Raw genomic sequence first — 72,089 nt, forward strand, 5'->3', positions numbered from 1 at the left:
GCCACGCCTACATGCACTTGGTAAAATACAAGATAAACAAACAATAAGATTCAGCAGTATTGCTGGAAATCGAGCTTCTGTGGGAGAGTCCAGACATTTGAAAGGACAAATATCAACAAAGTGATAATTAAATTATTTTCTTTGTTTCATTTCCCATTTTGCTGTTCAGAAGGTAATTAGTTTGAAAGGAGAAACAACTTTCACATTGTTTTTTATTGAACAGTTTTATTCTGCCTTAGAATAAAAACCTTGCTTTAATGTTGCAAGGTACACTGCAGGTATGCCATGCTGCCAGTTATTAGGGCACAAAATACCCCACTTGTTAACCCAAAAGGCTAGGGAGACGCACCAATTCATACCTTCACAGCATGTATCACTGGTATTATTTACAATTTTTCTTGTTTAAATAAGCCTGGGACGTCTCAGACAGTCTACATAGTTATTGCAACAGTACAGCACTTGTCTTTATGTTCAAAAACCCCAAAAAGTTGTTCAGTGTCATGATTTATGGGTCCTCAAAAAGGTTGTGTTGGTAACATGCAAACAAACAGTACTAAACAATATTATCTCAACTATGGCTGCCAAATACTGGACCTTTAATAAGGAAACCAAATTACAAAATACTTCCTTTGTAGTGCTATACAAAAGATATAAAATTAAAATTAAGATAAGAATATTAACCACCTTTAAATACTCCCATTTTCTTTCCTACAGTGCAGTTCTCCACTTCTTTATCACTATTGAACATTTTGAGGATAAAGTTAACAAAATCAGCAAATTAGATAAAAACATTTTAATCTTTGGATCCCTTTATTCCTGTGGCCTCCATTAAAAACACCTGAATGGCCAGATTTCATTTTTTCCGTTATAACTTATATCAAAAAGATTTTCTAGTAATTTTTAATTGGCAATGAACTCCATACTGAGTTGCTTGAGGTTCACTGGTCTCTAGGGACCAGTACTGTAATGTCGTAAGGGTTATCAAAATGCAGCAACTTTCAACACTCAGAATGTTCTTTCAATCCAATGGAATGGGTCTACAGGTATCACAACAAAGACAATTTTAAGGACTGACAGACTTTTTTTTAAGCCCAGGCATATCAGAAAGAACATATTAACTGATGCCTAGTATTTTCTAAAAAAGTTATTATTTATCAGCAAGTAGAGCTAAGTGCATTCTGATCTATGATTATTCATGTCCTTATATCTTAAAGATCTTCTTTATTTGGACAAATCCTGTGATATGCCATAAGCTACAAAATGAAGTTCTTGCAAGTGAAAATGAAGAATTTATCCTCTTTTATATAATGGAAGAACATACCAAATCTTCATTTATATTCCAAATATAAAAATCAAACAAATTTAAAGCCTGAAAAGCTAAGAAAAAAACCAACTATTAACTCTGTTCCTTAGCATATCAACTTTTGCAATAACACAGTATGTTTGCTGACTTAAAAATGTTTATTCTTTAAAAAATTAGTTGCTTTTTATACAGCTATACAAAGTTCTTAATGTTTCTTTGGCAATGGGATATAATGGAATTTTACAACTATATAAAAAAGGTACCTTTGCCTAAGAAACAGTATTTACTGTGTGTACATAGTTGACTGACAAAGAAAATTCTCTACCATCCAGCACCCTAATTAGTTGACGAAATAAGCTACCTCAAAAGGGATATTACAGGATTTCCCAAAAAACAACCTTCTGTGGCTCAAAACACTCACAGTATCACGGCCCCATCTGCAGGTAACTTGCAGTAATTATCAAATACAATTTAGTGATAAGAAAAATCCTCTCAGTGATGAAAAAATACTTATAAGTTCCATCGAAGTACTGTTTTAGTTTGTGTTTAACTATACATAAGAAATTACTTATCCTTCTGCTATTCCAAATATATTTAATGCTCAACATTTCTGAAGATGGCCATTTTTCAAAAAGTAACTGCATTATACCCTTTGAAATTAAGCAGTGAAACCCCAGTGCTGGTGACAAGTATACAGCAAATTCACTTCTTCATTCTTTTCAAGGATTGAAGCTAATTCTCTGGACCATGAAGACCTAGATAGAAATTCACCTACTTCCAAGACTTTTCCGTAGACTATGCAGCAACTTTGTTGTCTTTCTAAAAAGGGGAGGGAAAAAAAGTTACCTTATGCTTCAAATAATAGTCTTATGAATAATTTCTTATTACTTCACCTACTGCTGCAGTACAATTTTCTTTACTTGCAGCCTACATTTATCCCCTCTTCCCATTCTGTCTAATGGCTTTCATTATAATGTTCTTTATCTTTTACATTTAGCAATCCCTAAATTACTTGGTATAGACAGACAGCAGAGTTTTCTAGTTAAATGCATTTTCCAATTCACTAAGGGTAAATACATTTAGACAGTAGTCCTACAGTGCACATGGATGTCTCTGTCATGTAATGTAGGGATCTGGTCCTAAGGAACTCCCTTTTCAGATGTGAACAACTGCTGTAGATGAACCTTCAATAATTTATTTTTGGGAAAAAATATAACATTAGTTTGTATTATAAATTGTGCAATAAGGAACACCGACACACACTGATAAAAGCCTCCTAAACATTTTAAGTTAAGGTACTCACTGGTGACTATTTCAAACATTCAAAGATGTCATGCTGCTACAAGTAGGATACCATTATAACATAAAGCAGGATGGTTACCAAATTCAGGAGCAGATCCAAATATTCTGCTATGCCATGCTTCTAGCCTTTGAAATGACTGAAAAGGCCTAGGAATCTTTAATTTTATAGTTAATCTGCAACTGTTTGCTTATAACCTATCATGTCCCCATGAGTGTGAAAAGTACTATTATATGGAAGTACACAAGATACCCTCAAGAAGATGACAGTCTAATTGGGGAGACAATACAAACATGGAACAAGTATATGCTATCAGCACAACAGGAGGCTAGAGAAAGGACATATCAGCCTTGGCTGGAATATCAGGAAGAGCCTATATAGGAAGAGAATTTGAGGAGGACTTTGAAGAATAAACTGGATTTAGATGGGGTTGGAGGGAAGAGACAAGCTAGGCAACAAGGTATGGTGCAGAGATATATGTTTTGCAGGACAGACAGCAGACCTATCTGACAAGAATGAAACAAGAATGTTAGAAAATAGTGGATATGGAACACAGAGATTTGCATACGTCAGAAAGAAGATTCTTAATATTTTAAAATTAGAGGGGATGTTTGAGATAAATTAGAGTAACTCCTTTGTTTTATAGATGAGAACAATGAGGCCCAGGGAAGTGCTAGGTACACAAAGCCAGGTCTTTTAATTCCTACTCTACTATTCTTTTCTCTATGCCAACATTTCTCAAACTTTTTGAGGTTGTTACAGTAATGTGGGCATGAAATCAGAAGGGCTTGGAGTTGGAAGGTGGCAGTGGCAAAATGTAGGGATAAGTATAAAAACAGTAACAATTCAGAAGAATGAACAGGACTTAGTGAAGAAATAGATTTGAAGAGGAAGAGACAAAGATGATTGTTTGGTATTTAGTCTGGGGGACTGATGGTATCATCATCAAAAATGTCTAGTTGGGGTACAAGAGTCAAATGGAAGGGAGAGATTATGATGAGATTATGATTTCAGTTTGTGGTATGGATGTGATGTCAGTATGTGATGATTGATGGCAACAACTATTCATTTTACTTAAGAGCTTTAAGTGTTACAATATGCTTGCCTTAAAACAATTTTGTGAGGCTGATAATACAAGTACCTCATTTTACAGATGAAGAAACTGAGGCTCAGAATGATTTGGTTACTTGTTACTAATAGTTACATTTATGATGTCAGAGCTAAAATTCTTTTGAAAGTCTGAGTCCAGCATTCTTTCTACTACATGAAACTGCCTCTCCAGATGATGGCTGGTTATTTAAGTAGAGATGTCCTACTCTGGGGAGCCAAACATATGGGACTCCAAGTGAAAGGTCAAATCTGGAGGTCTAGAGTTGTGGGTTATTTACTGAGAGATGGTAAATTAAACAATGGGAATAGATGAGGTTACTAAGGGAGTTTAGAGAGTATAGTATACAAGGTGGGAGACACTACCAACACACATTAAGAGGGTAAGAGGAAGAAGATAAGCCATCAAAGTAGGCTGTAGAGTACAGTATCATGTAAATGAAAGGAGGAGAAAGTTTTGAAGAGAGGGTAGGAAGAGTATCAAAGAGGTCAATTATGATGAAGACTGGGAAAGGTCACTGGATCTGGCTGAGTATGGGTCATAGGGGAGAAATTTTGGTAGTGTTCAGGTAGAAGACAGATTTCAGATCTTCAGATTGTTAACCTTGATTACTATGTTTGATTAAGAGAGATCTCTGGTAAAACCTGGGATGAAAACCACCATGTTCTTAACTCTTGGGTATTTAGAATTGCTGTCAGTAAGTCTCTGCTTTCAGCTACCCTCTTTACGTGTTCAGCAGACCTTTTAAATGGGATTTCCCCCTTTCTCCTAGAGGACATGTTTGGGTTATAGATTTAAAGGGGACCTCAGAGGCCATCTAGTCTAACTTCCTCATGTTATAGAGAAGAAAATTTATCTGAGACCCAAGGAGATTAAGTGACTTGCCCAGGCACACAGCTCTTTCCACTGTACTGTGCTATAATGAGGTGATTCCCTCACTTTTACAAAGTAGGACAACAATATGAACGTAATTCACAGACTCCTTTTTAAAGTAATACCTAATTTGTGCACGCACACACACTTACACACATAATAGATCTATTAGTTGTTTTACAGAATAACAGAAGACAAAAATAGGGGAAAAAAATAAAAGCATATATACACTACTCACCCTGTATTCAAAATCTGCAAACTCCCTGCCCCCTCGGCCACCTCTGAATCCACCACGAAATCCTCGAGGAGCGGCAAAGCTACCACCTCTTCCACCCCCACGTCCTCTGCCACCACGGAAACCAATTCCTCTACCTCGGTAGCCTCCACGACCACGATTTGGACGGAGAGGAATTCCAAATGTTTCAGCATTTAGTCTTCTTTCCTCTGCCCAAGTTGGTCTTCTTTCTCTAAAATAACAATAAAAGGCCTTGAAATCTAGTCTACATTTTGTTATGTTAGGTACAAACTAAGTTAGTACATTTCTAAATTAATTCAAAAGTGAATTCTAAAAAAATAATAAAAATAAGTATGTTGTCTAAGTCACTATAAGCCACTAAGGTATAAAAAAATTCAGTGTACTGCTCTTATGTGCATAATATTAGTCTAATTATACAAAAATGTTGGCAAACTTCATAATGAAAATGCCCTAATTTCAGACCACGATTTAAAACTGAGATTTACCAAAGATAACAAAACCCAGGGACAGAAAAAGTTTTTTGATCTCAATTGAATAGTTCTTATTTACAGCTATTAATTTTTAAGTGTGACTACAACTCCAAGCAAAAATACTTTGTTGGTACAAATATAGGTCATATTCCTAAAATAAATTTTGGAAAAAAATATCATAGGTATGAAAAATAATTTCACAAAATTATCATAGTAAAATAGATTTAACAAAATACTTGGTATATATCTATATCTATGTATGTGTGCCCCCTACCCCATGGAACCTTATAGCTAGACTGTTATCTCAGAGGTAATCTTAATTAAACTTGTACCTGAACAAAAACATGGTACAACACCCACACTGATCCTTTTTAATGTTAAAATGCTTTAAAAACCTCCTAAAAATTAAATATTTAAAAAAGCTAATTCTGTTTACTAGGTCCTTCTAGGCTTTTTTTCATGCAATAGTGTTAATACACACAAATTTCTTTAAGGAAACTTCAGGATAATGTCCATCCAAAGGGCTATACCTATTATCATCACAGGAGATGTTATCAAAGAAGGATTTAGTTTTGTCATAATAGCAATTAGGTCCAAGTGGATCCTCTTCATCAGCATTTCCTTCACTGTTTTGGGTATCTACCCCAGAATCACCTTTATCTTCACCATTTACAGGCTTCTCCTGTTTCTCAAGTTTATCTTCTAATAAAAAACAAAAAAACAAAATAACCACATATTGCAGAAATAAAATTTTATAAACTCCTATTAACAAAACTTGACACTGGATTAAAAAAACCAAACCAAGCAAGCCACCGTTAACTCACCAGTCATACAAGATGGTTTCTGAGGAAGAAAGAAGATTTACCTTTTAATTTAAGCTTATTATGAAATTCTCTGTCAATTTCCTCCTTGTTGAATTGTGCATTAGCACTTTCAAAGTCAAAGTCTTTCTCAAACTTCATTGGGCCATCCCGCCGAATCCCAAATCTTCCTCTGCCACCACGATGACCTCCCCGTCCTCTTCGAGGTGCTGAAGGGCCACCTGGAACTATGAAAATATAAGATAAGACTACATCCAATTTACATTACTGAACATAAGATATGCTATTCTTTTGGTCTTTATTTAGTTCAAACCTTTACTAAAGTTCTATTTTGATGCCTTATGGAAGTAACTTTTGTTGACTAAAGTTAAGGCTAGAATAAGTTCTGGCAGGGCTTTCCAAGTTGGGAAGGTTTTGAGTTTGGGCCTGTCAACAGACTGCACTTCAGTTTTCTGGTACTAAGCCTACCTAAGTTCAGAGGAGCACGTCATAAAATAGATAGCTAATAGGTAATGTAACTACCTACGCAACTCATTCAATCTTCTACTACTAATGTGTGGAGGGGCTTGATCTGCAATGAAGGAGAGAGTCCCCACGCTGATTAAATCATAGATCTTTGGAAGCACTGAAGCTTATATTTTAAGAAAAATAAAACATTCACTTGGATTACTCTTATCCAAGGATTTGTCAAAGAACATAAGATATAAAGACATATAGTTTCATAGCTAAAATATAGTTATATAACTAATAGAACACCAGAAAAGGTTAACACTTTAAAATCAGATTTTATTTAATCAGTTATCTTTAGTGAGCTTGCTATATATCTTTATATATCTAAATAAACTAATTTTGCTAATTTTAAATGAACTCATAATAAACTGTAATAGAAAGAGCACTAAATTTACTGTCCCAAGTAGCAGGTTCAAATATTGATCCTGCCAATTAATAACTGTATGAGTATGGGCAAGATACTTCATGTCTCTGAACCAATAAAGCAAGGGTTAGATTAAGGTTCCACCTGGCTCTAATTTCTATGATCTTTAATAGTGGCAGTGAGATTCAGTTCTGAATAACTTACCTGCTTGTCTCTTGTTTTCATTTCTGATTTGTTCATTCTCTGGTCTGGAAATTTTGTGTGCTTCAGCTATAGAACAGAAAATATACAGATCAACAAATCAACTGGTGATAAATAACTGAAAGCCTTGGTTTGTGAACAGGAATATGAAAAAACCCTCACGTCATAGTCATGCTCATATTGATCTTCCATTTCCCCCACCCACTTTAAGGGTTAAATTTGACAGACTGAACATTATAAAGTTCAAGTTTGCTAAGATCACTCACAAAACAAATCCCTTGGATGAAAAGAGGGCTAATGGAAAATGCTTGGTCAGTCAATTAAAGCAATAAACATCTAAAGTTCTACCTCGCCTGTGCTCTTGATTCTCTATTGCTTTTTGGCTGGTAGATGGCAAAGGTCTGGCTGATACAGGGCTCCTTCTCCCAACAGGTGCTGGAGCAGGTAAGTGGGCCGAGGCGGTCTGTACTGCTTGTTCCATGGTTGGGCTTTTTCTCAAAGGGTCTAACTGAGGGCTTGAACGACCTAAAATGTAACCAAAAGATAAGAAACTACCCTACCCTTGTGGATTTCAAATTTATCAATCCAGACCCTAAAAGAAAAATATTTGCATTCTCAGCTCCACTAATCCAGACCGAAGGGAGATAGCATTATTCTTTTTATAGAAAGGGTTGGGTGGGGCAATTATGTCTTACTCAGATCAAAACTGAAAATTGGTCAGCTGTCGAGTATTAGTGCATTTCAACTGAGGATGACTTCATATCACATAAAAATCTAACCTGGAAAAATAACTGTTTCACACAGTCTTTTAGTATTGTTGTTTAAAACTTAAAGACTTACAAACTGAGGAACAGCATGACCTTAATAAAAGCTCCTTGGCTGGAATGGAATTCTTATCAGTTAATTATCACATAACCATAAAATCTTAGATTTATAGCTGGAAAGGATTATTAGGCTGACTAGCTCACCCCCCCTATTTTACATATGAAAAACCGAAGCCCAGATAAGTCACATGACTTGCCCAAGATCTTTTAAGCAGAGTAAATGGCAAAGCTAGATTTGAACCCAGAGTCCAAATCCAGTTCTCTTCTCCTTGTCTTACATTTCTCCTACCCCCAAACCTCCTAAATGGTGCCGATGCCATTACTTATATAATAAAATATATATTCATTAAAAATCGACATAAAACACATTTCACTACAATCCCAAATCAAAATCTGGTGGTCAATACACCTATTCTTGTTGAGGCAAACTTTAAAAAAAAGTTTGAGTAAATTTACAATGTTGTAAACATTTTAAAACTTTTTCTCTGGAGGACTACACACAAATGTAAAATATAAATGTAAAAAATAAAACCTTCAACTCTGAAAGATATATTTTTATATAAGTAATCATTAAATCCTTGTAGAAAGCTAACTAAAAACTCAATGAAACACACCTTTAATATGTAACTACTGTGAAGGGGCTATTGTTACAGAAGGTCTCAATGTTTTCCCTATTTTTCAGAACTTTAGTAACTTTATAATTTTTTTTTAATAAATTCTTTTCCTTCAATAAAAAGGGATGCTGCAATGAAGTATGGAAGACCGACCCACATGTTGGAGTGGTAGTCAGAATTAATAACTTAAAAAGATTTAAAAAAAATTATCTTCACTGAAAGTCCACAAGTCAGAGACAGCAGAGATCGGTAACAGAATACAACATAATTCTATTTAAAAGCCTACTTTGTTGGCTGCCTTTGTATCTTTTCCATATTTAATAGAAAATAGGCTTTTCATTTAATAGGAAAAACAGGCTGGATATTCACTTGCACCCTCATTTTCATCCAAATGTAGGCTTACTTTAAAAGCACTCATAAAAAAAAAAGCACTCATATTGATAGCAGTCAAATTGAAGCTAGCTGCCTTCAAACGAGAACTTGTATTCACTTGCTAACTAGTTCAACTTCCATAGTGATACCATTTTGAAAAAAATCCGATTTTGTATGGATGATAGTAATTACAACTATTCTAAAATTACCAAACGGGAACTGTACAAGATGAGAATTCCATTTTTCTTGCCTTGAGTCATACCTTAAATGATTTTTAGAGCCATATTTAAAATGCCTTTCTCTGAGGTCAACATGTGTAATTTATAGATTTTTTTTTAAGTGTTGCACCCAAGTTCTATTCAGCTAATAAATTCCATAAATAGTGTTTGAATCCAATTCTTCTGATTCCAAATCTAAGGTACTTTCTATCATACCATATTATCACTTGCACTGTATTTATAGAACTTAATAAAACTGGATAAAAATGAGACAAAAATGTAGATACTTTCTGCAGATCATATAGCATGGTAGCAGTGCAGAGTAAATAGCATTTAAAGACTAAATATATGTTGGGAAAAATGGCCACTTTTAAAGGGCTAAAGGGAACCAATCAATAAATACTTATTAGTGCCTGTATATACATGGTACTTTTCTAGGCACTGTGAGGATACTAGGGAAGTATGATAAACTAGCAGTATGATAAACAACAATGGAACCAATTGATTATAGATTTAGAGCGAGGAGGAGAGAAGTGAGGAAACTTAGGTCCAAAAAAATTAAATGTGACTTAAAATCACATTACTTAATCAAATGTGCTTAAGGTGGTAAACAGAAGTCAGGGTTCATTAGTAATATTTCTTCCTTCAATGAAAAATCTGATACTTAAACTGTAAATTAAGATTTTTGTTGTAAAAATCATCTAATAAATTTTACAATATCAGGGACCTCATGCTTCCTTTTCCTTCCACTTTCTGAGTACTATAAAAATTAGTGACTCCTATTTGAGAAAGCTTTTGCAAAATTCAACAGGGCATGTTTCAGAGTATCCAGGATTTTTATCATGTTACAAAATCTGGGTATTGAAATCCATGTAAAAAATTTAATTTCAGGAATAAAGGTTCCTACCTCTCAGAGAAAGGCAAAAAGATAATATGGATTTAAAAAAAAAGACACATTTATGGAATAAAGAAGAGTAAGTACCTTGAGATGGCTGTGTTTTTGAAGACCTTGCATCCTGTGTAAAGGCAGACCCGACTGCACTGCTCTGGGATAAGGCAGCACTGGCTGTTGTTTCTGTCCCAAAAGATGTCAGGGAGCTACCAGCTAAAAGCGGAAGCAAAGCAAACATCTTTTAAAGGTAATTTAGGAGCACTCTTCCCATTTTTATACAATCATTCAATTCAGACTTATAGGATGATTCTCTCGTGCAAATACTTGTAAAAATCAATGACCACTACCATTAAAAGAATGTCAATAGTATTTCCACTTGTAGCTTTTCTGGCAAAATAGCTGAGATTAAGTTGACGAAGGGTTGTTTTGCTCTGTGTAAGTGTCTGGGTTGGGAGTTGATGGGGACTGGGAAGGGCCCAAAAGAGGAAGAGATAAAACAAAGTAATACAGTCAGTGACTAAAGGGGAGGCCACCAGATTAAGTTTATTAAATATTAACACTACTGGCAGAATTATTTCAATAAGGATTGTACAAGTATCTAAACTAATCAGTGTACTAATGTTCTACGTGAAAATTTCTAGTTAGATGAATGCTGGACTCAGCTATGACAATGTCAGACTTTGGTAGGAAGTTCTGGGGCCTTAAGTGATAGGGGGCCTTAGATAGGATTCACAATGGATCTCTGGCAAGTCATGCTAATATTCCACTTCTCTGAATTCTTATAGCATTGATTGTATCACTCCTTTTAGTGCTTAATCTTATAATGTACTTCATTATTATTTAACTTTCCTATGTCTTGGCTCCTCAACTACACAATAAACTATTAAAGGAAAGGAGTGGTACCTTACATTGCCTTTTATACTACCTTTGTCCCATAATGCTATCCACATATTAGGTGCTAAAAAAATTTACTTGTTGAAATGAATAAATACAAGGTGTCCATTCACTTCAAGATGTCCACATGTAAGCTGGCATTCCTATTACACTGTGGTAGGTACAGTGCTATACTTGGGATAAAAAAGATCTGGATTTGAATCCCACCTCAGACAACTACTAGCTGTGTGACTCTAGGCAAGTCACTTAACCTTTACAGATCCAAGTTCTCTCATTTGCAAAATGGGAATCAAATTTAGCGCATACTTCACAAGGTTGTTACAAGGATCAAATGAGATAAAGTATATAAAGTACTTTGTAAACCTTTAAGTGTTATATAAATTTCAGCAGCTATAATTTACATCATGTAATATTGTTGGGAGAGACCTCTAAGGTCATCCTGTCCAACTTCGGATATTATAAAGGAGTCCTTACTACACCACAACCAAAAAGCAGTCATCAAATTTTTACTCGAACATTTCCAGTGATAGGGAAACTCACCACCCTTTGAAGATAGCCTACTGATTTTCAACGAGAGATTTGTAGAAATCTGTCTCCCTTTAATTTTTTTTTCCTGGTATAGCACAAAAGTATCTTATTATAACTGGGAAACACCAATTCACTTTTTTTTTTTAACTAGAAACAATCACTTTTTCTGTCTCTGAATTTATTTTGATGGATTAAATAAGTTCAAAGCTTGCAAAATAAAAATTTGAACTGCAAGTTCCTTATTAATTAGTCAATGTGAGCAAATCAGAGCTAGTCTTATACAGGATAACCATCTTGATTGCACACTAACAAGGCTCCAACTCATATTGAGGTAGGCAGTTCACACGATCATTTACTTGTACTAGTCAATCAGCCAGAAGTCCTTACACAACAAGTTATTAACTGTAGATGGGAGAAATACTTCTTAAGGTTTGTCTGTTTCATTAGTAATAGGGTCACTAATTAATTTGTTTATTTATTTGCACAATATATGTTAAGGAGCAATGTTAGCTCCAAATGAAAAAAAGACTACTTAATCCTTAATTTGATATATTTGGAGCTTCAACTTTTTTCTGAGGACAAAAAACCTGAAAAGTAGCTTCGAGTACTATGATTACAGATCTTACACTTAACAAGGAATTCAAAGATGAGAAGTGAAAGAAAAATTAAAAAAGAATACAATAAAGATGATGATGATAATATTATTATTTTAAGTATTTATGCTAAACAAAGAGGTCAGAGTATAAAAACAGAAACACATCTTCCTTGTTTCAGTCTGGAACCTGGTTAAAACTGAGGAGATAAATGAATTGAAGGAATTACTAGAGTGAATTACTGAACAGTCTCGGAAAATTCACATGACAAATTAATTTGTCCTTGCCACAGAAATTAGGATTAGGATTCGATCCTAAATATGATAAGATTTAAGTAAAACTATGTCACTATATCATATATTTTCTTATACTGGCAAATTATTTTATGAAGATCATGTCCAATAAAAATTCATAAATATACTAAGTCAGCACACTAATCTAGTATGTAGAAAAGTTTGAAATGCAAAGTATAGAATTTTATATCTATAAAGAGACCCAAGACATTGTCTCATCTAAACTCCTCTTTTTAATAGGAAAGGAAGCAGTCATTTACTGATTTGTTTATAGTCACATGGAGAGTTGACATGTCAAAATCAGAACCCAGCTCTCCTGATTAGATTCATTGTTCTTTCCATTGCACATTATTCTGTAAATATTTATCTTGTATTACACTACTTTATATAGCTTATATACTTTATATAACAACATCAAGCTATTTTCAAGTAAATTTGAGTTATTATTCCTATCCCTATCCACAACCTTTGATTGCAACTCTCCCTTTTTGGTTAAACTCTTTGCCTCTCCTCTCACTTTCTTCTAAAATCTCAGCAATCCTGCTTCTGAGTGCTGTCATTAGAAAAGATCTTTTAACTGTTAAATCTAATGGCTTTTTATCTATCCTTATTTTTCTTGAACTCTGCTGCTCTTAATACTATAGATCACTCTTCTCTTGGATACTCTTACCTCTCTAGGATTTTGTGACACTGCTCTCTCCTAGTTCTCCTCATGTTTTTTTTGCAGGATCTTCATCTAGGTCACATCCATTAACTCAGGGGAGTCCCTCTAGGGCAGGCCTGTACAACATATTGGCCGAGGGCCGCAGAGTGTTGGGCAGCTCCCAAAAAATGTAGAGGACGTAAAACAGGCCTGCAAAACATACTGCCCGCTTTAGTGGGCCACAAGTGGCCCATGGGCTGTATATCATGCAGGCCTGCTCTAGGGCTCTATTTCTACATAGATGTTCTCTCTCAGTCTTTCTACACATATATCCCCTTAGCCTCTCTCCTGAACTCCAGTCCTGAATCGCCATATATCTTTTGGATATTTGAATTAGATGTCCTGTAGGCACCTCAAAACTCAACATATTCAAAAAAGAAATAATTCATTATCTTTCCCCCCCAAATTCTCCTCTGTTCCCAATTTCCCTATTACCACTGAGGGCACCAACATTTTCCCAGTCACCTAGGCTTGAAACTTTGGTGTCATCCTCAATTTTTTACTCACATTCAACTAACTTATGCAATTCCTTACCAAATCTAATTTTCCCACCTTCACAGCATTTCCTGTACATGTCCCTTTCTCTTCACTCATATGGCCACCTCCATAGAACATACCATCATTGTTTCTTACCTGGACTATTTTAACATCCTTCTAATTATTCTCCTTGCTTCAAGTCTTTCCCTATTGCATCTTTCCCTTAGTTACCAAAGCAACCTTCCTAAAGCACAAGTCTGATCATGTCATCCCCACACTCCTCTACTCAAATTCTAGTGGCTCCTTATTCCCTCCGGAATCAAATATAAACTCCTATTTGTTTGGCCCTTCAAGACCAGGCCACTTCCTACCTTTCTAGTCTTACAATTCACTACCTTCCACACAAGTTACAATACTTGCTTTTCTTACACACAACATTGAATGTCCCAACTCTATAAATTTTCATTGGCTATTGCCTGGCATGCTCTCCCCTCTTCACTTTTGCATCCTGATTTCCTTCAAATCCTACCTTCTGAAGGTGGCTTTTCCTGGATCCCCTACTGCTAATGCTTTTCTTTCTCTCTGAGATGTCCAAACATCTGCTCTCTCTTTCTCTACATCTTGCATGTATATAGTTACTTGCATATTGTCTCTCCTATTAGAATATATGGTATTGGATGGCAGGAAATGTTTTTATCTTTCTCTGTATTCCTAGTGCTTATTATTAGCATAGTGCCTGATACATACTAAGCACTCAATCTTGACTGACATAAAAAAGATCTATAAGTATTTGAAAAACAAAAAGAGGCCTCAATATTAACATACATAAACTCCTTATTTAGTGTTGAAAATTCTCTTTAATGGGTTGCTTCAACTTGTACACAGATATCACCAAATGAGGAATGCAGAAGATTCAAAAAACTCTCAGGTCTAAAGATCTTCCCTAAGAAGCATATAGTTTAAAAACGTGAAATTTTTAAAAATTTATTTTCAATTCCAAGGAGGAACTTATTCAGCACCCTTCACACGTATTTCCATAGCACTATCCTTAAAAAAAGGAAAAGTGATTTTAGCATACTCTGAAGTTAGTAATGACAGTCAAATTACTAAGGATTTGGTTGGATATACAGCTTGTGATTGTCACAGAACATTCAGGGAAATGATAGCTGACTATTTTGAAAAATTCCTTCCTTTCCTTTTCTTCTTCTGCAAATGGTCCTTTAATTCAAATAAAATGCCCCAAACTAGGCAATGACAAGTTGGAAAAATAGTCCCTGTAGTTTAATTTTGAAGCTACAAGAATAAAAAGTGAGCCCAGGTTTATAGCCTGGCTTAGCCAATATGAGTAATATAAATAATATCAAACAATATTTCAGTTAGTTCCTACCTTTCTTTCCAAAAAGAGTGCTTGCTATCATGAGTCCAGAGAAAACTATGGTTTTTCTCCTCCTCATTTAACAAGTGAGACTTTTATAGTTCTTTGCTCTCAGAATATATAATCTGTTACCCAATATTTCAGGATGATAATAACCTGCCACCACTCTTGTTCATTTACCAAAATTAAAACAGCAAAAAACCCTTAACCTTTCTTTCCTGTCACATTTAAGCGTAATAAAATGTTTAAACAAGACAAAATTAGGGAAAATGATTCTCTAAATGTAAACTACTATAAAATAAGTATGTAAAATATTTTGGTAGACAAACCTTTAGAGCTGGTTTTTTTTTTTGCCCCTTATATAAAATTTGCCTTAAAATATAGCTGAAAGGATGAAAATCAAAATCAAAAGTTTTGCACTTTATCTGGTTTGCAAGCCTGGTACCATTTTTCTGTTATGGTCTTATTTTGAAATAGAATAAGATGTTGTAAATAAATTCTGTTAAATGAGATTCTTTAAAAAAAAAAAAAAAGACTATCAGAAGATCAGCATTGCTCTGCAACGAGTCAATTGTTATTAATATGATTTGTTTTTCAATCTTCATGTGAAATCAAGAGTTCCAAAATAATGATTATAAGATTTGAAATATTTATACTGTAAGTCAAACTGTCCTGTGTTATCATGAAACAAAAAAGTGCCTGATTAAAGTATTCAAGCCAACATACCTTCTTTCTTCACCTGTTTAACATATGTTCAAATAAATCTGGAATTTGGCATAACAGATATGTAATTGTACTGAGTAAGGTTACACAGTTCAGAAACCTCTAGCTATTTAAGAAAATTTAGAAGGTTAGCACATATGTGATATAATAGGAAAAAACAGTTAACTTCAGCAAAATGACTAAGTATGTAAAATAAAATATTTCTTAGAAATCATGTACAATGTAGTTAAAATGATTTCATAATTACATCATGAATGTAGGAGAAAATAAACATATTAACATAAAAAAAACACAAGCATGGTTTTTGAATGTGGATTTAAGATGAAATATCTAATTAATTGTATGTTTTTTATCTTCACAGGAAAGAGAAAATTAAAACAAAACAAAAACAAAAAACACACCACATACCAACACCAACAGCACCAAACTGCTGCCCGACTAATGGACTTGGGCTGAACTGACTATATGCTGGCATCCTACCAAAAGGACCATAGGAACCCACTGACTGGAATGAAGAAGTAGATGATCCTAGTGAAGACTGAAGAAAAAAAAAAGTTACTCTTTTATTTTATAAGTAGCACTGTTAAAAAGGAAAATTTTGTTTTCTACAATTAAAAAAAATGGCAACTGTTAAAATCTTAATAACGCAATGAAAAGGCCAGAATGTCCAAAGCACACATTTAATATAAAAATGGTGAACCCTTAAGCAATCTTCTCATTCAAAACTTATTATAACGAATTAGGCAACAAAGGCCAAGACTTTTACTAATCATAGTGAAAAGAAAAAGGGTTTTCTCAGTTAACTTCTTTAGTATCCCACCTCAAAATATATCACGCAGTTAAAACTTATTTATATGCTTGAACTTAACACTTTTTACATTTCATAGCAAAAATTCAAGAATTATTAGCATTTTCACATACATTCAACAATTATTTATAATATGCCTACTATTGACAGATAACCATAAATCCAAAATTACGGTTTTTAGGTAACAAGTTAATGTTTTCTCCCCCATTAGAATATAAACTCCTTAAGGACAGGGACCATTTTGCATTTCTTTTCATCATGAGAGGTTATCACAGCGCCTAGCACATACTAAGAGCTCAATAAATGCTGTTTGTTTGTTCTTGAAAGACTGAGTTAGTTATATGACATCACTTTGGTTAATTATTTCCTCACTAAATAAGATTAAGCAAAAAAAATTTTATTGATCAATACATACAAAAAAGATGGCATGTGCATACAGGTTTTATTGAGGGGAAATGGTAGATAGCTCTAGTAGGACATCTACTTCCTTTTCCCCATTAAGCAAGATTCCCTGTACAGACACTATTTTGTCAGATTTTCTTCAATTAATGTGGTGGTAATCATATCTTTAAAAGAATAAGACTTAAAACTATATCAATTTTCTTCTCACTTGAAAGTGACTGAATCGGTAGAAAACCCCTTAAAAACTTTTTAAAAACTCCCTTTCTTCTTTCCTTTTAGAAAATTTAACTTATTATTCTATATTTACTTTGGAAAACTTCATAGAGCTCAGAAAGGTAACTAGGTTACTCATCCTAGTCACAGTGAAGCTAACACTAGAAGCCAGGTTCCAATGGTTTTCCACCACTTATAGATAAACAAAGAAATATTTCTATTATAAATAATGTAAACATGATCAAATTGATGACAAATAAAGAGTAGGTAAATGTTAGTTCATAGTACAGAATGGTGAATTTTAAAGAAAAAAAAGTTATGTGTTACAGAGATAGATCAAGAAACAAAATGCATTTTTTATGCTAAGTGAATATTCTGTTTAAATAACTAGTTCTGCTGCTATGTTATGGCTGGGATTCAGCAATTTTCTACATATTTCTGGTAACCTTTGGTTTGCAGTTATATAGAATGTAAGTGTAAAATGAATATGTACTAATTTAGAACTCGTGATTATTTAGATTTAATATATGTGACTTTTGGATCCCTAAAATAAAGGATATGTTTAAAAACCTTAATTCTTTGAGTTCTTAGTTTGAGAAAATTACTAATTTTAAAATGGATTCCCCTTACTTATGGTAAGACCATATGAAGAGCAAGAAATATATTGTGAATATACTGTCTGTATGCTTAACTACTTTCATGTTTTATGACAAATTACATTCTAACTTATTGGGACTATAATTTTTCATTGCCTTATATAATTTTAGTTAATATCCACTATAATCTTAATTTATAGTATATAATTAAAAATAAAACCTTTAAAATATTCTCTAATTTTAAAAGTACTAACTATGCTCCAGTATGAATCATTAACTGTTTAACTGTCACAAGTCTTACCTGAACAATAGCTGGGTCCTGAGGCAAAGAGCACTGTGGTTTTGGTGGTTCACAAACAGTGAGGTCTTTAATATCACTACCACGGAAGATAATGTATTCAAAAACTTCATCCCGAGGTGGTATTGGTCGATCTGTTGGTCTGTCTTCTGTACCAAAGGAACGAACTGACAAGAGAAGAAAACAAGTATAAGATGTAATTTGATTACATTTAATCACCAGAATTGTACATTGTTATTCATCTGTTAATTGGAAAATGGAAAAAGTTAGCAAAGTTCTTCACTGCTAGGCCCATTTTTCAAGTTCTAGGTCCTTCACTCAATCAACAAACATTTAAGTTCTCACCAGAAGATGTGCAAGATAATAGGGATACAAATACAAATGAAACAATCCCTACTAGCAAAGAACTTATAGAAGGTGAACAGAGTTATGCTTATGACATGAAATAAAACTTATCATTTTTGGAGAATCAATAACAAGAAAAGTGTGGCTTTCTTAAAAATTTAAAGACCTTACTAGGAATGACTGAGTACATACCAGTTTAAAATAGGAAAATTTAAGAGACAAATGGTATAGTGGTTAAAGAGAGAACCTTAGAATTAAAAGACTTTAAAAGTCCTGCCTTGAGTAAATGGCTATATGATCATGGTACTCTCAGCACCTTGGCAACACAAGACAAAAGAGTAGCTGATCTGCATGTACCAAAGAGCATTTCCACAGTGGGAGAGCCCTTTGCCAACGAAATCACAGGTCTACATCCCACCTCTAAGAAATAAATACCATACTGAATTAAATGGAGGTGGTCTTATTATAATGCCAAGCATACAGCAGTTGGGAATTGTTTTAGTTAGCATTCTGTAATTATAGATCAGTTATTTCAGTCGAACTGTCACAGCTGTGACATAGCTCTTAAATCCATCCTCTCCTTTCTATTTGCACTGCCACTTTACAGTTTGAGGGAAGATGCATAGAACAATGAAATACTCAATACTCTTTATACCCTGCCAATTCATCCTTTATCCTGCTCCTAGACTTATTCGGAAAGCCTTCCCTAACCCCTACTCTACCAGTTGATAATGAATGATCTTTTTCCATTAAAGACTTCACACAAAAGCAGTTTCCAATGCACTTTTATGATTTTGTGGTACGTTTATTTGTATATGTGACCTATATAACTATTGGACTGTAAATTCCATGAGGGTAAAGGTTCTCTTATTTATTTAAACTTTGAATCTTCCCCCTATACCTAGCACAGTGCTCTTCACATAGACAGTTAACAGATTTTTGTTGTATTAAAAACTATTAATAGTACTACCAATACATGATCAATAATCTCCAAAGTACACAATGGTTTATCAATGTATAAAAATGAGATAAAAATTTAAGGATTTATTCCCATGGTATAGTTTTATTGTAGAGAACACATTCAAGACTTGCAAGATAACTCCATATCTACACTACCTGATAATCATTTAGAAAATAAGGATGCCCTAGAACAAAAAGAAAAATGTAAAAGATAAACAATTTGCCTTAAATTCTCCATTTTTCCTTGTCACCCAGGCTGGGTATCTCAAGTTTCCATTATTTTCACTATCCCATCTTCATACTACTTCAGTTCTGCTGATTCTGGTTTCTACAATTTAACAATTATTACTAAGATAAAGCTGATGGCTAAGTGGCTACAGCTAATGGCTTCTCAAGGGGTTAAAACCAGTTTTACTCTTTAACCTTATTTTATTTTTCAGATGTGGACTAGATGTAGCTGAAGAGAACTGTGCAAAATTTGACATTGTTTTAGGGAAGAAAAGGTTTTCCCCAATATAGCTCCTATTCTTAAGCTCTTTGGTCAGTGTTAGTACAGGATATTTAGCCAACCTGTTACCTTAGGTTATATGGCTATACTCACGCATCCAGCAGACATAAATTTACATTCATTTGTTGAATGAATAAAACAATAATGCTAATGAGATGACTCCTGCTCAATTATGGCTTGAACTAGAAGCCTGAACTCCCTTCTAGCTCTACAATTCTAAAAGGAAAGTGCTTATTTTCTTAGGGTACTGATAAAATGCATTTAGAGTTAAGGGATAGACAGGACAATGAGAGGTAATTTTTTTTCACAGTTTTTACACCTTCCTAACACGAGTTCCTGTTTTCAGACCCTACTGCTTGAAGATTACATCCTATACTGATTGATTACTGGGGTTTAAAAAATCAGCATCTTTATCTACGGGAATCAATTCCAACCACACTGGTCATCCACCAATAAACTGGGCTAAAAGTTTCATGTTTTTCTCATAGTTTAAATACAAATTCCACTGCTAATTTTAGAGCTTTAATGCAGAAATTATTCTTCTGAGATTCTAACAAAAGAGACCATTAGTAAACACATATTAATTCTTTCAATAAATACTTTCAACGCTAGAGCACAAAAATACTGCGAAAAATTCAGAGTTTGAGTGGAAAAGAGAAAAATAAACTGAAAGTTCCAGTAAGACTATCCAGCAGACTCCCAAATGAATTATAAATGTAAATTGGGTATATATATATCTCAAAATTAATTTTAATATAAATTGGGTGTATAAACATGTGTGTGTGTGTGTGTGTGTGTGTAGTATGTATGTATGTATGAAGAGAGAAAGAAAATAAGTATGAGGGGCATGGGGTGATGTAGATCCTAAACAAAAAGCCATTTTGCTAGTTATACACAACTGAGGAAAAAAAATCATTTGAGCCAAACTTAGCAGGCTTTCATTTCACCTTCTATCAGCAGATCTGCCTTCCATTTCAAGATCTGTTTTTAGCAAAAGTCCAGCTCACATAAGAGCACTAAAATCTTAAGTCTTTGTAAATTCAAGAGAAATCAGGGGAAAATTGCTTTAAAAAAAAACAGTGGAATGATAGATCTGTTTTCAGTTCTTCACTTTCAAAGAGAATGTTTAGTTAGCTGCCTGAAAAGTCCCTGAAATGGTATTCTGGAAATGTCTTTCATGCAAATCTGGGCAAAACAAACACTGAGCTATTTGATTCTTCAGGATTTATAATTAGGATTTCAGTTTGTAGAAAGATATTAATGAGAAATGATCATTCTATAATAGATATGCAATTCACTCCTTAAAATTAAGATTATTTAAGTTCTGCTGGAGTTCTTGGCCAACTGTTAAGTCTAAAGAGAGAATTTTCTTCAAGTAAGGATTTGAAAAATTACATCTGATTCTATATTTATAAAAATTTCTTTTTTTGTCCTATGCTAATACAATCAGTATCATAGATGGCCTACAGTTGGAAGGAATCTTAAGATGTCATCAAAAATAACCTTCTTGTTTATAGATGATGAAATTGAGGCCCAAAGAGGTTAAATGATTTGTCTAGGGTCACACAAAGAATAAGCAGAAATGGGATTTGAATCTAGGATTCTGGATTTGACTTCAAAACCATTGTTCATTCCCTTGTACCCCATGGCCTCCAATTTATTGCCTCAGTTTCACAGGTTGATAGAGTAAAAAAAGACAGGTAAGGAAGATAAAAGTGGCTAACATTTCCTTATTTAACAAAGTTTAGAAGAGGAAAATGCTATATAATTCCTAATATGGAAACTGAGGTTAATGCACAGCTGGTATAATTAACACACTAATTCTATGGTCAGCTTTGGCTCTTTTTCTTTCTTAGTTCTCTGTTTCTTTTATGTCCCTACTTCCTTCCCCAATCTCTTTATTCGGCCTGTTTTTTTCTCTCTTTGGACTAATGTAGTGCTTCACTAAGTGACAGAAAAATGAAGTTGATGCCCCAGTGCTGGGCTATAAGCCTGCTACTGGCTTTCTTTTTGGAAATATCTAACGTCCCTTAGATGATGATGATGGGAGTTATTAAGAAGTCCAAGTAGGGAGGATGAGGCTGCCTGGCTCAAGTCAAAGACAGGAAAGGCTGAATTTTTACTTTTTTTTCCCACTTCAAGGTCTTTCTTCTGATTGTCCTCATTTAATACTTTGATGCTATGTAACAGGACTAGAGAAACTCTAGTTGAATGGATCTAGTCTGCTTAGTTTTCTCACAACTAAGAAGTAATATTGTTCTGACCATCTCTGACAAAGCTCAGAAAATAGCTTCTCATAACTGAAGCTGTTCTGGATGCCTGATTCTAGAGTATGGGACAGAATTAAGGACTGGAGTAGCAGAAGAGGTGTGATAGTTTTTCAAGGAGTAATTACTAAATAAAAACAGTGCAAATGAACCTCAAACCAATGATTTCCTCTACTTATACTCAGTGCCCAGCATATAGTCGGTACAAAATAATTATTTATAGGAGTACTGTGTATAGTATTTGTAGCTGGAAAGAACCTTGTAGATCAGCTCCCTCATTTTATAGATGAGGAAACTAAGGCCTAGATAAGTTAAGAAAACAAGGTCACATGGATAATGGCAGACCTGGGATTCCAAAACAGGTCCCTAGGTTCCAAGTTCAGTGCTTTATTTCACCATGATATCTGATTGGTTTATTGCTTTTTTCTGTCTCTTCTTCAGTGTGAAAATGACAAGGGAATCCTCATTTACATTTCACAGCCCAAACATCTCTTCCCCAAAGTATCTGATTAATAAAAAAGAAAATAATTTGATTCTAAAAATGCATGATTGGAAAAATACACACTTGAACAGAAAAGCTTCACTTTAAATTTAGGCTAAATTTATTTATTAATCCATCTTCCCCTCAGCTGTCAAAGTGATTTTCCTAAAGTATGAGTTTAACCATGTCATCTCCCTACTCAACGAACTCCAGGGTCTCTCTTATTGTCTCCAGTTTCGAAAATAAAGTTCTCTGTTTTTAGCATGTACAGATCTTCTTAACCTAGTCTCCCTCCTGTTTTTCCAGTTAAAAAAAAAAAGCCTTTATTGCCCCTCCATATACTCTGCAATAATACAGCTACAGAGCCCCATTTCGTAGCTCACTGAAGACAACAACCAATGTGCACTGGCTATCTGTCATGCCTGGAATGCTCTCTCTTCTCCCAGCTTCCTTCAAGTCTTGGAGCTCAAATTCAACTTTCTGCTGGAGGCCTTTAGCCTTGTCATCTGAGATTACCAGTCCTCTACTCTGTACCTATCTTCTATCTAGTCATTTACATGCTGTGTCTCTCCCATTATAATGTGAACTCCTTGAGTACACAGACCATATTTTTACCTTTCCTCAGTGCCTAGAACAGTGTCTGGCACAAAGTAAATGTTCAATAAATGATGAATGATAATAACAGCTGACAATTATAGAGCATTTTAAGATTTACAAAGCACTTTACAAATATTATCTCATTTGATTCTCAAGACAACTCTGGGAGATAGATTTAAAACTGACCTAAAACAAAGCACATGCATGCATACATACATGTGCACACACACATACACACAAAAATTGGTTCCATGGGTGATATGATTAGAAACCACAAAATGGCCTTTTTCTGGCATCAGTTTAGGAAAAGGCAATCAAGTATAGAAAAAAGAGAATAAGCTGGAAGGTTCTAGCTCCTAAAAAGTTACGTCCAAGTTCTGACTCCTTCCTGTCTGAATGAGCTCTAGGGAAGTGGAAGGGAAGTCCATACACCAGGCTCCAGATTCAAGGAGAGGAAAGATTTTGGAACCGAGCCCATCTATAGCTAAGACAGAGACTCATCCAATAGGCAAATTTGGATGTGAACTTGGGACTAATGCTACGTAGAAACTAAGCCTATTATGCCCAAGGATAGAAGTGGTATAGAAGAGTAAGTCCCATGGAGTTGAGAAGAAACATTTATACTTCTATTCTTGCTGCAACTTTGAAGAAATTACAGATTTGTACAAGTTGACCAATTTTAACTAGTTAAATGAAACTGGGGGTGGGGAGAAGAGAATCTTGAACTGATAGCATTAGAAAAAGCTTCCTTTACCCTCCATGAGGTCTTCAAGACTCTCAAGGGGGAGAGTAAGGCCAGAGAGTGACTACTACACATAGGGGTTTGTCCAGTATAAAAATGAGCCCTTTGAATTTGTATGGACCCCTGGATTCTCCACCCAAGACTTTTATTATTGGATATTGTATTCTGAATCTGGGTTGCTAGGTGGCACAGTGGATAGAGTGTCAGATCCAGAGTCAGAACTCTGGACAGTTAAGACTCATCTCCCTGAATTCAAATCTGGCCTCAGACACTAGCTGTGTAATCCTGGGCAAGTCACTTAACCTTGTTTGCCTCAGTTTCCTCTTCTGTAAAATTAGCTGGAAAAGGAAATGGTAAACCACTCCAGTATCTATGCTGAGAAAAACCCAAATGGGGTCATGAAAATTGGACACAACTGAAAAACAACTGAAATTCTGAACCTACTAAAGAAAAATTGGTAATTTTCTCTTTGTTTTAGGTTGTAGTTGTAAGGAAAAAATTACTGTGCTGTGTGTACCCCATACAATTCAGTTCCTTTTGAGATGAATTTTTCAGTCTGGTATACTTGTTCTATGATCAAGTCCTATATAAGTATTTACGATGAGGTTAATAAGAAACATGGACTTGGCATCACTGAGTGGTAGTGTAGAAGAAAAAAGTTCTATTTTTTTTTTGTTGCATTTTAAATAGACATCGATTGCTTGCCTTATTGTGACATGCCCTCTAAGTCCAAAGGGTAAGGTTTGCTTGCTTGTCTAGAAACCTCAAGTAATTGACTTAGTGTTTAATTCTCTTTCTTGGGAAACTTACCCTCATTCAGGACTCATTTGATCTCAGCCTAATTGTCCTATTATAAGATGAGTTTGGAATTCCAGAAGAAGTGTCCTTGCAGAGGTAGAGATCCACTGAGGGAAATTTTTGGGGCCCCTTGGAATAAAGACTCAGATAAAATGTGCCTAGATTTCTAAGGGGATCACCTATGATACTGGGACTCTTATTAAAATTTTGGAGTATCCTGCATAGAAAATTACTCAGTATTTTTTCCCCATATAATTAAGACCTAAAACAAAGAGGAAAAAATTGGTAATTTTTCTTTAGCAGATTCAGAATTTCAGTCTGACTCTTCCTGACCCCATTTGGGGTTTTCTTAGCATGATAATAGAGTAGTTTGCCATTTCCTTTTCCAGCTCATTTTACTGATGACCCTTAGAAAATTTTGTCCAGACCCCAGGTAATTGGAATCATGAGTTTTTACCTAGGACAGCTGGTCTTTCTTGTGGAAAGACCCACATACTCTGGGGTTGTTGTAGGAACTCGGTCTTTCTTCTGAGATGAGAAGCTTAATTTTCTTTTCCTTTACAGTTACTCAATATTTGAACTTATTACGTAAGTTGAGGAGTAGGGGGTTGGGAGTGAGGAGCTAGTGGAAAAGGGAAAGGATGAAGTGCACCAGGCCCCTGAGATCCAGATCCAGTTTGTAGGCACCAAGCCAAACTGGGTTACTTTGTCACCTGAGGGTGAGGGGCCCTGGAGCTGACCCAGGGAGAAAGGAGTCAGTCAATTCCAGGCCCTAAATCTCTTTGGAGAGAGAGAGTCACATAGTCTGAGAAGCTCTATAAACACCAGGTTTCCTTTTGAGGTAGGAAGTTGATTTTCTTTTCTTCATTGCATTTGAGATGGAAGTCTTTTAAACATTAAGACTGGTCTTATTTAGTATTAAGCAATAACTTTTGGTAAACTTTGTAAAATGTTCCTTATTTGTTGTATCTGCATAATTTTGTATTTGGGAAAACTGTTTTTTGCATGTACATGGGGAACTGTATTAGATTGTGCCACACTGTTTTGAGACTTTCCTGTATGGCACTGGAAAGGCAACTGAAAGGACAATGCTTATGCCTCCCTGGGGCCCTGTGTTGGTAAGCAAAATGGGCTCTTAGCACTCAGTTCAATCAAGTGCCCTTGAAGAGTTTGGCTTTTGTTTCCTTTGAGTAATTCAGTGTATTTCATTGAGTCTTACTAGGTGCTAAGCTCCAGGCCCAAACCCCTATTAGGTGCTAAGCCTATGTGGGTGTGAAGCTCCCAGGGTACTAAGGGGACGTGCTAACTCAAGAGCCAATCATAGGAGCCTAAGTTCTGGTCATTCAGATGATGTCTGATGACATCTAAAATGCTATAAGAAGAGAAGACAGAGCCATTTGCGCAAGGCTCTCACTCACTGTGGTGTTGATGCGGAGACTCCTGGCAGCTGTAGCTAAGAGCCCTCCAGCTTGTAACCTGGATGCTGAGACTTTGTTAAACTCTGGTAACTATGTATTGGGATTTGAATCAGACAAGGTCTGTCTGTCGATGTTTGTACTTTGTTTGTATTTTGCTCTGAAGTTCAGGTTTTTTCCCCTGAACTAAGTGAATGATATTTATATGCTGAATTAAAGTAAGCTTGTCAACCCCTTAACGTTGCTTTCCTTACTAAAACAGATCAAAAGAACCTGGGCTTTTGAAGCAGCTTGTTGTTGGGCTTGTGTTGGTCTTTCACTCCCACAACAGCTGCTAGCCGGATTGTTGAAACACACCCCAGAGGGCTATTTTGGATTGGAGACATGGATAATGTGTTGAAAACATACCCTGGCCAATTTGCTAAGGACGATAATTTTTTAGAATGAGGGAGAATAATACGTGGCTGGTGAACAGGTATCAGAAAGTTTGACTGATTTAATCCATCATAGAGAAGAGATTGGGGAGCCTGTTTATGAAGTTATCATGACATGCAATGGAAATGCCTTGGAGAAATATGGAGCATGCATAGACATTTGATAGCTGGTTCCAGTCTGTTAACCATGTTGGGAAGAGGAGCCTCTGATTGGCAGTTTAGCCAAAAACTGGGGTGCATTCAAAATGTACTAGTCCTTAAGGTCAGTTCTCTTGGTCTAACTCCTTTCTCCCTGGGTGGTGAGAGGCTCCAGTGAGAGAAGAGAGAAGAGAGGCTCAAATCTTCCCTGTTTAAAGCCCATATGGCCAAGTAGTATTATGTGCCTCTCTGTTCTTTGCTTTTCTGTGTTTCTTTTTCCTATTTTTTTGGGGGGGAGGGGAGGATGGACATTTAATAAATAGAGAACTGTCAAGCATTCCTGATGAAAAGACCAGAACTGAATACAAAATCTGACATTCAAGTGCAAGACTCAAGAAGGCCCAAGCAAAAGCTTTTACAGGGGATTGTAAAATGGAGGGTGGAGGGCAATGCTTGAACCTCACTCTCATTGGACTTGGTTCAAAGACGAAGAAAATATGCACACGCACGCGCGCACACACACACGCACACCCCCAGCCCCCTTCACTCACTCACTCATCTGAGTATAGACATTTTTTTTACCCAACATGGAAACAGGAAGGGAAGGGGACAAGAGAAAGGGGGAGGGGTGTGATAAAAGAGAGGGCCAACTAAGGAAGTGGTCAGAAGCAAAACAGACTTTTGAGGAAGGACAGAGTAAAAAGAAAGAAAAGGATAAACAGAAGAAAATAGTATGGAGGGAAATACATAGTAATTATAACTGAATGTGAATAGGATGAGTTCACCCATAAAACGGAAGTGAATAACAGAATGGATTAGAAACCAGAATCCAACAATATGCTATATACAAGAGACTGCTTGAAACAGAAAGACACAAGGAGTTTAAATGAGGAGCTAGAGTAGAATCTGTTATGCTTCAGCTGAAGTAAAAAAAAGCAGGGGTAGCAATCATGACCTCAGACAAAAGCAGAAGTAAAAATAGACCTAATTAAAATAGATAAACCAGGAAACTACATTTTGCTAAGAGGTACCATAGACAATGAATATCAAAAAAAATTCAGCATGTTTCTCTGATAAAGGCCCCATTTCTCAAGAGTCAAATTTACAAAAATAAGGGCTATTCCCCAACTGATAGTCAAAGGATATGAACTCAAAAAATGCTCTAAATCACTACGGATTAGAGAAATGCAAATTGAAACAACTCTGAGGTATACCTTACACCTATAAAAAATGAGAAATGCTGGAGGGGATGTGGGCAAATAGGTATACTAATGAACTGTGGGTGGAGTTGTGAACTGGTCTAATCATTCTGGAGAATAATTTGGAACTGTGCCCAAAGGGCCATAAAACTGTGAATACCCTTTGACACAGTAATACCAATACTAGGTTTGTATCCCAAAGAGATCAAAGATCAAAGAGAAAGGAAAAGGATGACATGTAAAAATATTTATAGCAGCTCTTTTAGTGGTGCCAAAGAATTGGAAACTGAGCAGATGACCACTAACTGGGGAATGGCTGAACAAGTTGTGGTATATAATTGTGATGGAATACTACTGTGCTGTAGGAAACGATGAGCAATAGTGAAGTGAGCAGAACTAGGTGGTCAATGCACACAGTAACTGCAATATTTTTCTTTCTTTCTTTCTTTTTTTGGAGGTAGGAATGCAGGGCAATTGGGGTTAAGTGACTTGCCCAAGGTCACATAGTAAGTGTGTCAACTGTCTGAGGCAGGATTTGAACTCAGGTTCTCCTGACTCCAGGGTCGGTGCTCTACTCACTGCACACCTAGCTGCCCCAGTAATTGCAATATTGTAATGATGATCAACTGTAAAAGACTTAGCCACTATGATCAATACAATGATCCAACACGAATACCAAGAACTCATGATGAGAAATGCTTGCTACTTTCAGAGAGAACTGATGAACTCTGAGTGCAAACTGAAGTATAATTTTTTCACTTTATTTTTCTTGCTTTTTTGTGACAAGCCTAATATATGGAAATATGTTCCGCATGATTTCACATGGAAAACCTGTATCATATTGCTTGCCCTCTTAGTGGTTGAGGGAGGGGCTGGAGAAAGGGAGAGAATGTGAAACAACAAGAAAAACAGAATGCCCAAAATAAGTAAATAAAACATATTTTAAAGAGACAGAGAAAAAAAAAATACAAACACAGGGCAAAAAGTCACCCCTCCCTATACAACCCTTATTACCTCACTGATAGTGGATCAGCTTAAGTTAAGATAATGCTGAGCTCAACAAATCTGCTTTGGCTCTAGGGCATCAGATGAATTTATCAAATAAGTCATGTTAAATGATATCTTCAAATGTTTACTGAAAAAAAAAACTCTGCTATGTATATAGCCAAATGAGTGAGAGATAATAGCTTTCAATAAAACCAAACTCTAACCTCAAAAAAAAAAAAAAACAAACCAAACCAGGCCTTTCCCCTAAACAGAAAAGATTTCCAAAGAGGAATATGATAGGAATGAGCAGATGTGCCTCTTAATTGGTTTTTTGGCCCAGGCTGGATAAGCAAGTTGGATGAGAAACACTGTGATGATAGATAATATAATCTAATAGGTAAGAACAATTTATTTGGAGTCAGAAAGACTGGGATTCAAATCCCACCACTGATTCTTACCAGCTTTAAGATCATAGCTAAATCATTTCTCTGAGTCTCAGTTTTCTCATAGTATAAAATAGGGATAAAAATACCTATAACACCAATCTCACTGGATGCTGTGAGGCTCAAATGAGATAATGAACAATGTGTTCTGTAAATTTTAAAACACTATGCAAATGTCTATAATTATTATGACTATTACTACTATTATCAACAGGCAAAATCAAAAAGGACAAGTTTCTGTAGCTAATGTCGACTGGCTGTGGAGCCAAGGAGCTTTCTCTGGAACCCCTGACAGTCTTTCTCCTTTTCTGAGTAAACTGAGTCTATGGAATTCCATGACCAAAATGATTTGTTACTGTCTTACAAAATAATCTTCCTTCATCTTTCCAGCCTTGAGACCTCTCCTCTCTCAGTCTTGGGGAAAAAAGAATGAAGTCTTTCTTTTATTTGTGTATGGTTTTATTCTCCTTACTAGTTTGCCAATTCCTTGAAGGTAGGGATGATTGTGTGTGTGTGTACACATAATTGGGGTTAAGTGACTTGCTCAGGGTCACACAGCTAATAAGTGTCTAAGGCCGAATTTGACCTCAGGTCCTCCTGACTCCAGGACCAGTGTTCTATCCAGTGTGCCACCTAGCTGCCCCTCTTATTTACTTTTGTATCCTCCTCCCTCTCCTCAACCTAGCACAGCACAATTTTATATAGTTATTAACTTTTCTTAAATGAATGAATCAATTAGCAAAAGGGAGATAGAAAGGTAATTTTCATTCCTTTGATTGATTTCACCCATCATCCAGAATCTCTAGGCTTTATGTAATTCTTAAGAAAAACTCAAACATCTCTGTAATCACTTTCAAACCTCATAATTTTTTATTAAAAGTCTATTTCTCCTTGCATATGTGAGTCTTGAATACTTTCTGTTCTCTCCCCCTTGCTGCCTTGTTTCTTCCTTACTTCTTTCCCTGTTTCTTATTTCCTTTAATTGACTGCACACATGAAGAAATAAGTGTATTTTAAAGCATTTGTGAAAACAACCTTATGACTGGTCTTAATTGTGAGGTAAGTGTTTTCTATTTCTTTAATTTAAAAAATACTTTTTACTATTGTTGGCCCTTGATTGATTGATCTCCCCACCTCATAGGTCAGTTGACCTTGATAAGAAAAAAAATGCTTACCCTGCTGTATAAGCCCTGTGGAATATGCTGAAAAAGAGAATAAGATCTTGCCAAAACCAGGCTTTATTCCTGTGTTTAATTCACAACCATTTGGAGAATTTAAAGTTATAAGATATCTTAGAGGTGATTCTAGTCCTTTGCTCAATGGTGCAATTCCCTCTATAATAGCCCTGACAGCTAATCCTCCAGGCTCTGCTTGAATACTCTGTGCAATCCTGGAACAAATTTTTCTTATAAAAATGCTTCTTTGAAAGCCAAACTATTTAGAGCAGCACTTTTTTGTAGGAAATAACTAGAAACAAAACCCATCAATTGGAGAATGGCTAAACAAGGTGAGGTACATGAATGTTACTCAAAAAGAACTATTAAGCACTTACTATGGTGCCAGACACAGTGCTATGTAAACACTAAAGATACAAAGAAGGACAACAACCTGGTCTCTGCTATCAAGGAGCTCACATTTTAACGAAGGAGAAAAGATGCAATGAACTATGTATACACGAGGTATTATTCAGACTAGATGGAACATATTGCATTCTCCGAGAGAACCCATTAGCAGGAACAGCATTCTGGGAAGGTGGACAGCCAGTGAAAAGTCAGAGTTGGGAAACTAGTGAAGTGTGTGAGGAACAATAAAAAGACCAGAGTCACTGGATCAAAGACTATGTGAAGTGGACTAAAGAATAAGAGTACAGGAAAGGTAGGAAGGGGCCCAGCTGTGAAGTGCTTTAAAAGCCAAACAGGATTTCATATTTGATCCTGGAAGCAACAGGGAACCATTGGAGGTGACTGAATAGGGAGTGACAAGGTCAGACTTGTGTATTCAGAAAGGTGCTTTGGCAGTGGAATGGAGGGCAGATTGGAGTTGGGAAAGACAAGAGGCAGAGAGACCAATTAGGAGGTGCTACAAACCAGGCAAGAGGTTAAGAAAATCTGTGTTGTAGCTGTGTAAAATGAGAGAAGAGGATGGATGTGAAAAATATTGTAGAGGTAGAATGGACCAGACATGACAGATACACAGAGAATATTAGTGAGAGACTGGCAAAGATGGAGGGTATAATCTGTTGAGAATACAGAATGGAATGGGATTAAGGACGCATGTGCAAGAATCTGCACTGTCAGGGAGAAGGGGGCCATCTCTTAATGAGACATTAGTAAAGGAAAAGATAAGGGGGGAAAAATTTCTGCATGGTGTAAGTACAACAGTCCCAGTTTGTTTGGTAAAATGTGAGGAAAGGTTCTCAGGTGAGAAGAAGAAGCAAGTGAACATTGTATGAAACAAGAAAAGATGAAAAGGTGTGTTAACAGCCACTGTGGTGAATGGGAGAATGAATCAATTAGGGAGGTATAAAAGAAATGCCTTGTTGCAGTAAAGGCCCAGTTGAGATTATGTGATAAATTTGTAATAGACCCTAATCAGCGTGATTTTATGACTTCCTCCAGTTCTGTTCAGAATCACATGACTAGGAACAAAAGTGATGGATGGTGGGAGAAATCTAGCGTTGGGTTTGAGAGCCGGGGAGAGTTGGTAAGGCATAATTGGTGATAGGACAAGTGGGCAAGGAACTCAAGTATAGAATCGAACTGATTTACCAAGATATGATGTGGAGGTGAGTGTAGCTAGTGGAATTATTAGGGCTTGGGAAAGAAAATAAAAAGGACAAAGAATAGAGTTAGCAGTTGTAGGGCAGATAAAATAGTGATTAAACAAAACAGTGTGGAGTTTGTGAACATGGAACCTACAAGATCAAGGATATGACCCTCTCAGATAGTAGCTAAGGTAAAATGGAGGAGTAGATCTTGGAAACTGAATAGACTGAGGAACTGGGAAGTCTGGATACTTGAGGGAATATGAATGGAAGTCCCTTAGTTTGAGGGCAGGAGTTTGGGTAGAGAAAGACTATGAGCCAGGTACTGAACTCACTGAGGAAGGAAGGAGAATGTCCTGGGATGGGTAGATGTTAGCTACCATATTCCTGATTGGGTGAAAAATACAGATTAAATGAGCCTCAAAAGAGAAGAGGCTCCTGAGTGAAGGTAGTAGAGGGAATATAATGAAATATTAATGTTTTGTAAGAAATGTGGAACATGATGAGCTCGGAGAAGATTGGGAAGACTTTGATAAACTGATGCAAAGTGAAATACATAAACCATGAACAAATTTTACCATGACAACAACAACGTAAATGAAAAGGACAACAACAAAATAACAAACTGAATGCTGTGAAACTGTAATGACTAAGCTTGGCTCCAAAGAAGATATATGAGAATGTACTCTCCTCTCTTCTTTGCAGGAATATTACGCAATATATAATGTCAGACTTTTTCAATGTGTTGGTTAGTTCTGATGAACTGTTTTCCTCCCTTTTATTCTTTGTTATGAAGGATGGCTCTCTAGGTGGGGACAGCAGAAAAGATTGTCATGTTGGGAAATGTAGGTGATATAAAAAGATTAATTAAATTTATTTGAAAAAATTAATCATACAGCGCTGTTAAAAAATGTTTTGATATTAGTGTCAAAATACATATATAAAACCCCCCATAGCCCTGCACCAAGAAAAAGCTTGAAATCTCTCACATTGAGAACTGTCTTTATAACCAACAACAGAGAAGAGTCTCCTTAAACCACCCTTAGCATACAGTAAGGCAACTATTAGTTTGAGGTACTAGGGAGTTCTTAGTAGAACTTGAAGATTTTCCTGGTAGATTTCAAGGTTGACTGCTCTTATTATGTTCCCTTCCCCCACCCACCTTCAACTTCCAGTGAGCCAGGAGTCTCAAGAGGTAGGAAAGGGAAAGTGCATGAGTGTAGCTAATGGAAACAGCAACAGAATCCTCTCTGCTGGTAGGCTCAGGGATTTGACTGTTAGAATTCTTTTCTTCCCTGAAGATTGCAAGGCTTGCAGAAAATGAAAACTACTTTAAAAAAAGGTTAAGGGCCCCTCCTGCAAGAATGGAATGACTTTTCCCTTCTAAAAGTAAAATCATCTTCTAAGACACAATTCAAGGCCAAACAATTCTGAGATGCTTCCCCTGATCAAAACTTATATAAACCAGCCAGCAACCCTTAAGTTGTATTTTCACTTTGGCTTTCCTCTTCTGTGCTCTCTCTGATTACAGATTTGTTAAGTCTCCCAATAAATTATCACAAACTTTTCTAAATAGAGGGAATCAATTCTGTTTCTGTAATCCTACAAGCACTTAGTAAAATGTCACTAAAATGTTGGAAAAACAATAAAGACAACTGTGGCCCTCAAACATATTAAACCAAGAAGTTTCAACTGCTAATACTCTGAAGCAGGTAAAATGAATAACATTTGGGCAAATTTTTAAAAGATTAGTTACTAGAGGATAGTATACAATGATTTTGTTTTCCAATCCCTTTTTCTTTTTTAATCTTTTTTTTGGAGGGGGGAAGACAGGGCAATTGGGATTAAGTGACTTGCCCAAGGTCACATAGTTAGTAAGTGTGTCAACTGTCTGAGGCAGGATTTGAACCCAGGTCCTCCTGACTCCAGGGCTGGTGCTGTACTCACTATGCCACCTAGCTGCCCCTCAATCCCTTTTTCTACAAGGGATTTTATTACAGCTATATATTTTTCTTTTAAAAAAAAAAGCTGTTAATGGAAATTTGATTGTTATTAGTTGTTAAGTTGTTAAGGAATTACTATTAAATGAATGTATATGTAGAGCCTATACCAAATTACATGCTGTCTTTGGGTGTGGGGAGGGGAGAAATGGGGAGAAAATCTGCAACTTAAAATCTTATGGAAGTGAATGTTGAAAACAAAAAATAAATTTTAAAAAATTACTATTAATAATATCTTATTAAAATAAAGAAAAGTGCTACCAAGATTCATATTTAAATTGTTCTGCTGAATGTTCCATATTTACACATCCTTCACAACTCCATTTTTTGGGGAAATGTAAATATTTCACAAAGCAGAATCTTTCTAGACTTGATCTATAATTTTTATAGAAGGAAATTTCAAGTACATAAAATCCCAAACTCTTAATTTTACAGATGAAGACAATCCAGGTTCAGAGAGGAGAAGTGAATTATTCAGGTTCAAGCAAGGCATTTTGTATCTCAGTTCTGTTTCTTCTACTCTAGACAACTGCATGTCAAACCTCTCCCCTCTTATATCTCCCATTGTACTACATACCTCTTTTTCTGCACTTACTACATTCCATTTATATTATAATTATCTCTACATTGGTCTCATCTCCTTCTGGACTTAAACTCCATGAGGTCACGCAGTCATTTCTTTTTTATACCTCTGATGCTCAGTTGTGACTTTCACAGAGCTTAATAAGCATTTGGAATAATGGAATTGAAAATTACATAAACCAATCTATGCAATGAAGGAAAAACTGTGATTGAATTGAATTTTTTAACAATCTTCTTTTTTCTGATTGTCATATAACCAAATCCATGATAGTAAGAGATGGATTTCATTTTCATAGGCAAGATAAATGTGTATTCAGTGAAATTTTTTGTTGTTATGTTATTTTCAGTCATGTCTGACTCCATTTGGGGTTTTCTTGGCCAAGATACTAGAGTGGTTTGTCATTTTCTTTTCCAGCTCATTTTACAGATGAGAAATTTGAGGCAGATGGGGTTAAGTGACTTGCCCAGGGTCACAAAGCTATTAAGTGTCTGAGGCCAGATTCGAACTTAGGAAGATGAGTCTTCCCGACTCCAGGCCTGGCACTCTCTACTGTACCACTTAGCTGCCCCAGTTAAATTTTATCTACTGATACACACAACCCCATCCTAAACTCAAAAACACATTTGTTACCTTAGTTATATTTGTAGAATGTGGGGAAAAGAGAAGCATCCTTGATATCAATTTTATCCTGCTATAAAATGCTAAAATTGACTAAATATAAAAGGGCTTTTTAAATAAAAATGATTTTGTCAAGAAGATCTAAGTTCTGCTTCAGACACATACTGGCCATTTGACTATGGGCAAGTCATTCAACTTCTCAATGCTTCCAGGCAACTCTGAGGTACAGAGCAGTTGCTGATTTGCGTTGGTGGAAAACTGTTCCTTACTGGGAGTTCTTTATATGAATGAAATGACAGGTCTGCTCCTTTGTGGTGAACAAAATGGAAGTCGCCTAAAGCAATCAGGAGCAGATCCTACAGAATGAAAAAAAAACTAATTATAAAAACATTATGTTTCTTCATGTTGAAATAAGTGGCAGGTAATTTCTACAAATTCAGAAAACTAATAAAAAGAATGATTTGACTGCCCACTAAAGCAAATTGTTACAATGAGATGATTTTGCTAACAACAAACTAAGAGAGTTACTAAGAAATCAGTATTAAGTTGAAGGAAAATTAAAAGCACAGTATTATTCCACTAAGAGCAAGAAAAAAGCATTTATGTAACTAATCTGGATGAAGAAAAAGAGTGAGTGAACAGATGTCACAAACTTCTCATGACAATTTTTTTTCTCATGACTATTTTTGAAAAGTATTTGCATATGGTATATATCTCACAAGGCACCCAATACAAAACACTTAATATTGCTGTCTGAAATGGAGGAGAATTTGGTATAAGCTCCTATTTAGCTGCCACCCAAGGAAGGTTAGTTAATCATGAAAATGACTCCATTATAAGGTTGTCTCACCTTTTATGAGGTTCAATGGAGGGAGGTGCTAGTATATAATAAAAGTAGAACAGTAAAAACATGAGTAAAATAGCACTACAACCAAAAGTGTAAGAAAAAGCATCAGTTAATAAGCAGAATGATCAATTTTATAATTGTTCCAAAAACAGAGGCAATGAGGTGGTGAGGTGGATAAAGCATTAATCAGGAAGATGTGAGTTCAAATCCCGCCTAAGATTAGCTGTGTAACCCTGGGCAAGTCATTTAACTTCTGTCTCAGTTTCATCATCTGTAAAACAGGGTAAAGAATAATATCTATTTCACAGGGTTGTTGTAAGGATAAAATGAGACAACGTATATAAAATACTTTGCAAAATTTATATACAGTATAAATACTAGCTATCAAATACACATTAAGTTTAAGAGAACATAGCAAGATACACAGCAGAGAATGCTAGAACTAATGGCTTTCTTTCTAATCAATCAATTCAACAAATATGTATTAAATGGTTATTTTATTAGTGTTTCTCATACGTAGAGCAATTAGATTGCAAACCTACTAGACTGTATATTATACATATTTCATTCATGACAGATGGTAATAAAGCAGGTCCTTAAGGTTCCATACTTCTAACTGGGAAACTATATAACATTTTTTAACAATTTCAAGTTTCTTCCTGAACCAAAACTTTACTTAAGGACCTACATTTTGGCTCTATCCACTGTAGTGGATAGAGCATTGGCCCTGGAGTCAGCAGGACCTGAGTTCAAATATGACTTCAGATAAAACCAATAAAAATGAAAATATCAAAGTGACATAATTGTTAAGCATATGGGTCATTCATGAAGGGGGAATGATGGATAGTGTATCTGCTACACTTGTACCTATTTAATATTAAGAGACATAGGGGAAGGCCTCCACTCACTGGGTGTACCTTCTGTGGAAAATTTACTGGAGAACATATGTATGAGAATCCCAAGTGAATAGAAAACTTCCACAAAGAGATCAGAAATCTAATCATTAAAAAAGCACATATTAGAATACCTGCTCCAAGCCAGGCCCTGGGGAAACAAGATTATATTCTATGGGGGCAAATAACATGTACACAGTAAATACAAAATATATACAAACTAAAATCTAGGTAATAGGGGAGCAGCACTAGCAGCTGAGAGAAATCAGAAAAAACCTCAAGTAGGAAGCAGCACTTTTTTTTAAATTTATTTTTTATTTTTAGTTTACAACACTCAGCTCCACAAGGTTTTGAGTTCCAAATTTTCTCTCCCTCCCTCTCCCCAACCCCCAAGATGGTGATATAGGTTCTACATATACTTTTGCATTGAAATTATTCACATAATAGTCCAATTGTAAAGAAGAATTATAAGCAATGGAATGAATCATGAGAAAGAAGAAACGAAAACCAAAAAAGGAGAAAAAAAAGAGAGAACAAATAGTTTGCCTCAATCTGCATTTAGACTCCACAATTCTTTCTCTGGATGTGCATAGCTTTTTCCATCACGAGTCTTTTGGAGCTGTTTTTGAACCTTGCATTAATGAGAAGAGCCAAGTCTATTAAAGTTAGTTCTTAACAGATACCATGTGTCTGTAATCGTGTATCATAACCTCCTGGTTCTGCTCCCCTCACTCAGCATCAGTTCATGTAAGTCTTTCCAAGTTATAATGAAGTCCGTTTGCTCTTCATTTCTCATAGCACAATAGTTTTCCATTACATTCATATACCACAATTTGTTTAGCCATTCCCCAATTGATGGGCATCCCCTTAATTTTCAATTCTTTGCTACCACAAAAAGAGCTGCTATAAATATTTTTGTACATACGGGTCCCTTTCCCACTTGTCTGATTCCTTTGGGCACAGTTCCAAATTGCTCTCCAGAATGGCTGGATCAGTTCACAACTCCACCAGCAATGTAACAATGTTCCAATTTTCCCACATCCTTTCCAGCATTTATGATTTTCCTGTTTTGTCATGTGAACCAATCTGACAGGAGAGATGTGGTACCTAAGAGTTGTTTGCACTTCTCTAGTCAATAGTGGTTTAGAGCATTTTTTCATATGCCTACAGATATCTTTAATTTCTTCCTCTGAAAACTGCCTGTTCATATCCTTTGACCATTTCTCAATTGGGGAAGGTCTTGTATTCCTATAAATTTGACTCAGTTCCCTGTATATTTTAGAGATGAGGCCTTTATCAGAGACACCGGATGTCAAGACTTTATGCTTCCCTCCTAATCTTTGCTGCAACCTTTTCAATTTAACAATCAAAATTATCCATTTTGCCTTTTGTAATGTTCTCTATCTCTTGTTTCGTCATGAATGCTTCCCCTTCCCATAAATCTGACAGGTTAACTATTCCTTGCTCTCCCAAATTGCAGCACTTAACTTTTGAAGAAAGCTAAGGATTCCAACTAGTGGAGGTAACTCAGGAGTACGTTACAGGCAAGAGAGGGACAGCCTGTGTGAAGGCACTGAGGGGAGAAGTGGAATACTATGTTTGAGGCCGTTTGGCCGCAATGTATGATGATAACGTGTAATAAATCTGGAAAAGAAGGATGGAATCAGATTGTGATAGGATTTAAATGACAAGGAGAAATTTTTTTTTATAGGCAACAGGGAATCACTGGACTCACTGAGGAGGGGAATGATATGTTCAGACCTGTGTTTTGGCAGCTGTCTACGTAGAGAATAGATGGGAGAGGCTGGAGGATGGAAGACTAACTAGGAGGTTGTTGCAACCATTAGGAGGCTACTGCAAAAATACCAGAGCTAATGCAGCCAATAGTAAATGCTGTGGAACTTTGAGCATTCACTCTGGGTCTAAAAAAACCAAGCACCATGTAAAGCTGTCCCATATCACTTTGGAATAGCACATTAAGACATCATTACTTAACCCAACCATACAATTCGATACAAAGAATTTCTCCTATCTGAAAGTTTCTCTTCCTATCCTAGATGGAATAATTGTTTGTGCATAAGCTTTTTGATTTCATGTAACTAAAATTATCTGTTTTATCTTTTGTAATTGCTTCTGCCCCTTAAGAATACATCTCTCTTACCCGTATGCCTATGAAAAGGAAATGATCTGTTTCTCTTCAAATTTTGTTATATTATGAGCTTTAATATTAAGGTAACATTCATTTTGAATTTACTGTGGAATGTGGCATCATTTTATTATGCTGTGTTTGCTTTTGCTTTTTAAATTATGTTTCACTCACTTCTCTCCTCTCCTTTCAAAAATGTATTAAGCACTGATGAAAGCTTACCATCTATTTTCCATGTTGCATTTTCATTCCCTTCCCCAATATATATTGAAAAGCAAAATTAAAAGAACATTAACCAGAAGAAATAACCTAGAGAAGATATGGCTTTAACCTTAAATAAGATAGAAGGAAGTTAAGAAACAAGCATTTACTATGCACTTACTATGTGCCAGGCACTGTGCTAAGTCCTTTACAAATATTGACTCAATTTCATCTTCACAACAATCCTGGGAGGTAGATACTATTATTATCACCTTCATTTGACTCTATGGCAGAGGTTAAGTGACATGCCCAGGGTCACACAAATAGCCACATTTAAACTCAGGTCTTTCTGATTACAGGCCCAGTGCTCTATCCACTGGTTTGCTTAGCTGCCTCAAGGAAAACATGTAATACAACTAGAAGCCAAGTCCTCTATTTCTCTTATTCTTTCTTCTTCTCTACCTCTAACTTTTTAAAAAAATCTTTCAATTTGATGATGTTTAGAAATATTTTATGTTCTTATACTTTGATGCACTTTATGACTACCATTTCAAGCCACATATATGCTCAAATAATGCAGAGAGCAAACACATTGTCTGCAACAGTCTCCCCTCCATTTGGAGCCCTGCCACTGAATGCTTCATCTGGGCAACAGAAAATTAAGCTCGCTGATATAAATCGCTGATTACTTTCACCAGACATCAAGCAAGGAACACTGGTTATTACTACTGCTTTATAGTAATGGATTAGTACATCTTATTTGTTTTTTAAAAAGTATAATATCCAAACTGTGTCCCTTCTGTTCTCTTCTGTGGACTGCCAACTGCTGTCCCCCACCCTGCCCCAGTTTCAACGAACTTTTTTTTTTCTCCTACCCCATAACCTCTGTAACAGGAGGTGTGGAAGTATCACTGGTCCTCTGAACTGTTGGTCATTACATTGATTAGAGTTAAGTATTAATTTTTTTTTTTTTACTAAATAAAAATCTAATTTCTCTCCCTTTCAACTGTTCTCATTAGAAAAAAAAAAAGGAAAAGTCCTGTAAAATATGCAGGGTTTTTCTTTTTTGGTCTGTTATTTGTGTCAGACTCTTTATGACCCCATTTGAAGCTTCCTTTGTAAAGATACTAGAGTGGTTTGCTATTTCCTTCTCCAGCTCATTTTACAGGTGAGGAAACTGAGGCAAATAGGATTAAGTGACTTGTCCAGGGTCTCACAGCTAGTAAGTATCTGAGGCTGTATTTGGACTCAGGTCTTCCTGATCCAAGGGCCTGCACTCTATAAATATGTATTGTCAAGCAAAATAAATTCTGGAATTGGCCATATTAAAAAAAAAATCTCAATCTTCATTCTGAGTTCTGTAGTTCTGTTAAAAGAGGTGGATAGCAGGTTTCATCACAGGCGCTCCAAAATTGTGGTCATTGCACTGATCAGAGCTCCTGAGTCTTTCAAAATTGTTCTTCCTTAAAACACTGGTGTTACATAAATTATTCTCCTGGTTCTACCCTCTTTACTCTGCATCATCAGTTCATACAAGTCTTCCCAGATTCCACTGATGCTACTTTTTTGTCATTTCTTATGGCAAAATAATATTCCATTACATTCACATACCCTATTTGTTCAGCCACTCCCAACTGAGGGTCATTCCCTTAATTTTTTATTCTTTGCCATTAGAAAAAGAGATGATAGAAACACACACACACACCCTTTTCTTCATTCTTTGATTGCTTTGGGATATGAGTCTAATCAATGGTCAAAAAAAGATCATGGAAAGCTGAGTAGCCTTTCCAGAGCCACTGGACTAGTTCATAGCTCTATCCAAAGTACATTAGTGAACCTGTCTTCTCATAGCCTTTGCAACAATGGTTAGTTTCCCTTGTCATCTTTGCTAATCTGATGTGTATGAAGTGGAAGCTCAGAGTTGGTATAATTTGCATTTCATTCATTATTATTATTTTGAAGGATTTTTAAAAATATGGTTGTTCATACCTTGGATTTCTTCCCTTGAGAACTACTTGTGAGAGCCTTTGACCATTTATATTGAGGAATGGCTTTTGTTACATATTTAAATCAGTTCAAATATATAACAAGAGTCTACATATCTTGGATATTAATTTGGTATCAGAGAAACTTGCTGCAAAGATTTTTCCCCCCTAAGATGTTTCCCTTTTAATTTTAACTGCACTGAAACTTTCCAGTCTTATGTAGTCAGAATTGTCCATCTTATCCCTTATGATTCTCCCATTCCTTATTTGTTCAAGAATTCTTCCCCTAGAACGGCTGAACAAGTTGTGGCATATTAATGTAATGGAATACTATTGTTCCATAAGAAATGATGAGCAGGTGGATTTCAGAAAAACCTGGAAAGACTTACATGAACTGATGCTGAGTAAAATGAGCAGAATGAGAACACTGTACATAGTAACAACAACATTGTGCAAGGCAAGGATCTAAAACAATCCCAAAAGACTCACAATAGAAAATGTTATCCACATCCATAGAAAGAACTATGGAGTCTGAATGCAGATGGAAGCATACTATTTTCTTCCTCTCTCTATCTTTTTCTTTATCGTGATTTTCCTCTTTTGTTCTGATTCTTCTTTCAAAACATGACTAATACGGAAATATGTTTAATATGGCTGTACACGTACTGTCTATATCAGACTGCATACTGTCTTGAGGAGGAGGAAAATTTAGCACTCAAAATCTTATAAAAGTGAATGTGAAAACTAAAAATATATAAATTTAAAAAGAATTCTTCCTCTAGCTATACTTGTGAAAGCCATCTCCTTCCCCATCCCCCTGACACTGATCTATATCAGATTTCTATCTGATTACTTTCCAATTTTTATACAACAGTGAATCCTTACCCAAGAGCTGGGGTTTGAAGCTTATCAAACATTATGGTAAGTATTTTCATTTGCAGAAGCATGCTGTTTCACAGATGCGCTGCTAGGTGGCACAGTGGATAGAGCACCGGGCCTGAATTCACATCTTAGCTCAGACGCTTAGCAGCTGTGTGACCCTGAGCAAGTCACTTAACCCCGCTTGCCTCAGTTTCTTCATCTGTACAATGACCTGGAGAAGAAAATGGCAAACTACTCCAGTATCTTTGCCAATAAAACTCCCAAGTGGGGTCATGAAGAGTAGGACAAGAATGAACAAAAGCTGTACCACAGATCAATTTTCTATTTTTTTTACACCAGTACCAAATTGTTTGATGATCACTCCTACTTATTTTAACTTTCCCTTCAGGTTCAGGAAGCTTGTTTAGCTTGTGAATTTCTTTCTTCTTTATTATCCTATGTGTTCCCCACCCTCCCAAATCCTCCCCTGGTTCCCTGTAGAATCTCATGTATTGCTATAACAAACTCTGTGTTCAATCCTCTTTTGTCCATTTCATGTAACAGTGAGGCTTATTTAGTGACCACTACTCTCACCTCTTCCTCCATGTTGTTCTAATATGTCTTTTCTCTTAGATAGGTCTATTGTACTTTTCAGGGATTCTACTACTTGGGCAAGGTTTTCCACCTTGTTTCCTAGGCTATTTATTCTAACTTTCCCTTCTAGAACAGGCCCCCCCAACAGGCTTGTGAACAGACTTTAGGGGGTCTGTATACTTGGCTGTGGGGAAAAAAAAAACCACATCTTTATTTTCACTTACCTCTAACTGAAATTTGGTATTTTCTTTAGTTGTGAATACAAGCAACATTATTCTGAGAAAGAATTCACAGGCTTCACCAAATGCAAAGGGGTCCATGGAACAGAAATGGTAAGGAATTGGCACTCTAGAACTCATACCATTTTGAATTTCTTGCTTCTTTTCTTTGAGGTACTTTGTAGTCTTTCCAGACAAGCCATTTAGTTGTGTTTTCTCTTGAGGCTGCTTGACTTGTGGAGTAATTATTTTCTTATGGCCTTTCCTTCTGGGTGTCTCATGAGTCATACTACCTTTTTGTAGTATTTAGTGTTTTCTTTGGTTATTCATACCTCCAGACTCAGTTCCTGATTTGGGACATTGGATTGGGTTAAGTGCTGCCCCTTCTTTACTCTTTCTTGCATGGGGTAGTGAGGCCCTGTTTAGTCTTAAGTGCAGTTTCCTGAGCTCTTGCTCCTGGCTTTACCTCCCATAGGCTATACATTCTAGGTTTAGAATGCTCACAAGCCATCTCTGGATGAGGCAGTGCCACAGTTTTCCATCTTCTCTGGGCCTTTCCTGGTCAAGGCATTACCCTAATCTTCTAGCTTGTTCATATGGGTTCATGCCAGTTTTCTTGGCCAGATCTCTCTTATATATAGTGCTGCATCTTCTAGCTTTTTGTGTGTGTGTGTGGGAGGGAATAATGGGTCAGCCTTTGGCTGGAGGTGCTTACAAATGCTTCCCTTTGGATTTCTTGATCTGATGCCCTCTGTATAGCATCACTGGGGTATACTATTGGAGAACTAGGTCCTTTGCACCTATTTATGCTGCCATCTTAAATGGAACCCAATTCAACTGAATTTAACAAACATTTATTTACCAACTGTGTGCAAGGCCCTTCTCAACTATTAGTTCTTCCCCACCCCAAATTGTGCCACATTCATTTTGTACGTTAATAGGTATACAACTTGTTTCTTGGATACAATGTTAATTCTCTGAGGGAAGAGACTTTTTTATTTTTGTCTTTGGATTTTCACCATCTAGTACAACATCTGGCACATAACAGATTAGATAATGGTTAGCTTATATTATTTTTATTACTTAATAAATGCTTACTGATGGGTTGAAAGTCCTGTGATAAGTTCTGGAGACACAATAATGAAAAATGGCAGCCTCTAACCTCAAAGACCTTACAATATATTTGTTGGGCTATGTGTGCATATGCAATGATACACATATACATACCTATACATATAAGGTGAAGGGGAGGAGGGTCATAGATTTAGATCTGAAAGGACTTTAGAGGTCATTTAGTTCAATTCCCTCATTTTATAAATGAGTATCTAAGGCGCAGAAAAATTGAGTGACTTGTCCAAGGTCATTTAAGTAGCATGTAGCAGAGCCTGAATTTGGATCCTTCCTCTAATTGCAAATCTAGTGCTCTTTCCACTTGTAATGAATAATGTGAAATAAAATTGGAAAAGTGGGTTGGTGCCAGATTGTGAAGGGTCTTAAACGGCATATGCTTATATTTGATCAAGGAGGCAAGAGGAAATCACTACAAGTTTTTTAAGGAGGGGTGTGATACATTTAGACTGGTGTCCTAGGAAGATTATTTTGGCAGCTGTGTGAAAAATGGACGATAACCAGTTGGGAAATTCTTATAATAGTACAAGGAAGGATGGACAAGATGGGAGGTTATAGAAGTAAAACTCAACAGGGCAGTAACTGACTGGATGAGGAAGGGTGATGGAAAGCGAAGAGTCAAACAAACTCCAAAGTTTCTAGCCTGGGAGGGATGGGTCATGGTGCCAGCAACAGGAAAGACAGGAGGAGGGCAGCAGGTTTAAAAAGGAAGATGAGTCCAGTTTTGGACATTTTAAGTTCAAGACACCACAAGGATGTCTAGGTTGATATGTCTAGCTAGAAGTGCAACTCTGTGGGAGATGATGGGGCAAGATATATAAATTTGGGGTGCAATTGCATAGAGGTGCTAACTAGATTCATGGGAAAGATGAGAACACCAAGCAAGAAGTGCATATAGAGAGAAGAAAACATGACTAAGGGCAAAACTTGAGAATGGTACCTCAATGGGAAGGGGGGAAGAAAGAAGTTGATGAACCACTCTAGAAAGAGAGATGAAGAAAAGATCAGAATAGGCAGTGTCATGGACTCCAAATGAGAAAGGAATATCCAGTGGTCAATAGATGAAACAGAAACACCAAGAATGATAACTGAGAAAAATTGAAGAATTAACTAATTAAGAAGCCACTGTTTATTTTTTTCTTTTCTTTTCTTCTGTGTATATGGAAATTCTAATATTTGATGATGTTTGTCAAGTACAGAACAACAAAAAAATTTGGTGACCTCTGAGAAAGCAATTTCAGTAAAGCAGTAAGATCATAAAACAGATTGCAAGGAGTGCAGAGAAATGGAGGAAGCAAGTAGAGACTAAGCTTATACATCACATATTTTAATTAAGAGCTGGAAGGGATTTTAAAAGTCATGGTATACAACTCCATGATTTTACAGATGAGCAAACTGAGGCCCAGAGAGGGAATGTGCTTTGCCCAGGGACAGATATAGCTAGTAAGTGCCTCAGATGGAATCAGAACACAGTTCTTCCAGACTTCAAGTCCAGCATTCTATCTACCATCCCCATGATACCATTCTATACTTTCTGGGAAAGAATTTAGTAAGGATGCTGAGGAGAAACAGAAGATAACATGAGGGGATGTAAGAGTCAGGGGAATGTTGATATATACTGTGATAAAGAATTCCACTGACCTGATAAACTACTTCAAACCTTAAAAAATTATGTATACATCCTATTTCAAAAATCTCTAGGTACATGCTGAATTTGTAACCATTCTTTAAGACTCAACTCAAATACCACTTCCTCCATGAAACATTTTCTAATCCCCCAGGTTGGTAATAACTTTACCCTCAGACCTCATAGAACACTTTGTTTTATAACTCTCTAGAGAATTTTCACCTGTTAACTATGTGTGTAAGAGCTATCTATATTTGCAATTTACTCCTCTATTAGACGGAGGATTCTTTTCGGTATGGACTGTATCTTATCCATACTTTACATCTCATCTCAGTGCTCTTGCACAGAGTACGCAATAAATGTTTATTGTCTTATACTGTATATGTAGCTCTGAAAGGCCACTTTGCTGAAAAGAATAAATTGTTTAAAACTGCGCATATTTTGGAGAAAAAAATACAGCCAAGTAAACATGTTCATTCTAGAGTGTGGTATACACCACCATGGGACAAGTTCAAATTAGTTGCTTTCAATTCCAGAGTTATTTTGAAATAGAGTCAAATACAAAGCTATATTCTGTACCTCAGTCATACATGGCTCCTTTTCACTTCCCTCTTTCAAAATGCTATCTGTTTTTCACCTCTCTTTTTTTTTGTTTTTGGCAGGGCAATTGGGGGTCAAGTGACTTGCCCAAGGTCACACAGCTAGTACATGTGTCAAGTGTCTGAGGCCGCATTTGAACTCAGGTCCTCCTGACTCCAGGGCCGGTGCTTTATTCACTGCGCCACCTAGCTGCCCCGTTTTTCATCATCTCTTAACTTTCTCTTTTTGACTTTTGGTTCTAGCTGAAGGTTATCCTAACAGAATGGTAAACAGTTTTTAGGAGTTCTGGTTCCAAGTTTTCTATACTTGACAATAAGAAACCTCTTAAGAAGTCCTGGTAGACTATTAAAATACAAAAGAAGCTACAGTCAGAGACTGCATTGGCTTTCTACAGTTGTTTTTTTTTTAATTATTAAATTTATTTTTTATTTTTAGTTTAAAACATTCAGTTCCACAGGTTTTAGGGTTCCAAATTTTCTCTCCTTCCCTCCAAGACAGCATGTAATCCAACGTAGGTTCTACATTTACCTTCACATTGAACTTATTTGCAAAATAGTCCAGTTCTACAGTTGTTTTTTATACTCTAAGATGTTGGCTCCCAAGTCAGTTAGCAAGAAAAGAACAGAGTACTAGAAAAGCACCCTTCTAATCTGTGTATATCAAGCTAACTAAAGCTGGTCCAAGATTACAGCAATGCTGCAAGGGACTTTAATCTAGGTATTCCTAACTTGGAGGTCAGCCCTCTATCCTATATATACAATTTTGCCTTGTTTTGTTTAAATGATTTTAACATAACGATTCTAGAACTGCAGAAACAAAACAATGCCAGGATACTGTTAAAGCTCAAGGTTAATGCCAAAGATGTTTTCTCTGTGTTTCACAGTGAATGAATCTACACTCGTGGAATTCTAGTTTTGATTTTTTGGGAGGGTGGAGGGGCATTAAGAATCTTTAGGACTAACAATAACAGCTGAAATTTATTTGGCTCTTCAAAGCTTACAGATAACTTTATATACAATATTTAATATTCATAATGACCCTTTAAGAAAGGTACTACAGAAAAGAAACCAGGCTGAAAGACTGATTTTCTCATGATCACCTAGCTAATAATAAGTGTCAGAAGCAGGTCATGAACCCAAGATTCCCTGACACCAAGTTCAGCACTTTCTACTATGCTAGTCTGACTCAATATACCATGATGCCTCTCAATAAAACACAGGGGCAGATGGCAAGTGTCACTCTATGCTAACAAAAATCCTAAACTGTCCATACTTTTTGACCCAAAGATCCCACTGCTAAGCATAGCCAAGCTATGCCAAGAAGATCAAAGACAAAAAGTTCCATATATACCTCAATATTTATAGGGGAAGAGCAAAGAATTGGAAAGACAGTAGATATCCATTGAATGGGAAATGTTAAATAATCTGTTGTGTGTGAATATAATAGAATAATACTGTGCTATAAGAAATGATGAATATCAAAAATTCAGAGAAGCATATGAACTATACAAAGCAAAATTCAAAGAACCAGAAAAACAAGATATACAAGGACAATATAAATGGAAAGAACAAAACCAAAAAAGAACGCTGTGCAATTATAAAGGCCAAGCTTGGCCCAGAAGAAAGACACAAGAATGCAACTCCTTGCCTTAGTTGGAGAGACTATGGGAAAAGGTATGCTGGCAATATTTAACAATTGGCTCTCCAGGAAAAAAAAAAGTGTACAATACTTTAAAATCTTCTCTATCACTTTAAGTCCAGACAACCCACAAAACAAAAATCAAGCTCTGATTTGTAACATTTGCCAATTTCTAAGGTATAAATGCTCATAATGAAAATTTAACAATCAGCTGGCTGGTAGGAATTGGCTTCAGGATACTGTGGGGAAGGAATACTGCATAGGTTAGTGTAGTTGCTCTCCTAAGTTTTGCCGAACTGACTTTTTTCTTCTTTGTTACAAAGGGTGAAAGAGGAATATATTTGGAAATTAAGGTGGCATGAAAACAATGGAAAGCAATATGTACATTTTTTAAAATAAAAGATTTTCTTTAAAATCTGGGTTCTAATTCTATCCTCGATACTAATTCACTATGTGACCATAGACAACGATCTTCCTCTTTAAAGGGGAGTTTCCACACCTGTAAAATGAAGCCACAAGTGAAATAGATGATTTTTAAGGGTTCCTTTCAGTTCTAAAATCCCATCATTATCAATGATAAGGGACGATGGAGGACACTACTTAAGCATCTTACAGGTGACATCAATGTACCTATTTAAACTGTCACAAATGCCTTGATTTTGAAGACTGATAATTTTGAAAGCAGGTAGTTTTTATTACCTTTTTCTCCACAATGTATCATCATTCTTATTTTAATAATAACAGCCTGCTTTTTGTTTTAAGGTCTGTATAACACTCTTCAAAATTTTATCTTACTTTATCTTTACAACAGCTCTGGGAAGTAGGCAGTATCAGTATCAAAATGAATAAAGGTTTGGACCTGAAGTCAGGAAGACCTGAGTTCAAATCTGGCTTTAGATATTTAACTAGCTCTGTGACCCTGGGCAAGTCACTTTACCTCTGTTGGCCTCAGTTTCTTCATCTGTAAAATGGGGAAGGGAAATAGTACTTATCTCTCAAGACTGTTGTGAGAATAAAATGAAAGACCATTTGTAAAATACTTTTAAAAACACTATGTCAACTACAGCTAGATACAATTATCATCACCCCTATTTTACAGATGAGAAAACTGTGGCAGACAAAGTTTAAGAGTCTTGCTCAGAGTTACACAGCTAATAAGTGTTAGAGTCTGGACTTCAGCTCAGGTCTTCCTGAGTCCAGATCAATAGAGCCCTTTATCTACTATGAAACCTAGCTGCCTCAACGCTTTATTTTTCCATGAAATGGCAACCTAACACCCACCAGAGTAAGAATGAGTGGAACTGGCTTTAGCCATATAAATACTTCAAACTAGTAGTGTGTTTTGGACTAGATTTTTCACTTGAGAACCTTAGAATGGGTAGCCTCATATCTAAACCCCACTCTGTGCTAATGACTCTAGCCCTCCCCCTCCAAATTACAATGCTTACAGGAAACATGTTTCCCAATACTAGTATTCTATGATTAGGAGTGTTTAGTAACTATAACTGTCCCATGTGTGCTCAGTCTTCTCATGCTAAGTCATAGTTGGAAGAGATGATCTTTAAAGTACTTTTTTGGTTCTAAAATTACCTTGCAGGCAACATCAATGTATTTGTATAAACTCTTTCACAAATGCCTTAATCTTGAGGATTGATAACTTTAAGGATAAGAAGTAATAAAACAATGAAACCTATTTTACAAGTCCCAAACAATATAAGTCTTATTACTTTATCTTGAATTTTCTAGACAAAACATTAAGAGGTTAGTCATTAAAACTGAACTTACATAATTCAAATCCAAATCTTACGGAAGTCATAACCTCTAGGAGCCTCAACTTTTTCACTTTTCAAAATGGGGACAACAGTATTTGCAAAAGGTTGTTGTCACAGAAGAACTTTGAAGAACCATAAAATTACCATGTAAATGCGAATTGTAATAAATGACATATAGAGTTTTTAAGGGTTAGGCATTTCATTTGAGTCTCACAACGACCCTATGTATAGGTATTATAGTATTACTGCAGTTTTACAGATGAGAAAACCAATGCTCAGGGAGAGCAAGTGACTTGCCTGATGTCACATAGCTAGTAAATATCACAGGTATGCAGTAGCTGATAGAATGGAACTTGTATGGGGCTTGGAGCCAGGAGAGATCTGAGTCTGGTGGCTATTTACAAAGCTTGCTAGCCAGGTAACAATGCAGAAGTCACTTAGCCTCTTAAAGACTCAGTTTCAGTCTGTATAATGAGAACTACAATAGTACTAGTACCAAACTCACAGTACTGTTTTGAGGACTGAATGATATCGTCTTAGTAAACCTTAAAATTGCATATTTGAGTATAAGCTTCATATGATTACCTCAAGAATATTAATCCTGTTACCAGCCTTACTACTCCTAAACCTCATGTTCCTCTATCAAAGTCCTCCAATACCACAGTACCATGCAGAGTGTCCTAGGCTGGGCAAGACTATGCCAAAGTCTGATAGGTTCTACTAGAGTAGAAGCCAGACTTCAAGTAGAGACCCCTACCAAAAGACTGCAAGTCTATCTAAGGACCAGCCTAGCTAATTTGGAGAGGTCATTATCATTGAGCAACCTGGCTATTAAGCAAAATTTTTTTCAGCACCAGGAATTAATAAAAAATTCCTATTAATGAGTAAAGAGGTTGTAATATTCATTAATGGAGGGAAAACTCATTCATAAAATCATGTATCCTGGATAAAAATCACAGATCCTTGCAATTTTAAATGTTATCTTCTCCACTCATATCCTAGTCATAGAAACTATGAACTTAAAAAGCATTTGGAAACCTCTGAAATTAAAATGTTAAAATTTAGTATATACTTTTATTTTTAAGCAAACTGGTATACAATAGTTGTATAGTTTCACATATAATTCTATTCTTTTCTACTTTGTATATTGAGATGTATGTTAAATTCAGAAAAATAAACATTTTTAAAAAGGCATTTATACAATAATAAAAAAACCTAACACTGTCTCTATCTCCTTTTACATTATTAAAACACTATAATTTATACTGCCTGACAACATACAAATCAAATGAAAAATACCTACCTGACTGCAATTAAAAGTTTTCTGGGCTGTCATTGAGATACTACATATCTTTTTGTAAGTCATTCCCTTTGATTTTTAAGCAGACTTAAAGCTAATATGTGAAACCTAGGGTGGCATTCCTTATATATGGGCAACAAAGTATCATTTATTTGGCAGTTCATCTGGGGATGGGTATTCTGAATAGAAAAATGTCAAAGAAATCTTCTGATGCCACGTGTGAAAGGGAGCTGACTCTAGATTTTCAAAGGCTATGTAAAAGCTAGTTACCAAGCTAGAAAAGCTTCAAGTACAGGCCTGGGGATGGCTTTATTCCTGTCATCTGAGGGACAGGAGATGTTTGTCACCAGAAAGTTGGCTACCTACCAGAAGATGCCTGCCCTGCATCACTCCCCCTCCCCACCCCAATCCATATCACTGAACTTAAGGAGGTAGGAAATGTTAAAAAGGTAAGATAGTTCACATTTAGGCAGCACTTTAAAAGTTCACAAAATGTTTCTCTTAGTATTAAAATATAAAAGACCTGATGCAAGTCTGCCAAGATAAAATGTTCCTATTTTCTAACAGCTTGGAAATCTCTTCATAAGGTGGAAGTTGACAGGGGAAAAAAACAAACTTCTTCCTCTCCTACAGATGTGCTGCTTTATGTGAGACTAAGCACCCCAACTTTGAGTATATCCCATTACAGGAGTAAAAAATAAGGAGGGCAATCTTCACTTATCTTAGTAGTATCATGAGAAATAAAACAAGCTTTAAAGGAATTCCTAAAAATAAACTCTAAATAAAAAACTAATTAGGTCACCTAAAACTAAATAGAACCATCCTTTGTAATACAAATTAATACTGAGACAGTTGATTCTGAATACATCTGAAGGAAAAAAAGATCTAAGATTGTTAGCTTGTTACGATGAGGGGGGATACCACCACAATTGGTCCAACGATTAGCAGCCACCACTTAGAGGATCAAGTACTGATGATACCTAGTCCTGTATTGAAACTAACAGTAGAAGTTTAGCCTCATAACACATATTACTCCCTTCCTTTACTTTCAGGTGGGGGCAAATTGGCTTCTCCTTTCTTCACACACAGCACTCATATCTTCCAAATGAAGACCTTTGCACTAGCTAACCACTAACCCTCATTAACAGTAATGCATTCCCTCCTCACTGCCATCTTACTGAACCCCTCAACTTCTTGAAGATGCAGAGACTGTTTCTTTTTCTTTTTAGTTGTTTTATCCCATCAGTAAATACAGGGCGGAGCAAATGGAAAATATCTTAATATTGCTTGTTGATTTAACTGACTGAATGCCAACATAGTTTGGTAACAAATCTGAATTGAAGTCTTAAAACTACATTGTACTGTATGTTTTGATTGTTAGAATGATTTGGAGTAATTAAGAATGATTAATATAATTTCGTTAACATTTTATTACATGACTACTTTCAATAAATAATAACAATTTCCTTAACTAGACTTTGAAACTATTTTCAGATATATGAATGGGTGACATATAAGAATGATTAGATTTGTTCTCTGGAGGGCAAAGCCATGTGCAATAGTTGAAAGTTGCAAAGAAGCAGACTTGGGATTGATTTCAGGAAAAATTTCCTAGCGTCTGGCACTAACTAAAGGGTAGAATGGGTTGGCCTCAGAGAGGATAGGTTTCTCTTCTCTGTTATGGTACAGAAGGGATTCATGTTCTGCTAGCAGTTGAACTATACGGGATTCTGTGAAATAGGTGGAATTTCCAAATTTCAAGTTATCAAACTAGGCATACATTAAAATTTGATGTATTAAAGCTGGAACACAAAAAAGGCATTAGGTTTAAAATATGTAGATAGATTTTTTTCCTAAATAGGATTAGATTTCTATATTATTCCATGAAATTGTTGCAACAAGTAAATCATTTTTTGCAAAGCTGATAAAACTTGTTTCATTTCATAAACTCAAAAACCTCTGATACACATTAAGAAATCATTTTCTTTACTTAAAATATAGTGATACATGTGAAATGGATGAATTTCTGTTATGAAATTCTTATGCAGAATCATAAGTAGAATGACAATATAATTTTAAACTGTGGAACAGCAGCAAGCATTCAATTGTTTACTCAGTTAAGATACAAAGGACAAATTATGTGTGGGTAGGAATGTAAGTACATAAAGTTGCTAACAAAGCAACATAAAAAGTATCTTTACTTTAGACAGAGCCCAGAACCTTATCTTAGGCTGCTTAGAAGTCAACTGAAGAATAATGACTGCTGATTCAGTGAAAATGTGGGTTGTGACAGAATGCAATTTTGGCATAATGCAAAAAGTTAAGTTCAAGCTTTAACCAAGTACATTCTCACTGGTCATCTTTTGTGGGTATGGAGAATGGAAAAAAGATGAAGTTACTGATAACAAAGACTGGGAAATTTGCACTGTTTCCTTTTTTATCCCTCAAGGCCTATTAGACCGATGAATGATATAAACAGAATATTTTTCAAAAGTTGCTCTAAAGTAATATTCTAATTTGGAATTATTTTTTCAGTTGATCTCTCTGAATTATTTATTTCTGATAACCTTTTTGTAATTACTAAAAAAGTGTAGAAGAGTAGATGATGGAAATTGCATAAATATAAAACTATAAATATATTAGGATTCCAAACACCGAAAGAGCAAAAACAAGATGAATTTGTGTAAGGTCAGTTGCATCTCCAAAGAAGCAATAAATACACCATGTGTAAACCAAAAGGGTTCCAAACATTCTGTCTAATCAGAAACTTCACCCCAGGTAGTTAAGTATTATTTTCCTGGGGATCCTTTGGAAAAAGCTAATTGTTTCAATGATGCAATGTTTTTAATTAGACAAGGATAGTTTTATGACACTTTTCTATTTTTTATACTACTTTTGCTCTTGGAAGAAAAATTTTTTAAAAGAGAATGGCTTTAAAATACCAGTATAACTAAGAACACAAATACAAGACCACTAAAACTAATTAAAGGAATAAAAAGTAAAACTTTGTCATAAAAAGCATTCTGCCACCCTATGAATGTGGTTATAATATACAGTGTGGATCAAATTGTGCCCCCTATACACAATGACATATAGCACATGTCTTTTCACTATAACAGACAAGCTCTGACAGATGTTATCCTTGCCTCTCAACAGTGTCATGGGGGGAGGTATTCTGAAAAGGGACAGTAACTGACACTAATATTTTTACTTTCTGATAAGTGTGAAATAGAAAGTGTTAACTAAGGGGTATTTTCTGAACTTTGAAACTTTGGCTTCTACAACCCAAGCACAGGTTCAATTAAAAGCTAATTACACCAAATAAATTGGTTAAAAAAAAAAGTACATATATACTTTTACCTTTCTTCACACTCAATTATTCCCTTCTCCCCCCATGGTTTGAGACAGAACCTTAGAGAGAGAATAGGGATCACCACCTGTTTCCTAGGAAGACATCATGCTATTCTTTTTAGTTTGCAATATTGTCACTTTTGAGCAGTATGAGAGTCTCTAGGCCAAAAGGCCTGAACAGATTTACTCTCTTCATTTCTTTCTTCCCATCTAAGGAGCAAAAACATGTGAAAAGAAACAAAAACCAGACATCCTGTGGCAATGCTGAACGCTACCAGTAGGACAAGTCTCATATATATCCCAACTCAGAACTTTCCCCTTTTAATCACAAGGCTCCACAAAGATCCACATTATCACTACAGTCTATTCAGGTCTGCTTTTCCAACATACATCTTAGACTCAACTCCCTTTCAATCTGTTTCCAAGTCACAGAAATGGACTCCAAGAGCTAGCTGAACTCCAGTCTTGTTCAGAATGGTACGTTTAATACACACCCTAAATGGGTCATTGCATAAGCTTTTGGAACTATTCTGGTTTAGCAGGCAAATACTACTTTTCAAACAAGTTGCAGCTTAGTGTGTTATTTATAGTCTTTTTAGACCCTTTAACCTACAAGGTACACAAAAAAATCGTGGCACACTGTTCACATTTTCTTAAAATTTCACGACGCTGAAATGCTTCTAATTGGCAATACAAAATTACACTTTTTTTTCCAAACAAGGACGACACAAGAAATTATAGCTAATACTAAGGTTATGAAAATAAAGAGGTCAAATTTATTAAGAAGGAAACATTTTTTTTAAAACGTCCTAGTTTTTGTTTTGCGATATCTGGGGGCAGTATCGAGGAATTTTTTGAGCTTGGAAGGGGCCTTGGAGATCATCTTTGACTGTTTCTGGCGACTCTCTTACTGGGAGTGCCTCGAAGGCCTCCCCCCCTCGCTGACCCCCTGTAATTTCACTGTTTCAGCAGAGTGGCTTTTGTGCCTAGGCCTCGCCGGGCTCGGGGGATGGGAGGAAGCTCAATGGCAACTCTTGAGCCCGCCGCTTTCGCGGACTCGAACCTGCGCGTGTAACCCCCGAGTCGGCGTCATATTGTGTGGTGAGACCGCCGGTGAGGAGGCCCCCGCGCAATCAATGCCCTCCCAGAAGCCCGGGCAGCGGCGGCGGCGGGCGGGGAAGGAAGGCAAGCCGGCTCCTGGCCCGAGGTCGGGGCCGCGACCCTGGGGGCCAGGCCGGGGCGCCGAGTCCTCCCGCCCTCCCGCCTCCCCGATCCCGGCCCGCCCGCTGTCCGTCGGCCCCGGCCGTACCTTTGGCGAGGGCCACGGTGGAGTTCTCCGTGTCGATGGTGTAGAGGATGCCCTCGTAGCGGATCTCCGCCTTGGAAATGAGGCTGATCTTGCTGCCGATGTAGGGGGTCCCTCCGCTCATGGCGCCGCCCCGGCCCCCGCCGCCCCCGGAGCCCGGGCAGGATCCTTAGAGAGGCCTATCCGCTGCCGCTGCCGCCGCTCCGGCTCCCACCCCCAGCTCCGTCCCACGACGAGCTGGCCCGCCTGGCCTCGGCCTCGGCCCGCTCCGCCGACTACTGCAGCCGCCTCTCTCCCAACATGGCCGCCCTCCGCTCCGCTCCGCTCGCCCCGCTCAGTCGCTCGCTCCCTCCCCCGCCCCCCACAACCAGCCAAGTAGCCTTGCCTTCCCCCTCCTACAAGCGCGGCGGCAGCAGCGGCGGCGGCGGCGATAGCGGCGGCAGCCGAGGGGGATGCCGGGAGGAAGCAATCACGTTTTGTCTCGCGAGATCTCTTCGGTTCGGACTGTTCTGCGTGGAGTGGTGGCGGCAGGTTCGGGAAAGAGAAGCCGGCTTGCCTGGGGTTCTTGACTCGGCCGCGGGGAGCTGTAGCGCGTGTTAGCCCCGGGCCCCGGAAATGCGTTACGGTAAATGAAGCCCCTGGGGCCTGCCACCATGCTGCTTCTCTTCTTAACGCTGAGCGACCTGCGATCCTAGCGAGCACATTTCTGGGGGTGCCAGGTTGGCTGAAGCCCCTGGCCACCGACCCCCGTTTGCCTGGGAGCCCCTCGGAGGCCCTTTTCAGGGAGGATAGAAGAAAACTATTCTTGAACATTTGGTTTCGGTGCCCCTTAACCATGGGAAACCAGAACATTTCGCAACGTGCCTGCCAACCTGCCGTTCTTACCTTCTTAAGCGTTATTCCCTTTCCCGCACTCTATGGCCCAGCCATGCTGGCTTTCTTGCTGTTCCTCACATTCTTCATCTCTCATCTCCCTTTCTTTGCCCTCGCCGTTCCCCATACCTGGAATATCCTTTTCCCTAACTTGCCTCTCTTTAGAAACCCTTGTTTTCTTTCAAAAGGCTCAAATGGAACCTTCTACATGAAGCCTTGCTTGATCTCTCCCAGCTCCCAGTGCCTGCCCTCAAAACAAATTACTGTGCGTTTTGGTATATACCTTTATATGTACATATTGTGCCCTTTTCTCCCCAGTAGAATGTAAGCTTGTGTTCAAGTGCCTGTTTGACTGGAGGGGACCTCCATTTTAGAGGAAAATTAACAGGCCTGAAAGAAGAAGTAATTCGCCTGTGCTCACACAGACATTTTAATTCTGTTATTTTTAAGTGCCTACTAAGTGCATTCATTCTGCCGGGGGGGGGGGGCTGAGGAAAGACAAAAAAGACTGCCAGTCAGGCATTACCCTCCGGAAGCTTTTGTCCTTTTAGTAAAAACATGATTATGTTTTATGTTATATTCCTCTACAAATAGAGGGATCAGGAAGGTTCTCCATAGGTGATACAACCCAGGTTGAAGCTTGAAGATTATAAGAGGTTGAGATGAGGGAATGTACTACAAAACATGGGAGTGGAAAAACAGTCATTGCAAAGGCACAGACCCTACCAAGTGTGGGGACAGCAAGTTGATCAATTTGGCAAAAACATAAGGATTTGAAGGGAAATAGGATGAAATAATTCCAGAAAGGTAGTCTGGAGCCAGATTATGCAGGGTTTAAAATGTCAAGCCAACAATTTGTATTTTATCCTTGAGGCATTAGGAAGCTTGGGAATACACTTGAAAATAACAGTGACATAATCAGACCTGTGTTTTAAGAAAACTAGTTTGGCAGCTGTGAGGATGATTGATTGGTTCAGAATCTCACTTGTTTTCTTTAGACTTGTTTTTCTTTCCCTAAGTCTTCTTTTATGAGACATTGCACACAATTTACCATCCTTCTCTGTAAGATTTTACAAAGGAGTTTTTATTCTAAACTGTTGTAGTGTGCTGTCATCTCTCTCGACCTGGCAAGGTCTTCTCTTTATGGCAAATAATTAATTTATCCTTACTTGTAATTTCATTGGTAGATTGGTAGAACTAGGAAGTGAGGAGACTCTAGTAATGCAGATCAGCATCTCTTCTTCATAGAGTTCCTTGGAGAGATTGGAGAGCCACTATGTATGCTGAGTAGGTCATTAGCCTTTGGCAGTTGATTTCTATTATTAGTTAAACGTCTTTTGAAAAGTGTTATCCGTGTAGATTTCCTCTGTCCATTTCCCATTTTTTGGTATCACTAATTAGTTTAATTATGTCAGATTCTCTTTGTTTAGTTGCATATCATGTCTTTTTTCTCTAGTTTTTATTTTTCTAGTTTTGTGTTAGTTTTAATTTCTCTCCTAATGAAAAAAGGAAAAAACAAAAAGTACCTGAAGGCAGAGACTTTTATTTTTGTCTTTGTATCAAACTCAAGAACAATTTTATCAGGACACCTTTCCTGATTCTCCAAGCTGTTTCCTCCCCTAAATTACCTCATGACTATTTCTATGTAGTTTTAGATGTGTATGTTTCTGCCGAGAGAATCTAAGCTCATGGAGGGCAGGGACTGTTCATTTTGGTCTCTGTTTAGAGTTGTCATCTCAAACTAAGTATGTCTAAAATGGAACTACTTTATATCTACCCATCCTAAAAATTTCCATATTTCTCTTGAATGCATACTTGCCACATATAGTGGCTGAATAAATGCATATTGATTAATTTAATTTGCTAGAACAAAATTCAGCCTTAAAGTTTCTCCTCCAATAATGTCTCATGTTCCCATGTCAAAATTACACAAGATTTTTTGACATTAGAAAGAATCTTGTTTGAGAACTCAAATTACAAATATTAAGTATAAAACAATGTTTGCTTGCCAGAGGTGTTCAACACTGTAATGGTGAGAGATCCAAGTTGAAAATGGATTCTCTAGAGATGGTGATGTACTCCAGATGTCTAGTTTAAATTGACATTGTGCTGATTGTATTGAGTTCCAGAACATTGCAAAGCCTCTTTTTATTTTTATTTTTGTAGGAGGGGGAAGGCAGGGCAATTGGGGTTAAGTGACTTGCCCAAGGTCACACAGCTAGTAAATGTGTCAAGTGTCTGAAGTCGGATTTGAACTCAGGGCCTCCTGACTCCAGGGCTGGTGCCCTACTCACTGTGCCCCCCAGCTGCCCCTGCAAAGCCTCTTATTCATTAAAAACAAAATGGCCTATCTATCCACTTAGCAATATCTAAGTGGATGAATGCTATTTACTCAGATATGACATTCATTTGGATGGACATCCTGTAGAGTTTGTCTGTCAGTATATATGTATATCTGGAGCGGATACAGTAAATGGAAAAATAGCTTATGAGTTGAACAAAAGCAGGGGATTGGGTTTGTGTGGGATTTTGTCCAGGGCTGTTACGACCTCAAGCTTCTCCCTGAAACAAAGGCTTATCTTTTAAAAACCACTATTCTTCTGGTGGTTTTGGTGGTGACTGTAAGTCATAGGATACTGTAGTCTCCATAGATTTTTAAGTTGAGGATCACCCAAAGGGCAGTGAGGAGGTATATGGTGAGTACGAGCAGGTTGGAGCATATTAAAACTAGGAATTATAAAGGAGAAGCTGTGTAAAAGATGACATCAAAGAAATGTATGACTCTAAAAGAAGATAAACTAGTCATGTGGCAAGTGTAAATCATGGACAGCTAGTATGCCTCGTTGGTATCCTCATGCTGTTAAGAGAACACAAGAAAGAATCCCAGGACATAGGGTTGACCCTCTGTGGCAAACTTATGAGAGGACGAAGATCAAAGTCACCTAAGGTGAGCAGGCCTGTTTGGTTTGCAGGGGGCATTATTGGAAGCAAGTTCCACTTGAATTCGATCACACAGCCATTAGAACTGAAAGGTAGCTGTGTGGAGGATGACTAGAAAGAAGAAGTGTTAAAATAGTCCCAGCAAGAAACAGTGAAGTGAGGGCCTGACTTAGAAGGTGGTCATGTAAGTGAAGAGAGATGGAGAGATTAAGGTGGAATCACCAAGACTTGGCAATTGATTGGCTATGGAGGTAGAGATAGGGAGTGGTTGAAGGTGGCTCTGATGCTGAGAACAAGGGTGACTGGAAGGATGATGATACTCTCAACAGAAATGGGGAAGTTTTGAGGGTGGGCAGATACAGGGTAGAAGGTAATAAGTTCTGTTTTAGACATATTGAGTTTAAGATTTCCAGCAGTTGCTGACATGGGACTGGAGCTCAAGAGAGAGATTAGGACTAGACAGCTAGATTTGGAAACCATTAGCAGAGAGATGATGAATGAACCCATGAAAGCTGGTGAGATCACTAAAAGAGGGGATATGGACAGTGAAAAACAGTAATGTAAAGGAGAATGCCACTTAAAGTCAAGGAGACTTTACTAAATATTAATGATCCATTTTGGCTTTAGGTGATAAAACACATTTCCCTTTTCTCCATTGAAAGGTGGAGGACAATGGATGTGTGGAATGTTGCTGTATTGTATTGGTTTGTTTTTCTTAATGTTACAAGAAAATCTTTCAAAGTATATTAGGAAATAACTGTGTTGCAAAAACAACAGACAGCAATATAATTTTTATAAAAAGAGAGGAGGATGTAGAGAAATAAGAGAGGATCGAGGACAGAACCTCAGGGAATGCCCACACAGTTAAAGGGGCAGGATATGGATGTAGGCAGTGAGTAGAAGGGTCAGAGTTTGAACCCATTTCCTGTGATTTCAGGTCCTCTGCTCTTTATATTATACCAGTCTCTGAAATGTGTTGTTTATTCTTGTATGGGAGGCAACAGAAATGTAATTATCCCTGTTTTATAGATGGGGAAACTGAGTCCCAGGCAGGGGAAGAGATTTACCCATTATGGAAAGAAGAGTGAATTTGGAATCACAAGACTTGGGTTTGAGTCCAGGCTCTGTCATTCCTTTTGGGACAAGGGACAAGTTCTTAACATCTCTGCATACCAGTTTTCTCCTTTACAAAGCTATGACTGGATTTTGTTCTTGGTTTCATAGGACTATGACTATGTAACATGGAAGGTCCCTTGTAGCTCCAAATCCTATGATCCTATTAAGGCTCTGACTTGGGACTTAAACTCAGATTTTTTTAGCTGAATTCATTGTCCTTTTCACTATACTACTCCATTAGATTAGCTAGAAGTATAATTTAGTAAGGCAATAATATGATGATTATTGACTTTTTTTCACATGTGCCCTAGAAACTCAACTTTTTTTTCTATACAATTCTTCCTTGCCTCCAGTAAACATCTGCAACTTCCTGAGGGATTCAATACCTAACTTATCGGTTTTATTTATGCTGGGAGAATGGCAAGAAACTGTCTTCCCTAGGATTTTAAGTGTCCTTTTGAAATTATATTAAGTTACTAGATAAAATTTTTCTAGAAAAAGAAATAGGTAGAGAGCAATAAGTTTTTAGGGTAACATTTTTTGGTTTATATTTGTAGATACTTATATTATACTTGCCCTCTCTCTAAGCCAGGCTTGTATAACCTTTGGGACAGATCGCTTATAGCTGCTTGGGGCACCCCAAAGGACTTTGGGTAGCCTTCGAAAAACATAGAGGAAAACATCCTTTGTGTGTAGAGGAAATCCTTTGGCAGGCTATAGGTCGTTCAGGCCTGCTCTAAGCTATCCTCCACACAACTGCCAAAGTAATATTGTTGAAACTCAGATCTGACTATGCCACATCTCTGCTAAAAAATCTTCAGTGTCTCCCTGTTACTGCCTTTAGGATAATATGACAGCTGACATTTATGTAGTGCTTTAAGTTGCAGAACATTTTACATACATTTTCTCTTTTGATCCATACAACAGCCCCTCAGGTAGGTATTACAAGTAGTGATAACCCCATTTTACAAACAAAGAAATTGAGGGAGATTAAGTGACTTGTCCCCAATGCCAGAAGCAGGATTCAAACCCAGTTTTCTCCTGTTTTAAGTGTAGAACCTTATACACTATACCACAAATGCAAACTTACCAAGCTGACATATAAAGAAAGCCCTCTGAAATTTTTTCATTATAGATAGAAACATTTTCCTATGGAATTCAGTATCTTCCTCTTCTCCCCAACTCCTCTCGTTATACAAGAAGACTTTAAAGTCCACTTAGATGCTCCCTCCAAACCCTTTACCTCCCAATTCCTAAGCCTCCTTAAATCCAGTGACCTCCATCTTTAGTCCACCTCAGCCACATGTAGGAATAATTATACACTAGATCTTGCCATTACCTATAAATATTCTGCTTCCCTAATTAGAAACTTTAACATTCCTCTATTTGAAGATATCCTATTATTCCACCTTTCACTATTCTTTATCCCTGGTGAACCAGTACTTAATCCTTCCTTATTAAGACCTCTAGCCCCTCTACCTCTCAGTATTTTCTCAAGCTATTACCGTTACTTTCCTTTCCTCCTCCAGCTTCGACCCAGTAGTCATTTCTAGATTGTCCTCTGCTCTTGAATCCCTTGCCCCTTTTCCCTCTTGCCAAACCTCAGACCTGGATTATTGTCACCATCTACCTCTTCTGCTCCAACTCAACATTTGCTAAACATAGCTGGAGAAAATTTCAGTCTTCTGGATTTGGTACATTACAATTTCTGTTATCCAGCCCCAAATGGAACTTCTCTGCAGCAAAGCAGCTATTATTCTTTTCTAATTGATTGCTTATTCCAAATCTTTTCTTATCTCCTTAAGCCTCCTATACCTTCACACCTCTCCCTCCCCTGCCCCCAGATTTAAGGACCTTCTCTCTTATTTTACTGGGAAAATTGAGATGACTCAATGTGAACTCCTTCTTCCTCCATTGTCTTTATTCCAAACCCCTTGATATTTCCCACTCTCCTTTCTCACACTCTCTGACAAATAGGTTGCCCTTCTTGCTAATGCTAACCCTTCTACATTTGATCCCATTCATCCCTTCATTCCCATCTTCATCAGATTGCATCCTTAAACATTTCTCCTATGGCATATTTACTCTTTCTCTATCAACTGGTTCCTTACCTGGTGACACTCCCAAATGACTCCCATCTTTAGTAAAAACTTCACCAGACTCTACATATTCTCAAACTATCACCCTATAGCTCGCCTCTTTCTCAACCAGACTTCTTGAAATAGCTGTCTGTCTATATTCACTACTTTCACTTCCTCTCCTCACACACTACTCAGCACTTGCAATCTGCCAATTTAGAACTCAGCCATAGAACTCAAAGGAAATTGCTCTCTGCAAAACCTGGCCCCACATTATCTTTTCATACTCATTAGACATCGCTACTCTTCCTCCCATACTTTGATCTGTATTGGCTTTCTCTCTTACCCAACCAAAACAGTCCCATCTTGCCTTTGCTATGGCCTTTGCATATATCTAGAATGGCCTTTGCCTTACTCAGCCTCATTTAGTCCCTCTTTTCCTTTAATATACATCACAGGTTGAAGCATTTGTTGATTTTCCTTTCTGGTAGTGTTCTCCCTCCTAAACTATCTTGAGTTGTTACCTTGTAACAAAATGGTTATACTTTGTATGTGTTTATATTTTTTAACTTTACATTTATACTGTATATATTTTTGTATGTACTTCACTCCATTACATTGTAAATTCCTTAAGAGTAGGAATTGTTCAGTTCTTTGTGCTTATATTCCTAGTGCCTGCCACAGTACTTGATTGATGCATGCCCTTCATATCCTGTGTTCCAATTGAATAGGTTTTCTAGTTGCATTGTAGACTTGGCATTATAGCTCTAAACCCTGTGTATTTTCTTTTCTTTTTTAAAAATATTTTATTTTCCCCAGTTAAATGTAAAAGCAATTTTTAACATTCGTTTTTAAAACTTTTGAGTTCCAAATTCTCTCCCTTCCTCCCTCTTCACCCACCCTCCATTGAGAAGGCAAGCAATTCTAGATTACACATGTGTAGTCTTGCAAAACATTTCCATAATAGTCATGTTGTGAAAGAAAACAGACCAAAAAAAAACCCTCAAGAAAAATAAAGAAAGTAAAAAAAAGTATGCTTCAATTTGCACTCAGAGGCCATCAGTTCCTTCTCTGGGGATGGATAGCATCTTCCATCTTAAGTCCTTCAGAGTTGTCTTGGATCGTTGTATTGCTGAGAATAGCTAAGTCATTCACGGCTGATCATCTTACAGTATCATTGTTGCTTTGTACACAGTACATTTTACTTTGCATCAGCCAATGCAAGTCTTTCCAAATTTTTCTGAGAGCATCCTGCTCATCATTTTTTATAGTACAATAGTATTCCATCATAATCCCATACCACAGCTTGTTCAACCATTCCCCAGTTGATGGGCATCCCCTCAATTTCTAATTCTTTGCCCCCAGAAAAGAGCCAGTTTAAATATTTTTGTACACGTAGGTCCTCTTCCTTTTTTTTTTTTTAAATCTCTTTTGGGATCTAGTATTGGTATTGCTAATCCAAAAGGTGTGCATGGCTTTATAGCCCTTTGGGCATAGTTCCAATGCTCTACAGAATGTTTGAATCAGTTCACAACTCTACCAACAGTGTATTAACGTCTCATCTTTCCCAGGCCCCTCTAATATTTGTCATTTACCCTTTGTGTCCTATTAGCCAATCTAATAGGTATGAGGTAGCACCTCAAAATTGTTTTATTTTGCTCCAATCATTAGTAAGTTAGAGTATTTTTTCATGTGGCGATAGATAGCTTTGATTATTTCATCTGAAAACTGATCATGTCCTTTGTTGGGGAATGGCTCTTTTATAAATTTGACTCAGTTCTCTATGTGCTTGAGAAATGAGGCCTTTATCAGAAAACTTGCTTCAAAATTTTTTCCACACTTTATTGTTAACTATATCTTCCTCCATCCTTTTCCCCCCTGCCTGTTTATTTTGTTCTCTCTCTTCTTTCATCCTGACCCTCCTCAAAAGCATTTTACTTTTGACTGCTTCCCCTAATCTGCCCTCCCTTCTATCACCCCACTCCCTTATTCCCTTCCCCTCCTACTTTCCTGTAGGGTAAGATAGATTTCTATACCCAATTGAGTGTATATGTTATTCCTTCTTTGAGCCAGTTTTGAGGAGAGTAAGATTCACTCACTGCCCTTCACCTCCCCCCTCTTCTCCTCCACTGTCAAAGCTTTGTCTTGCCTCTTTTATGTGAGACAATTCACCCCATTCTACCTGTCCCTTTCCCTTTCTCCCAGTACATTCCTCTCTCACCCCTTAATTTTATTTTTTTAGATATTAGCCCTTCATATTCAATTTATCCCTGTGCCCTCTGTCTATATATACTCCTTCTAACTACCCTAATAATGAGAAAGGTCTTGTGAGTTACAAATAACATCTTCCCATGTAGGAATGTAAACAGTTTAACCTTATTAAGTCCTTTATGATTTCCCTTTCCTGTTTACCTTTTTATGCTTCTCTTGAGTCTTGTATCTGAAAGTCAGCTTTTCTATTCAACTGTGGTCTTTACATCAAGAATGCTTGAAAGTCTTCTATCTTATTGAATGTCTATTTTTCCCCTGAAGGATTGTACTCAGTTTTGCTGTGTACGTGATTCTTGGTTGTAATCCCTGCTCCTTTGCCTTCTGGAATATCATAGTCCAAGCCCTCCTATCCTTTAAGGTAGAAGCTGCTAAATCTTCTGTCATCCTGTCTGTGGCTACATGATTCTTGAATTATTTCTTTCTGGCCATATTTTCTCCTTGAACTGGAAGGTCTGGAATTTGGCTATAATATTTCTTGGAGTTTTCATTTGGGGATCTGTTTCAGGAAGTGATCGTGGATTCTTTCAATTTCTATTTTGCCCTCTGTTTCTAGAATATCAGGGCAGTTTTCCTTGATAATTCCTTGAAAGATCATGTCTAGGATCTTTTTTTGATTATGGCTTTTAGGTAGTCCAATTAATTTTAAAATTATCTCTCCTGGATCTGTTTTCCAGGTCTGTTGTTTTCCCAGTGAGATATTTCACATTGTCTTCTATTTTTTCATTCTTTTGGTTTTGTTCTATTGTTTCTTGATTTCTCATAAAGTCATTAGCTTCCATTTGTTCCATTCTAATTTTTAAGGAATTATTTTCTTCAGTGAGCTTTTGGACCTCCTTTTCCATTTGGCCAATTCTGCATTTTAAGGCATTCTTCTCATTGGTTTTTTGGACCTCTGTTTTTAAGGTGTTATTTTCTTCAGTATTTTTTTGTATTTCTTTTACCAAGCTGTTGACTTGTTTTTCATGATTTTCTTGAATCACTCTTATTTCTCTTCCCAATTTTTCCTCTACCTCTCTTACTTGATTTTGAAAATCCTTTTTGAGTTCTTCCGTGGCCTGAGACCATTTCATATTTTTCTCAGAGGCTTTGGATGTAGGAACTTTTACTTTGTTGTCTTCTTCTGAGTGTATGTTTTGATCTTCCTTCATTTTCCCAACCTATTACTTGAGTTTTAACACTTTGTTAAAGTAGGGCTCTACTTCCAGGGTGGAGGGTACACTGTCTCAAGCTTCAGGGCTTTTGTGCAGTTGTTTTCAGAGGTAACTTCTAGGGACCTTTAAGTTTTCAAGGTGGTTTGAGTGATCACTTTCAAGGTGGTGTGATCTAAGGAAAAATGTTTACTACTCTCCTGGCCTGTGCTCTAGTTTGTGAGTGAACACAAGCATTCTTTTCTTCCCTGTAACTGTAAGGAGTTCTCTCTACCGCTTCCACAAGCTCTGCTGTGCTAGCGCTCCTCCTTGCCCTGGGACTGCCAACCAGGACTTTGACCCAGATCCAAGTATGGGCAAAGCAACTGAATCCTGCCTCAGTGCTAGCAAAAAGACCACTGTACTCTTCTTCTATCCAGTTGTTTGACCCCTTTACTGTCTGTAGGCTGAGAGCTCTGGAAGCAGCTGCTGCCACTGCAGATTCAGTCGCTCCCAAAGCTTGCTCCTGGTTTGCAGTGGCTGAGACTGTGTTTGCACTGCCTCTGCTGAACTGTGATCCACTCTCACCCAGGTGTGACAGACCCTTCCTGCTGACCTTCTAGTTATCTTTGGCATCTGTGGGCTGAGAGGTCTGGAAACCACCATTGCTGCCACCGATTCAGTTGTTCTGAGGCCTGTTCCTGGTTTGCTGGGGCCAGTCTGTACTGGCACGGTCTGTGCTGGACTATGTTGCTGTCTCCCTGGTGCAACAGACCTTTTTTGCCAACCTCCCAAGTTTGTCTTGGGCTGGAAACTCATTTTACTCCATCTTTTTGTGGGTCCTACTCTCGAATTTTTTGAGTCATTTTTTAAAGGTATTTGGAGGGGTTGGGGGAGAGCTCAGGTGAGTTCTCCGCCCTTACTCTGCTATCTTGGTTCTCCGCTCCCCCCCAACTTTTTTCTTCCTTGACCTTTTCCCTTTTCCATTGAGTGGCCTCTCAGGTACGTGGTCCAGATTCAGTCCTATGGGAGTATGGTCTCTAGTGAGAGGGATTAGACCCCGCTTTCTCATTCATTGACTCATTAAGTCCCCCACCTTTGTGAGCTACAGAAAAATAGCTTAAAATTTAGGTTCTGGGTAATGTGTAGGATCTCCCCAAAAGGGAGTTATAGAAAGGTACTCCTTGTACAATAAGTATCCAGTATGGGTCAAGTATTTGTTTCCTACCTGTAAAAGAAATGCTATACATTAAACACTGACAAGCATATAATTGGCAAGAATAAAATTTAAAAAATGGCAGCACTAACTACTGTTATTTTTTGCTAGGAGGTTGATGCTTAAAACCATCTAAACATGAAGCAGTTTGCAGGATTGCATATTTCAGCTCAGACCTTTGCAATCTCCCTCAAAGTCCAAGTCAGGCCTGAGATTGAGCTCCTTTTTTTCTGTTGTTATCCTTACTGAAGCAAGAATTTTTGACTACCAATCAGCTCTACCCAGACGTCTAGACTCAGGACTTCTGGACCTCTTTAACTCACAGTGTCACTTCCAGGCCTGAACATGTCTACTTAAGATAGATGTCCAGTCAGTCATGAGGGACTAAAGCATAAACCACTTACATTCTAATATGGGAGATGATCATGCACATGTCTCCTCTCAGAACCCTATTATCAGGGGTCATAGAAGGAGTCTAATTAGACAAAAGGCCTGGGAGTGGTTCTATTATGCCTTGACCTTAAAAAGAAGAATGGAGAAGTAGAACAAGAGATATACATTGGAGGTGAAGGGAGAAGAAGGGTAGGGAAGATTTATCTCAAGTAATTGGGATATGCAAGTACAAGGACATCCAGTTTGAATGAGGAAGAAGGGGGTGGGGGGAGTTGCTGACACTTGAACCTCACTCATCTGAACTGGTTAAAAGAAGGAAAAATGTATGCAGTTGGGTACAGAACATTTTATTCAATAGGAAAATAGGAGGGAAAGGGAGAGAAGGGGTAATTAATGGGTAGATTAAGGGAGGGATTTGTCCTAAGCATCTTTTTAACTAAAGGTGTACAAAAGTATAGCTCTTTTTGTGGTGACAAGGAATCAGAAACTGAAGGGGTACCTATCAGTTGGGGAATGGCTGAACAAGTTATGGCATGTAAAAATGATGAAATACTGTTGTGTTGTAAGAAATGATAAGAGGGATGGTTTTAGGAAGACTTGTATGAACTGATGCAAAGTCTGATCAGTAATGCCCAGTTGTGATTCCAGAGGACTAATAATTAAACATGCTGTCTACCTGCTACTAGGTGAAAGATTTGAGAGTGCAAAATGAGTTGTGGGGTTTTTTTTCTTGGAGGGGGGAGGATTGGTTTTGGATATGGCCAGTGTGGAAATTTGTTTTGTTTGACTATACATATTTGCAACAGTAGTTTTGTTTTTCTTTCTCTGTTGAGGGGGAAAGAGGGACTGTTAGTAGATTTTTAGTGATTGAAAAAATAATTAAGAATGATTGATGTCACCTACTTATAAAAAAAAGCACACAAAGTAAAAAAGTCAGGCAGGATTACTTGAGTTCCCTTATTCTAACTGTCAAATAAGAGTGGTTGCCAAGTGGCCAGAGTGGGGAAGTACACCATCTTCCACCCTCTCACAGGAAGCCTAAGTTCCTTGATGCCCCCTTGAGAGTTGAAGGAAGAGAGTCTAGGGAAGAGACAGTCTCTGCTGTCAAAGAACTCAGTCTAATGGGAAACACAACACGAAAACAACAGTGTGCAGAATATATGCAAACTATATACAGGATAAATTGCAGATAATCAACAGAGAAAAGGCACCAGCATTAGCCGTCTTGTAGAAGGTAGTACTTTAGCTGTAACTTGAGGGAAGCCAGGGAAGATAGAAAGTGGAGGTGAGGAGAGAACTCCAGTCAAAACATTTGCAATTGGGAGATAGGATGTCATGCGCAAGGAGGCCAGTGTCTCTGGACTATAGAGTAGGTAGAGGGGAACAGATTATAGAAGGCTTTTTAAGCCAAACAGGATTTTGTATTTGGTCCTAGAGGAGATGGGAGTCCCTGAGGTTGATTAACTGGGGGTGAGTGCCATGGTCAGACCTGTACTTTAGGAAGACCGGTTTAATAGCTGAGTGGCAGTGGACTGCTATGGGGAGAGACATAAGATAGGGAGACCAACCAATAGGCTATTACAATAGTCTAGATATGAAGTGATGAGAGCCTGTACCATAGTAGTGGCAGTGTCAGAATAGAGAAGGAGGGGGGTATATACGAGTTGTTACAAAGGTAGAAATGATAGGACTTAACCACCAATTGAATATGGAATGTGAGGGTGAGGAGTTGAAGATAATACCTGGGTTTTGAGCCTGGGTAACTGGGAGGTTGGTGGTACTCTCAACAGTCCGAGGGAAATTAGGAAGAAGAGAAAATTTTGAGGAGGAAGAATGAGTTCAGTTTTGGACATGCTGAGCTGAAGAGGTCATATTAGACATCTAAGTTGAAGTGTCAAATAGGCAATTGGAGAAGTGAGACTGGAGGTCAGGGGAGAGATTAGGGCTGGACAAATAAACCTGAGACTCATTTGTATAGAGGTGATAGTTGGATTTGTGGAAGGTGATTGGATTACTAAGTGAAATAATACAGAAAATGAGGGCCCAGAAGAGCCTTGGGAGAGAGCTAGGTTATAAAGGGCTTTAAATGCCAAACAGGAAGTTAAGTCTGATGCTAGAAATAATTAAGGTGCCATTGGAATTTGGTGGGGAGTGACATGATCAGATCTGTACTTTAGGAAAATCATTTTGGTAGCTATATGGAGGATGGATTAGAATGGAGAGAGACTTAAGCCAGGGAGACTAATTTGGAGACTCTTGTAGTCGTCAAAATGAGAGGGAATGAGAGGCTGAACTAGAGTGGCTGTGGGAGTGGAGAGAAGGGGACTGATAGAGATGTTGTAGAGGTAGAGTGGACAAGGCTTGGCAACTGAATTAATTGAAAATAGGGGAAGAAAGAGAGTGAAGAGTTGAGGATGACTTAAGATTGCCAACTCACATGGTTTGGAGGATGGTGGTGTATGGGACAGAATTTTCAAATATTAGGAGAGACGTCTTTAGGAGAAACAAAGTGAATTTATTTTATAAACCCTGCAAGATTTGGGCACACCTCCATAATGGAGGAGGCGAGGTAAAAGGTAATGCTGCCTTAATTTATACTGTTAATGAAAAGATTCCCACCTACCTCTATCCTTTCTCACCATTGGCTGGGAGGCAAGTTTACAATCTAGGCGCCAAAAACTAGACAGAGGACTAGGGGACCAAGGTTGATCCGGTCTGTTCAGGTTTTCCCTATCTGAAACTCAACTGCCAGGGGTGGCGTCCAAAAGTCTAGGAGAAGAAATGAGGAGTGGGGGGGGGAAGACCTTCCTGGAGCAGAGAACAAACTGCTCTCCGGTAGTCCATTATCTCCCTGTTTGGTGCTAACATCTGAGAGAGGGGGAAAGGGCACGCCCACAGCTCCAGGCCCTGACCTTCCAGAGTCACAGCAAGGCCAAATCCCAAGCCTCTCCTACTCCCTCAGACATTCCCTATTTCAGAAATATGAGAAGAGTGTAACCCCTGTATTTTTACCCTGCGAAGTCTTCACAATTTATCCTTCCCATTCAGTGGTCTCTTGAGCAAAAATAGGAAAGCCTGGAACATAATGGGTTCATTTTTGAACTTGCTGATTTTGAGGTGCCAACAGGACATCCAGTTTGAAATATCCAGTAAGAGGTGGGAAATGCAGGAATGGCGCTCAGGAGAGAGATTAGTAGATCTGAGGGTTATTTGCCTAGAGATAATTAAACCTGTGTGAGGTAAGTAAGTGAAATGTGAAGACTTCACAGGGGAGGATGTGTATAATATTCATATCTATTCGTATCTGTATACAGGAGTGTTTAAAAATCAAGATATAGGGAAGAGGAAGATTCTGAGGCTGTGAGAGTCTGATGGCTCAGCCTCTGGGAAAGTTTACCCTGAAACTTTTTGTTCTTTCTTCTGGTTCTGGTTTAAAGATTTTCTCAGTAAGAACAGGGTCATAATGACCTGTTTTTCTCTATTGTAAAGAATGGAGAGGGTCTCCCCCTCCCCTTATCCTATTCTCCTTCTTTAGATTTATAGATGTCACCTCAGTTGTGATCATTAACTAAGGGAATGGGAATTGGAGTTTCTGTGCCTCAATTTCCCAGTTCTTTGTCTAGCTTTCTTGCTCAGATTGTAAGCCCACCTCCCAGCCAATGGTGAGAAGGGTCAGAGGTGGGCGGGAATTCTCTTGTGTTAGGTATAATTATGGGTGCCTAGCCCCTTGTAAAGCGCCTTCCTTGCTGGATTCATTTTAGCGGGGGATGCCCAGTTCTTGAGAATTGAATAAAATTTATTTCTGTTCCCATCCTGAGATGGCTCCTTATTAACTTTTAATTGGTGAGGGTCTTTCATCCCACACAAACCCATGGGAACTGATGAGCTTACCAAATGAGAGAGTATAGAAAGGAAAGAGAAGAGGGCCCAAGGCAGCATCTTATGGTATACCCATAGTTGGGGAGGAAGTGTGATATGAATGATGATTCAGTAAAGGAGAATGAAGAGAAACATTCAGATGGTTAGGAAAACCAAGAGAGATTGTTGTCACAAAAATCTCCCTCTATATTATTTCACTTGGTGATCTAATCACCTCCTATAGTTTCATGAAGAATCATTTCCATAGAGGAAAGAGTATCTGGGAGGAAAGGGTAGTTAACTGTGACATATTTTATATATAGTTGAAGAAGAAAGAGGATTGAGAAAAAGTCCTTGAATTTGGTAATTAAGAGATCATTGGTAACTCTGGAGAAAACGATTTCATTTGAATGATGAAGTTGGAAGCCAGGTTGCAGAGGGT

At 37.3% G+C, this 72,089-nt stretch overlaps 1 protein-coding gene across 2 annotated transcripts; it reads right to left on the reverse strand.

Moving 5' to 3' along the window:
• Positions 1-203: 203 nt before the first annotated feature.
• Positions 204-56,180, reverse strand: LSM14A (LSM14A mRNA processing body assembly factor). 2 transcript variants are annotated; one of them, XM_036749595.1, is made up of 10 exons: positions 55,779-56,180; positions 18,033-18,196; positions 16,121-16,250; positions 10,217-10,339; positions 7,555-7,731; positions 7,210-7,275; positions 6,176-6,358; positions 5,841-6,012; positions 4,823-5,051; positions 204-2,122 (listed from the first exon to the last, which is right to left on the reverse strand). In XM_036749595.1, exons 1-10 carry the CDS (start codon positions 55,897-55,899, stop codon positions 2,099-2,101), a joined length of 1,389 nt encoding a protein of 462 aa, XP_036605490.1. In that variant the 5' UTR covers positions 55,900-56,180; the 3' UTR covers positions 204-2,098. The 2 variants fall into 2 exon arrangements, with proteins under 2 accessions (XP_036605490.1, XP_036605491.1); XM_036749596.1 differs by lacking the exon at positions 7,555-7,731 and having other exon boundaries at positions 55,779-56,125.
• Between the last annotated feature and the right edge of the window lie 15,909 nt (positions 56,181-72,089).

This window comes from Trichosurus vulpecula, chromosome 3 (assembly GCF_011100635.1).
Source record: "Trichosurus vulpecula isolate mTriVul1 chromosome 3, mTriVul1.pri, whole genome shotgun sequence".
In the NCBI taxonomy this organism is placed as follows: domain Eukaryota; kingdom Metazoa; phylum Chordata; class Mammalia; order Diprotodontia; family Phalangeridae; genus Trichosurus; species Trichosurus vulpecula.

Coding starts and splice junctions, on each gene's coding strand:
- LSM14A (XM_036749595.1), bottom strand. CDS start 55,899: ATGAGCGGAGGGACCCCCTACATCGGCAGCAAGATCAGCCTCATTTCC. Junction 7,732..10,216: donor AAAAACACAGCCATCTCAAG/GTACTTACTCTT, acceptor GTTACATTTTAG/GTCGTTCAAGCCCTCAGTTA. Junction 2,123..4,822: donor TTGCAGATTTTGAATACAGG/GTGAGTAGTGTA, acceptor TCCCCTTTTTAG/AAAGACAACAAAGTTGCTGC.